Raw genomic sequence first — 72,089 nt, 5'->3', positions numbered from 1 at the left:
ACACACACACACACACACACACACACACACACACACACACACACACACACACACACACACACACACACACACACACACACACACACACACACACACACACACACACACACACACACACACACACACACACACACACAGCCAAGCGTGGCGGAGATTATGATGGCAATCTAATTGTATCTCAATCTTTTTCTCAGAAACCCTGGAAGCAGAGGCGGAACGTAAACAGAAGAGAAAATAGAGGGAAAGGACAAAAGAAAAACAATAATAATTGGACATCCATACATGTCTGGCAGCGGTAGAAGTCATGGCATGGAGAATATTGTAGTGTGTGTGTGTGTGTGTGTGTGTGTGTGTGTGTGTGTGTGTGTGTGTGTGTGTGTGTGTGTGTGTGTGTGTGTGTGTGTGTGTGTGTGTGTGTGTGTGTGTGTGTGTGTGTGTGTGTGTGTGCACGTTTGCGTGACAGGTAATTGGAGGGAGATCAAGGTGTGTGTGTGTGTGTGTGTGTGTGTGTGTGTGTGTGTGTCAGACATTGTGTGACGGGGTGTGATGTGTGACAATAAGCTTGAAGCAACCTTCTGAATGAAAACAATATTAAGGAGGGGAGGGTCGACACTGGAGCCTGTGAGAGGATGTTTTCACATCAGGTGTTCTGAGCAATACCCAAGAAAACTAAATTATTCTCCCCCAGATGTTGCACTCTGTCCATTGCTGCTAAAGGGCTTTCTACCCCATACTGTCTTATTTAACCTGTACTATTTTTATCTTCATTTTTTATTATTTTTTATAACCATTATTATTATTATTATCTTGTTTTATCTTGCGGAAAATGCCACGCCAACATTTCACTGCTGGTGTGAGTGGGTGACATATAAACCCTCTTGAATAGCTGGGACCAATTTGATGATAATTAATGATGTCAATTAAGGAAACCTAAAAATGTGACTTATTTCTTAAACAAGTTTACTTCAAATGATTTAGTTTGATTGGGGAAGAAGAAGAAGAAGAAGAAGAAGAAGAAGAAGAAGAAGAAGAAGAAGAAGAAGAAGAAGAAGAAGAAGAAGAAGAAGAAGAAGAAGAAGAAGAAGAAGAAGAAGAAGAAGAAGAAGAAGAAGAAGAAGAAGAAGAAGAAGAAGAAGAATCTCTCTCTCTCCCCCCCCCCCCCCCCCCCCCCCCCACCCACACACACAAAACAAAAGCTTGTATTCACCTGCAGTTCAATTTGTCACCTATTCACATGCAATGGGTTCTGGGATAGAGGTCTGGCTAGAGATTACTCGGAACAAAACAGCTGCTGTTACATTCGATTAATATTCTTGTTCTAAAACAACAGCAGCTGCTGCATGTTTTAAAAGTTTCATGTGTGATTAAGGGACATGGAAGGATCTTTGTACATGCATTTTTTAACTACTTAACCACTTAAATTCCAGCATCGTTATTGTGGGGAAGGCTTTCGCAGGATAATAGCAGATCGACAAGCTCACAACGCGTCGCGCTGCGACGCGTTGTGAGCTTGTCGATCGGCTATTTTCAGCTAAATCTTTCCCCACAATAACAGAAAACAGAAAGTACACTAGTATAGAGCCCTGAGTGACTCCGGTCAACCATATGGGATTTAAGTGGTTATCCCTAGCATCCCAATTGTAGGTATGTCATATAGGCAAACATTTGGCAAGAATAGCAGATCTACAAGCTCATACCGTGAGCTTGTAGATTGGAAGAGTTTTGGTGTAGGGAGCAGAAAATGAGGGTGTGAAATTTGAATTCCGAACTTTTACTTGTAACAGAGTACTTCTACATTGCAGTATTGATACTTTTACTTAAGTTAAACATTTGAGTACTTTTTTTCCACCACTGCTGAGGTATAAACCTGCAAATTAATGGTTCCATGGGATGATGAGATGGCAGACTAAATAGCCCGTGTTCCATCATTTCAGCTTCTCTGATACTAAAACGAGGCTCTCTATGGCCGACCTCCATCAAAATGTTCTGAACCCCATTTTCACAGCGGAGTTTCAGTTGAAGAGATCACTGATTAGAAGTGCAGGGAGCAGGTGGAGGCTGGAGGCACCGAGAGACAGATACAGTATTGTCATTCATCATTGATTAAGCAGGACCAGTTTAGTGGGTTGCCCTTTTGCCATTTGATGGATATCCTCATTAACCCATTTAGACCGGGAACGAATCTGTGTGTCATTTTGAGATTTCTTTTGGCTATTCAAAAATAGCAGATATACAAGCTCATAGCGCGGCACCGAGTGCCGCATTATGAGCTTGTAGATCTGCTATTTTTGAGAAATTGTGAAAATCTGTGAACATTTTTGAATACGTATACTTTTAAAGCGAGCATTTGTAACTCAAATCTTTGCTTCTGGGGGGTCCCTGGAACAACATATTTTGAGATGGGGGTCCGCGGCCAAATACATATCATTTTGGGGGGTCCTTTTTCAAAAAAAGTTTGAAAACCACTGATGTAGCAACATAGGTTTTTTCAAAAAAATGTAGAGATTTAGAAGACATTTGTAGAATCCCCCAGAAGCAAAGATTTGAGTTACAAATGTTCGCTTTTAAAAATATATATATTCAAAGATTTGCACACATTTTCACAATTTTTCAAAAAATAGCCGCGCTATGAGCTTGTAGATCTGCAATTTTTTAATAGCCAAAGAAATCTAAAAATGACACACAGATGCGTTCCCTAGCTGTCTTAAAGGGTTAAAAGCAATCAAAACACTCTCTATTGTGACAAGCAAGACCAAAACAAGACATGCTGGATTTAACCCATCCAATCCGGGAAAGCGTCTGCGTTTTGGATTCGCTTTGGCTATTCAAAAATAGCAGATCTTCAAGCTCATAATTATGAGCTTGTACATCTGCTATTTAAAAAAAACAAACATTTTAACTCAAAACTTCTGGGGGTCCCTGGAACAAAATATTTTGAGATGGGGGGGTCCGCGGACAAATACATATCATTTTGGGGGTCGTTTACATGAAAAAGTTTGAGCACCACAGATATAGCAACACAAGTGTTTCAGAAAACAGTTTTTGTAGACATTTGTAGATGCGTTCCCGAATTGAAAGGGTTAAAAGCAATCAAAACACTCTCTATTGACAACAAGACATGCTGGATTTAAAGTATTCCTTCCCTCCTTCCTTCCTTCCTTCCCTCCTTCCTAGGCTGCAGTGGTCCTGCTTCGATGCCTTCGCTCCTCATGGCTTTGTGTGTAAATGTCCTTGAGTGAGACACTGAAGCCGTAAGTGCTCCCAATGAGTAGGTTGCTGCATGCCTTGCATGGCTGCCTCCACCATGAATGGGTGAGAGGCTGAATGTAACACACATCAGATGAAGGCTCTACAGAAATGCACACCATTTTCCTCCTTTCCTTTTCATTCTTCACATTTGTATTCTTATGTACATATTGCTTGTATACTGTATACTGTGTGATGGCCCTGAGCCTGTTGCCTTGAGCCACGTGTAGCCTACTGTATGCACTATGGGCCTCATTCACCAACCAACAGAGGAAATTTGTTCTTATGACCCACTTACGCAGTTTTCAAGAAGACTTTGGCATACACCAATGTTTACTTACAGTACTTACTTACTTAGGCCTTTAAATTCACTGAGGAACATAGGCCATTGATGAAACTCCTCCATCCCCTTCGGTCTTGTGCCCTCCGCTCCAGTTGTTGCCATGACAGCACTTGCGCCTTCATCTCCTGCTCTGTGGTTCTTCTCCAGGTGGCTCTAGGCCTTCCTCTCTTCCTCTTGCCTTGCGGGTTCCATGTTAGCGCCTATTTTGTAATTGATTTGTGTCTTCACAGTGTGTGACCTATCCAATTCCATTTCCTCCTCCCGATTTGTGTTCCTATTGTGTCCTGTCTAGTGAGGTCCCACAGGCTGGCATTGGAGATGGTGTTGGGCCAGTATATGCCTAGGAGGCGTTGGAGGTAGCGGTTGAGGAATGTCTGTATTTTGTTGAGTATGATGGTTGTTATCTTCCAGGTTTCTGAACTGTAGAGTAGGGTGGATTTGACGTTTGAGTTGAAGATTAGCAGTTTGGTCTTGCGTGAAATGTCTTTTGCTTTCCAGATTTTATTTAATATGTTGAATGTGGTCCTGGCTTTGCCTATTCTAGCACTGATATCCTCATCCGTTCCTCCGTCCACCACGATTATGCTTCCTAAGTATGTAAAACTGGTTACCTCCTCTAGCTGCCTTTTGGTCCATGATTATTGGTTTAGCTGTGATTTATTCTTGGGTAATTACAGAATCTACGCACACTCAAAAGCACCCCACCCCTCATGTTTTATATCCACAACTAACGCTACTCCTGAACATGAAATATGGATTACATTTTGCAAGTGTGCTAATTTCAGCAAATTTACTTTGATGTTTAGTGGTGATATGTTGATTAATGTGAGATAAATAATCCAAATACATTAATTAATTAATTAAATTAACTAATTTGCTATTCACTTCAGAAGTATACCACCACAGAACTATGATTATTTTTAGGTTTGGAGTCTGGTGTTCCACCATGTTTAGACTTTAGTTTAGGCATTCTTGACTTCATTCTCTCACTTCTGTGTGGGATTTCCTGTCATTTCTGAGAGCCATGCAGTCATGCCCATATATGGGGATTGGTGGGGCGGCTCCCTATGGTAATTGGTATGTTAATTAGGATAGGTGGGGTATGATAATTACGATTAACTGGCACATCCCTTCAAGTTATGAGGATTGGGATTCATCATCATAAGAACATATAGTTACAAACAATTCTGCCTTGAAAGAATGTTGCACGAATCTGACTCAACTTCTCTTAGGAATTCACATTACGAATAAAACGTACAAAGTTATTGGTGATGGTGAATGTCTATACTGTGTGTACATTTGTGTGTGTGCTGTGGGTGTGCTTTTTGTGCAGGTCCGTGTATGGGTGGATTTGAGGTGCTGTTGAGTTAATTGGGAGCATCAGAGCAGCAGCGTTCCCAAGCTACTTAACCTCTCTGGTCCACATAATAACACATCTGTGTGTGTGTGTGTGTGTGTGTGTGTGTGTGTGTGTGTGTGTGTGTGTGTGTGTGTGTGTGTGTGTGTGTGTGTGTGTGTGTGTGTGCGCGTGCGTGCGTGCGTGCGTGCGAGCGTGTCCAATCAGCCTTCACCACGTTCACAAAGCTGCTGCTGCCTTCTTTTTCTTTAACATGTCATTATAGGTGAACGTCCAAAATGAAATAATAATGATAATTCTCTGTGGGCACTGAGGAGCTGCCCACACCTTTAAACAGTTGAGCCCTATTTCAGAAAGAGCTAAAATAGCCGTGACGTGATGTGAGCTTGTACAGTAGATGTATTATTATTATTTAAAATCCGAAACTTAGTTGATCAGAGTCCCCCAGCACTCTATAGGCCCTCTCTAGTTTGCACTCTACACTGAATATCTTTGCTGAAAATAGCTGCATTGCGATGCATTGCGGGGCTTGTAGATATAGAAGCCAGAATATGGACACTAGGGCTCAAGTTAATGGCAGGCCCCGGTACTGGGTGGACCTTTGAACAACCTAAACAATGTGACAGGGTATTTTGAGTTTTGTAGAAAAAGTTTTGTCATTAGAGACAATAGGCATTGCCAGCTTAATGGAAGGGCTTTAGGAGCTGCAGCACAGGGCACAACCTTAGGGGGGGCACCAAACGGCGGGGATAAAGTGAAAGAAGACTCAACTATCGCCAAAGAGCGGCAACATTTTGAAATAACGGCTGCTGAATGAGCGCTTTAAAACGCTGGTGAAGCGTCAATTTTCCGCGCTGCCCCCCCCCCCCCCCCCCCCCCTGACAAAACGGTCCAGGGGGGCTCCCAAACGGGTCGTGGCATTGTGCACCACAAAGGGTTAATCCGCCCCTGACAATACAATAGGAGGCAAGAAACTGAACAGCCAAAACTTGAACAGCAAAGACATAAAAAAAACACCTTTTAATTAGTGAGGGGGAAGTTAAGGCTGATAATGTTCACTTATAATCCCATAATCCCTCTGTTCCGAGCTGGACCCCGGGAAAGGCAGTCGGATGATTTGAGTGATTTGAAGCTGGTTCCCAGGTTTAACTCATTGGCCGCCATTATCGCATTAACGCGATCTAATAAATAGCGCGCTTGGCCGCCAGGATCGCGTTAATGCGATCTAACGTCTTTATTGATCTTTATGCTCTGATCACGCTATTCTGTTATGAATCAGGCTAAGTTTCGGGTTCCACTTACTTCAACCACCACTGCATCCGGTTCCATGACTTGGGTTCCGTTTTCGGTTTTACATTTTTCCCCCCAGTCATTTTCGACCATAATAGGGAAACAAACTGTTTTTCACACGCTATGAAAAACGATCGGAGACCTCCCCTCCTATAATCTATGGTCTGGGTGACGAACAGTCATCCCCGTTGTGTATCACAAAGTAATTTTCGCCGATAACAGAATCTGAGACATTTCACTTCCGGTTCATGTGTTTCACTGTGTGAGTGGGTCTGGGAGGGGGCGAGTGTGATCGAGAGGCGATCAAGCTTGGTATGTGCTGCACTCTAGTGGTGGAACGATCAAAACGATTCAAGTGTCAAGATAGACTTTCTATATGTGAATTAAATAACAAAATAACGAAACAAAAAAACACGAAAATCGCTGGCAAGGGCTGCTATGAACGAGGTTTTAACTCTGGCAGTCAATGAGTTAATGAGAGAGATCAGGAAAACGTTTTTCTCAATGTTTGTGAGCGGCAGCTATAGGGGCGGCACAAGGGGTGGCCTGATTCCACTCAAAGCTACGGTCCGTAACTTTCAGGTCCTACCACCTACAGCAGTGTTTCCCAAACGTTTTAGCTCAAGACCTAAAAAGAGAAACTAGACGTTTGCCCGGGACCCAAACTAGTGAAAATAGCAGAAGTTGCTCAGTCAAACTTTTACTTAAGTATTAGAGTAAATGGTTTTAAAAACATACTTAAGTATTCAAAAGTACTTCAAAAGCACAAATTGTAAAGTCATTTGTACAAATGATAAGATTTTCCAGACGCTTTCAGCAAATAATAATAGTGAAAATAGCCAATCTACAAGCTCACAGCGCGTCACTTAAGTGGTTAATTCATAAGGCTACTTTTCCCTTCCTAGAAATGTAGAGAAATATTTATCTTGGAAATGTAGTGGAGTGAAGGTCATAAGTATCCGAAAATACAAATACTCAAGTATAACATACTTTGTTTTCAATTACTATTTTCCGATAGTAATTGAATATATTATACTCAAAACATTTACTTAAGTACAGTACTCAAGTAAATGTACTTTACTGTCCATTGCTGTACACCACTGCCTGGGATTCGAACCGTACAAGTGCTAACATTTTGTTGAGCTAATAATGTAAAGCCCATTTAGGCAGAAGATAAGTGTTTTGAGCTTCATGCACCCTGTTGTCAACCAATTATTCTACCCAGACCACAAGGTCTATAATGTTTCAATAAAAGAGCAGGGGAACCCACCTCCCAACAACTGTAGTTGTGTTAGTTATACAATACAGGTACCAAATAATGTTGTATTCACGTAAAAAAAAAACGTTATTGATTGCAGCTTTAGTGTTGCACTGTGTATTACCCAGAAGGGCTCTGGAGGTTTGAGTAACAGTGATTGTTTAATATGCTTCGGTGAAGTCTGCTGTTCTTAACCCATTTAGACTGGGAGAGAATCTGTGTCATTTCTTTGGGTATTCAAAAATCGCAGATCTACAAGCAAACTATGATCTGTTTTTTTTTTTTTTTTTTAAGATTTGTGCAAATCTTTGCATTTATACATTTTTTTAAAGTGAACATTTTTAACTCAAATCTTTGCTTCCGGGGGGGGGGGTCCCTGGAACAACACATTTTGAGATGGGGTCGGAGGTCAAATACATATCATTGTGGGGGTCCTTGACATGAAAAAGTTTGAGAACCACTGATACATAAGATTAGGATTAGGTTAGGATTTAGAAGATTTTTAGAACCCCCAGATTTGAGTTAATGTTTGCCTTAAAAAATAAATATATATTCAAAGATTTGCACACATTTTCACAATCATTTTTTTTTTTGGATCTACAAGCTCATAGCGCGGCACTCGCCGTGCTATGAGCTTGTATATCTGCAATTTTTTTAATAGCCAAAGAAATCTTAAAATGACACAGATTCTTTCCCGGTCTAAATGGGTTAAAGCATAATGAGCTGGTGCTTGAAGTGTATCGCCAGTGATTTAGGAGTTGGAAAAATAGGTGACAAGTCTCATTTGGAGTTTGCGTGTGATTTGTCCGCTACTTTTTGGCCTTGTTTTCCACAGCTCTGTGTGATTGTCCGTAATTCAGTTTAATAGACACAATATTTATTCCTCGTGTTCAGTGGAATGAAAATGCATTCATTTTACGGATGAATCAAAACAATCATTTTCAATCCATGTAAAGTGCAACTGAGTACCCTGAAAAGCACTCTATGTATACAATGTATTATTATTAACGTAGCAAGCAACTGCATTTACTGCTGTTTGGAAGAGAGTTTTATTAACACTAGGACCAAGGACCCTCATGGTTCCTTGAGTGGCTTCCAAATGGACCCGGAGCCTTTACAGGTCTGTGACTAGCGTACGAATGGAACCAAATGGAAACCGCATACCACTCGTACGCCCAGAGAGTTATGGGGGTCCTCGAAATGAAAAGGTTTCGAGAACCACTGGTGTTAACAACACCATGCCGGCAATGTGTGCTGCGACAGATTCTGAGCAGGCGGCTGGGTGTTCAGGTGGTGAGTTGAAACCACAGGTGTCTGGCCTAGAGCTGCAGTAGCCTATATACCACATGCCTTTCATCACTGAAGGTGTTGTTTCTCCTGGTGTACAGGGGAGTGATGAGAAGGGAAGCAAAGGTCTGCACACTGTAGCTCCATTGAAGTACAGTAGCCTTTACCTTTTGTTGTGGCATCCGATAAAAAAAACAGATTGACGTCTATGGTCTCTGCGTGACCTCGTTTGTTTGCAGTGGTGGAAGAAGTACTCACATGTTTTACGCAAAAGTGTTGATACAGCAATGTAGATATACTTTGTTGCAAGTAGAAGTCCCGTATCCTTCACGAGTAAAAGTACAAAAGTGTCAGCATTGAAATATACTTAAAGGACGAAAAGTAAAAGTCCCATTTCACAAGTTCAAAATGTATTAAAAAATATATTTTGAAAATAGCCGATCTACAAGCTCACAATGCGTTGCATTGCAACGTGTTGTGATTGTAGATCTGCTATTTTCAAATGGACAAAATAGGGCTGAAGTGGTTAGCGTGTTTTTAATAATAAAAATCCAGAAAGTAACTAGTAACTAAAGTTTTCATATAATTGTAGTGGAGTAAAAGTACGATATTGTCCTCTGAGATGTAGTGGGGTAGAAGTAAAAGTACTGAAAATTGTAAATACTTAAGAAAATAAAAAATACCCCCAAATGGTACTTACAGTAAGTACAGTACTTGAGTACATGTACTTAGTTACTTTACACTGCTGTTTGTTTGTTTGTTTGTTTGTTTGTGAATGATGAGAAAGGCTTTTTTTTCTAGATGCCTACAATGCATCATGATGCAACGTGTTGTTTGCTTGTAGATTGGCTATTTTTGAAGAATTTCTAAAGAAAATTCATCATTTTGGGAACATTTGCCTAGAATATTGATGCTACTAATAATGTGGTTAACATAAATTGTAATTCATTTGTTAAATTGTGACAGTTTACAGTCACGCAAATGTGTCCTAATATAAATCTAAATAATCCAAGCATATACTGTATAGCTTGCTGCTTATCAGAAATGGAAATGAAAAAATAAAATGTAGGCTACAGATATTTAAAAGTATTATTTTCGTGAACGTAATTGACGAACAGATGACAGCTTCCGTTTTCGGATTTGGAGGAGGTGTAGTTCCAGACTCTATATCAGTGGTTCTCAACCAGTGGTCCGGGGACCACCAGTGGTCCTTGGGGGGGTTCCAGGTGGTCCCCAGCTAAATGATGGAGAGCTGGTAACCAAATGGACCCTCATAGATCTTTAACTCTTGAGAGCGTAAAATTAAACCAAATGGACCCTTACGGGTCCATTTGGTTTCATTTTACGCTCTCAAGAGTAAAAATATTGTTAAACATCTGCAATACTTGATTAAAGAATGGATTTTGATCAACGTTTGCCTGTTATCTCTCCTATGATACCAACATCAATACAGCATGGAATTGTGGACAAAATCGTATCCAACGATAACAAAATATTCTAAGTCTCGGGTCTGAGAGGCTAAATCTCATCAAACGGTGGTCTGTGACTCAAATGCCGAATAAATAATGGACCTTGATATGAAAAGGGTTGAAAACCACTGCTCTATAGCATTCGTATATTGTGGAATAGTTGTCTGTCTACGCGAGACTATTGTGACTCTAACAGCCCTGGTTATAGGGAGCCTGCCAAAAGTCAAACAGAGTTTCCTGACATGTTGAGCGGAGGGGGATGCACAGGGATGCGTGCAATGGAGCGCACACAGGGGAAAGGAATATTATACACACGCCCTTGTTTACTCATGCACTGAATAAGTCCCTCATCGGGACATTCCTTGTGGTTTTCATGGTTAATTTAGAAATCATGATGCAACATCGAGCAAGCTAACAGCAAATTGCATTTTAACTACCATGTTATACACTACAAAAGCTAATGCGATCAGAAATTCAATTAGCGTCTTCTTCTTCTACCAACAACCCCACACATGTAGTACTAGTCCACACTGGGTGGGTAGGTGGGTGGGTTGGGGTAAAGGGGGGTGCCATGGCCTTGATTGCCTTGTAGGTCACCAGTGTTTTGAGTTTGATTTGGCCTGCAACTGGAAGCCAGTGGAGGGACCACAGGAGTGGGGAGACATGTGAACATTTTAGGAGGCTTAAAGGAGAATTCCGGACCTTTTTCTTACCTTTTATATGATATTATTATATCCTAGGATGAGTGGTACAGTAGAAAAAAATCCTAACTCCATCCCGAGTCCACCACAGCTAACGACCTGAGTGTACGGTCCATGCGCTAGATCGCGCTGTGTGTGAGATCTGACGTTCGTATTGACAGAAACCTCGCCACAGTGTTTTTGTCCCTCCGTAGTGTTTACAAACTGACTTGGATGACGTCACGGGTGAAATCTCGTCTTGCGAGACTTCCGGAGGGGCGCATCCTGATCCAACACAAACACTGTGGAGGGTTTTCTGTCAATATGAACGTCAGATCTAACCAAAAAAGAAAAGAAAAAAAGAACACATGCGCCATGGTATTCTGTATCTTATTAACCACATGAACCCTAGTGTCTCTTTCCTGGGTGTGTCATAATAGCGATGCGACACGTTGTGAGCTTGTATATCTGCTATTTTCAGGCGCTCGGGTGGCACAGTGCCCACCACCACGGAGGTTGTGGGTTCGAATCTACCGTGGTGCAACCGGCTTTGTCGAGCGTCTACACGAACACAATTGGCCCGTGTTCGGGGGAGGGAAGCCGGACGGGGAGGGTGATACTGGTCATTGCACGTAATCCTACGGGCTGGGGCGGCACCTGTCAGCGGGGAGTGTTGGGTCGGGGGAGTAGAGCTCTATGTCCTCCTGGTGGGGGCTCCTCACTGGTAGGTGAGTCAGTAGGATACGACAGCAGTGACAACACAGAAATGTGTGTGGGGAGGAATTAATTGGCATAACGACTAAATTGGGGAGAAAAAGGGGTAAAAAATTATTGTCTACTCTAAATAAAAAATAAAAAAAGATCTGCTATTTTCACTACTTTTGTGGCTCAGGAACATTTAGTTTCTGTCGGGCAGAAACCTTGCATCTCCATATTTCACTTACTTTTTCTTTCTTTTGAAAAATTAATGCCCTAATTCATCATACTAGATTGTCTCACAAAAGTAGTGAAAATAGCTGATATGCAAGCTCACAACACGGCGCGATGCGTTGTGAGCTTGCATATCAGCTATTTTCACTACTTTTTAAATATTTGTCTAATTATAATAAAAAAGGAACCGTTTTGGATGTACAAGGTTTTCTGTCCGACAGGCAACTATTTCCAACATGTATACTGGGCGGAGCAGGGGGTGATTACCAGACGGCCTCCCCTCCCACTCTACCACTCAGCTTCAGCCACCCCCATTTTAGAAGGCAGGTTGTCTGGGCTGCGCCACAGTTTACACTGACAATTAAATCCCTGGAGTCACTGGGGGGGAGGAAAGAAACAGAAAAAAAGACCCAAGAGGGTAAAGTGAATGAGCGGTGCTTTCGCTTAGCTCAGCAACTACCGCTGAGGTGCCCTTGAGCAAAGTACTTAACACTCAACTGCTCCAGTGGAGCTGCTTAGTGGCAAACGGTAGAAGACAATGGTTCTACTCGGGAGATGGTGTCTCACACCATGCAGCAGGCCACCTGGAGCAAACCCCGGTGACAGTTTGTTTAACGTGCTCATTGGTAATTAGAACACATGCTATTCTTTTTGTCCCATCTCCATGCTAGTAGCACCTCAGGGTAAACCTATACCTAAAGAGTTTTAAACTTTTAAGTTAGCTTTCCCTCCACGGTATACTCTAAAACAAATTCCAGACTAATTTATGATTATGTAACTACTTATACCTCTACAAGTGTTGCGTTGTGAGTTTGTGCTATTTTTGTCAAATGTTAATCAATATGGCCACATGTTCATGCATTTTCGCATGTTAACTGCCAGAGTATATACAAAATATACCCCTTCACTGCCAGAGATGTTGGTGTTTTATAACCTTCTCAAGTAGTCACAGAATATTTATCTCCAGTATAATTGATCCCCTGATGGTTGCTAATCACTTAGTGTTTTCAGGTGTGGTTTCACAAAACGAAGTCATCGCAACCTCGTTGACATGTGTTGTTTGATGTTTGAAAATAGCATGTTTCACTTCACAAATTGTGAATTTTATCTCCATTTATTTTTTAACATTGAAGTGAATGGAGCAGCAACTTTTTGGATAGCGTTATCTCCTGGTTCCTTCTAAACGAAAAAAAAGAGAAATCTCGTCAATGGCAGGCTGAGAGTACATTTTTGCCTAATGTCCATCCATCTATGCCTAATAATCGCTTATTATGTCATGTCTAGAATAGGGATGCTATAGGGTTCATGTGGTTCAAATAGTTTGACCTCCAGTATGAGCACAGCTCCTTGGTGCTGGCATAGGATGACTCCACAAAGGAACTTTCTCAAACTTTTTAATTTCAAGGATCCCGTTTGTTATGCTTTAGCCATCAGTTTTATATCCTTTTTTTCAATCATCGGACCAATCTACACTGTGAAATCCTCAGTGTTAATAAGATCTGTAAGGCAGTGGTGGGAAAAGTACTATATATATTTTGTTTTACTTAAGTGAAAGTATCAATACTGCAATATAGAAATACTCTGTTACAAGTAAAAGTCCAAGATAAAAAATGTACTTGAGTGAAAGTACAAAAGTATTGGTATCAAAATGTACTTAAAGTACCAAAAGTATAAAGTACTCATTATGCAGAATGTCCAATTTCAAGTTTTCAACTGTATAAAAATTGTATAACAATTTTGAAAAAAGCAGATCTACATGCTTAAGTTAAGTTTCCAAATAATTGTAGTGGAGTAAAAGCTTAATATTTGCCTCCGAGATGTAGTGGAGTAGAAGTAAAAGTACAGAAATTTGGAAATATTCCAGTAAAGTAAAAATACCTCAAAATTGTACTGTAGTACAGTACTTGAGTAAATGTACTTAGTTACTTTACACCACTGCTGTAAGGGTCCATTTGGACCGCAGGTGGTCCCCAGAATCCTATACGCTGAGAAACAGTGGCCTAGTAGTGGATGTTGTTTGTTAAAATAAGGCTGTTAGTATTCTGACTGACACGCCACTATGTATCACGTCTACGGGATGGGGAATAACAATGATACCACCGAGGAATAGGTGCAACAGTGTTTTATGGACGTGGAAGTTGCACCAGTTACTATTTACAGCTGTTTACAAGAACGATGGGACGAGGCAACGAGGGAGTGGAGACTGGAGTGGTGCCAACTCTGGAACCTATAAGCACAACAAAATGTGATAACCTACCTGACAGCTTAAAGTTTTAAAACTACCTAAATAACTTCTAATAATAGATGAACACGAGGAGGGGGGGGGGGGGGGGAACAAAACAAAAACAAAAACAACTATGGCTGTCTGGCTATTCTCACTAACCTATATTCAAAATTATAAGTGGGTGGACTTACTCCCTACTGGATATCTCTACAATATTCACCTACATGCGTATGAGCACTCAGTAGTCTAATATTAAAATAGAGTACAGAAGTCCTGACGTCACTCATACATCCCCTGGGTCGTGGAAGTAATTTATCTATGCGAGAATAACATTGGGCTTGAGTGGTTTCACACTGGATCCGTTTTCATTGAAAACGTTTCCCAGATCGAATGCTGGCCTGCATTCACATTGGTCATAGATCCTATCGCACCAGAGAACACATGCATATACACCCCCGATCCTACAGGTGGCGGCATGCACATAGTGTTTCCCCTGTGGACACAGACGTCATCAACTATGCGACAATGTTTGTGCTGGTCTCGCACAAATATGCGTTTAAATATGTTGAAAGCAAGGGGGCGGAGTTGCGGCTGGTGAGAGAGTCTGAGCGCACTGAGGGCATTGGGCAATGAGCGCACAGAAGTCAGAAGGCTGTGTTGTTGACGGACAACGGATGCACGCTTATGAGAAACGACATAAATAAAACCTGGTGAAACACTTGTGTGCATTAGCGCAAGATGAGGATACAGGAAACATTCAGTCTAAATGTCCAGTTTGCTAAACCTCCACAACTACTAATACTTTTGTATTTGAAACTTTAAATTTCTCTAAATATTATAAACTTTCACGACAGCTTAAGTACAAAAATATATCATTTATGAAAAGGCAACTATAGTAGCCTATACAGTGAAGTCCGACTGAATGACTGAAACCTTGTATTGTGAATTGTACTTCCATGTACTGTTTCTCATGTCTCATGTCTAAATAAAGTAAATCAATCCAACGTCTTTTCTTTTTTGACTCTCTTGGTGTGGGGATTATCTGGCACATATGTATCTGTTATGAAAGAGAAATTGCATCATGAGTGAAACGGCTATAGTCCTTGGGAAACTATAAACCTACGTAGGCCTACATCTAAATGAGTTACCATATTTACTTACAAATTTCAAATTACAAAGCCTTATAAGCTATATATTTCTGGGATGCATAGTAGCTGAAACTCCACAAGATACCCACAAGATATACTATATGCGCTGCTCGCGCACCTGAAATGCGCGATGGAGACCCGCCAATGTTTCATGACTGATAGACATGAAAGAAGGCCCTTCACAGCTAATAGAGAATTTTAAATGTTAAGAATCGGTTCAGAATTGAATGAGTAAAATTGTTAGAAAGGCTCCCATATAAGTTGATTATTATTTCAATTGTTATGTTCCACCTTAAAGGACGACTTCACCACTTTTCAACCTATCTTCATATAATTGGTCCTCACTAATACTCATGATAAAATGGTAAAAACAAATTCTACTTGGTCTGTGTCTCGTAGGAGGGCTGTGGACAGTCCAGAAACCGTCTACCAGTGACATCATCATTAGGCAGGATTTTTTTTTTTCAACAAGATTTCAAGTTTATTATTTAGATTTTTATTAACGCGAGAACAATGGCTTCTATTATTGCATTGCAACTTTCCAGGAATAGAAAGCCTGCAGTTTCTATTAGCTTGGATTCCTCATCGATGATGTCACTGGTAGACGGTTTCTGAACTGTCCACAGCCCTCCTCTGAGACACAGACCGAGTAGAAGAAAATTGTACCATTTTATCATGAGCATTAGTGAAGACCAATTATATGAAGATAGGTTGAAAAGTGGTGAAGTCGTCCTTTAAGAGTAATATGCACCAGCCCACCTTAAGTGCGCAATGCATTCTGGGGCGTTTTCATTCATTCAGTAGCACCGGCTAGAAGAGCTGTGTTTTTGTTGGCTGTTTTTGTCGAGTTTATATACCGTCACCTATTCCAAATAGCGGGCCACTTCCGTCTAATGGTACGCTTGCTTTCACATTGCAGCGTACCGTACCCGAAAACGCATGATCCGGATCCGAAACTGCCTCCGGAGGTGGTTTCGGGAACGGAACGGTTACCCGTTTCGCGGGTCGATTCGCTACATTCACACTAGCCAAGCGGTCTGGAGTGCGCACCCGGGACCTGAGTGTGAAACGGCTCTCGTCTCAAATAAAAATTTTGGTCCAAAAATAAACAAACTGTCTCTGTGATATTGTCAGGAGGTGGCTCTGTATCATTTATGATAGTCAGTCACTCATATTTGATACAGTCTGTTTCTGGTGAAAATTTTACTAATTTTGCGGAAGTAACATTAGCATTTTCTCACCGTCAGTTGATGCTTCATATCCATAAGAGTCAAACCGCCGGGATCATTTGTTTATTTTTGGAACACAGTTCTTATTTGGCGTGATATTAATCTATGGGAATTCAGAATGGGGGGAAAAAACGTGACCCGGGTAGGATGTGTAAATTACGTTAGACTTCGTGCTCTATAGCCTCCTACTGTATCTCAGCCCATACACATCTAAAACACATAATTAAAAATGACTACAGGAAAATGTATGTTGACAAATGTTATGTTCCTGCCATATGTAATATTTGACATACTGTATCGGCAAAGAGTATTATATACAAAATGTCTTTGGAATACATAAATATTGTACATCTTTAACAGTTGCACAATGCACATAGGAAGTAGATTCTAACTGATTCCCAGTTTATGGCAAGGATGTATAAAAATGTACATAGTTGTAAAACATTACAATAATTTAATAGTTTGACTATTATAACACATTATAAAGAGAGAGTCACTATAAGTTTCAATGGGTATTTATAATCTTTCATAATACATATTCACAATATACCATCTACAATGTCAATATAAAAGTACATATCTTCAAAAAATAAAAATGTTCACTAACAAACATCTCAGGAACCACAATGCCTACGATCTACTTAGTTCCCCATTTAGAAGCAGCTTCTAGTGCTGCTGAACCAGCTCTTTGAGGACTTAAGGTGACATATGAGCCAATAGACTGCAATATAGGTAGACCTTGACATCAAGCTCTGCAATTTGAGAACACTACTTTTTCTCAAATCATATAGTGTTGTTATTCATTGATTGCTGCAAGACCAATTATGTTTTGCTCCACAATAGCCTTTTGAACCAATGGCATTTTCTTTTAGGATGTTTAATAGTGCAATCAACACCTGTGGTGTCTCGCCTCCACTGCTCGCAAAGTGCTTCCAGACATTATGTGGCTTTGAATGGGCCATTTGACCTGCTGTGGTACACGGAAGTGTACAACTTTAGATTTTGTATGATGTATGACAGGTTGATGTATGACCGTAAAGGTTTTTACAGTGTGGCCACCTAGAACTGTGTGTGCGTGGGTGCGTGCGTTCGTGCGTGCATGCGTGCGCGCTTGTGCGCGTGCGTGAGCATGAGAGAGCGAGGGAGATAAAGCTGAAAGACCATGTTGGCTTCAGAGAGAGTCCCGGTAGACTTGGAACAGCTCTAGGGTGAATGAGGAATTCTCAAAAAGCTGTGTGAGTGACGCTTGATGGACATCATATTGGAAGCTGTAAAATGCTCCTCAGGGCTTAATCCAGGAGGAAACCAATGTTGCCCGAGAAGGTAGCCTTTCCATTTAACTTTTTTGAACTTCCCATAGTTCCACACTATTACTGTCACGTTGACGTATATGCCCAGTCAAACACGCAGATTATTCCATCTTGTCAGGTGGAAATGGGCTATTGGCCTATTTGGAGAGTTGCATAATGATCCAAGAAATCCGAGGGACAAATAATGTTGATTGTATGACCTACGGTTCAAGAGTTATAGGCCAAAACTTGAATCGGCCTGTTATAGCGCCACCATGAGGTAAATTTGAAAAATGGATGCTTGCATTTCTTCCTTGGCCTTTGTGGCAATGTGCATGCAAAGTTTCACAACAATCAGATGCTGCGTTCATGATTTGAGAACTTATAGTTCAAAACAGGCCACTGCTGCACACTTCGGAAGCCAATCTTAGCCAATCAGGATGGAATATTAATAATCAGACAGATGCGTCTTGATCACATGACCATAGAGATAATGTGTACCGATTTGCGTGAGGTTTGGACAAACTCTGTAGGAGAAATATCCAAATATGTGTTTGGCAAAAACCTGCCTCCTGGTGGCGCTTTAACAGGCCGATTCTTCCTTGGCCTCCTAACTGTTCACAGACGGACGGACGGACAGACAGACAATATCTCTATTAAATCAGTGAGGAGTTCAGCACAACAATAAAACTGATGGGTCATTCTGTGTGTGTGTGTGTGTGTGTGTGTGTGTGTGTGTGTGTGTGTGTGTGTGTGTGTGTGTGTGTGTGTGTGTGTGTGTGTGTGTGTGTGTGTGTGCACACCGTTTGTCTGTGTGAGAGTGAAAGAAAGGATGAGGAAGACAGAGAGAGTCAGATTGGAGAGGAGGTAGGTTAATTGAAAGTGATGTGAATAATTGAAAAGCCCAAAATTGATTTGTATCATTTATTTATTAGAAATATGGGGTATGGGAATGGGAGAGAATAGTTGGCTGGATTTTGCGCATGGTTATAATATTGCATAGAGTCTAGACCAAAACATTAGTGTACTTTGGAGAATAATAATGTCATGACAAATTGAATTCTGCCGTATGCAACAAATTAAGGTCAACAATGAAATATGACTTTGGGGTACTTCCATCAATGTGTTCTCATGATGAGTAGAGTAGCCAATTATTTACCCCCTTTTTTCTCCAAAATTACTCGTTATGCCAATTAACCCTCCCCACACATTTTTGTGTTGTGCCACTGCTATAGGCTCTGTGCATGACTGTAGTTACATTTTCCAGAGAGTGGCATAAACATTTCCTCCTTTTGTTTGATTGGCTAAGCAGCAGATTTGAACTGGAAATGCATGACACCTTCACGTGTTTCCGGTTCAAATCCGCTGCTGAGCCAATCAAATGAAGCTATGATAAACTGACTCGGAACAGGAAATGCTTATGCAACTTTCTGGAAAATGGATCTACAATCATGCACAGAGCCTATTGTACTCAGTGGGAGGACGTAGTGCCTCCATCATACTCCTCCTGTTCAACATCCCCTAATCTCTCAAGAACAGATTCAGCGCTGCACTTGAATCTGTCGGTAGCCATGTTGACAACCCATGCACATTGGCTACAAGTGGGCGTGCCATCAGATCAGGAAGCAGGCCACGCTTCACCCAATCAAATGTAGTGGGCGGGATTTACATGTGTGCGGCTCGTTCCCCACTGGAAACAAACCGAAACTCATTTAACAATAGCGTCCTCGGAGCCGACAAAACCACGGAAAGTTAGTAACATTTTAACTTGCTCTTTCATCATAGAAACAAATGGGCTTATAACCAAAACGATCCATGTTCTTTCGGAGAAATGGTGTTAGTGTTCCGTGGGGGAAATATTGTTAGTGGGAATTAAAACATAGTCGCACCACCGGAAGTGCAAGGCTGAAGGCAGACCAAAACCCCGGTTTTCCTGAGCATGGGTCCTCCGTACAGCTCCGCCCAGAGTCAAATGAACAAGTGAAAAACAGCAGAGGGCGCTGTTTTTCCTTTTTACTTGACGATGGGTTCCCAGATTGAACATCCCCTGACAGATGCCAGCAGAGCCCATTGGAGTTGCTAGTGCAAAGATTGCCCTCCCTCAAACACAGACAATTGTGCTTGTGGAGACACTGTGGGCAAGCCAAAGTTAAATTAACACTCAGGATTTGTCAGTGCAAGGGTCACAGCCGGCAAGGGTTGCAAGTGATCCTGTATTGTTACATTCACACATTTTATTTTCAAACACATACAGTAACGTTTACTTCTAGCATCCACACTACTCTGCCGTTTGAAAACCTCTGATATTGAGACTTATTTTTTTTGTTTGCATTTCATAAATAAAATACAAAAAAGATGAATAATTTCCATAAATACATTTATGTTGTGAGCTTGTATAGCTCTGCTATTTTCGCTAGGTTGGGTCCCGGACAAACATCAAATGTGTCTTTTTGGTCTTGAGCTAAAAAGTTTGGGAACCACTGCTTTATAGTTTGGAAAACGCCGGAATTGCATTTTAGTCTAGACGTGTGGAAACGGAGACTTTTAAAAAAGATGATTCCTGCAGTTAGTTATTGCTTTTATTGCTTTTTACAAGAAAGTTGTCCTTGACTGCCGACATAAACAAGGCGGTTGCTATGCATCATGTTTTTCTTATTGTGCGGCTCTTGCCTGTCTTCCTTTGATGTTTCTGATACCGATAGAAATCTCACAACAATTTTTATTGACCTGCAGCTTTGATGCTCTTTGAAGATTTAAAACTACAGTGGTTGAAACATTTTATTCCACTCAGGGTGAAGTATAGAAGCTTTTATTGAGGAAGATTGCGGCATGATAATCAACTAGCATTAACTCTTTGACTGCCAGAGTATTTTCATAAAGTACTCCCCCAGTGCCAGCAATTTTCGTGTTTTTTTATTTTTATATTTTGAATTTTTCTCATGAAAATAATTTAAGGACACATAATTTAAAGACCCAGCACAAATCCGCCACTAGAGAGCAGCACATGACAGCTTGATCAGGTCGTTGGGTCTCTCTCACCCTTCTTGATAGATTAGACAGGGAAAAACATGAAAACGGATGTGACGTCGTCCCAGATTGTTTTGATCGGCCAAAATTACGATGTGATACACGACGGCGATGACTGATCGTCACCCAGACCATAGATTATAGAAGAGAACCTGTCCGTTTGTCCGTTATACCGTGTGAAAACCCGTTTATTTACCTATTTTGGACGAAAATGACTGGGGAAAAAAAATCAAAAACCGGAAACGGAATCCAGGTCATGAAACCGGATGCAGATGTCCGTGAAGTAAGTGGAACTCGAGAATAACATTGAATATTAAGCAGCATAGCGCAATCAGAGATTAAACAATGAACGCGCGTCCAGCGCGTCGAACGCGTCGACGGCCAACTGGACAAAGTAGCACTTGACGCGTTATCGCGTCGTCCGCAGTCAAAGAGTTAATATCCTGTATCAGCATAGCCAAGAATGCCTCAGCCTAGAACAGCAGTTCTCAACGTGGGGGTCCAGGGACCACCAGGGGTCAAAATGGAGCCTTACAGGTCTGTAACTCCAAGGGACATATTTTGTGCCCTTGGAGTTACAGACCTGGAGGCGTGGCCAATGCTGTTTGGCTATTGTGAGTGGCCAAACAGCATTGGCCACGCCTCCAAGTCTTAAGTTAAGTCTTAAGACCTGGTACTTAAGACATGCAAAATAGTGCACAAATTAAAGAAAATGGACACTGATGGGTCCATTTGGTTACCTTTGTAGCCTACACTCTTAGAGTTAAATTAACATTGAGGATTTTACAGTGTAGATATGGTTCCCTCTGTCCCAGAGATTAAATAATATTGTAAGAAATGGGGGTCTGTGGCCTAATGCATATCAAACTTGGGGTCCTTGAACTTGAAAGGTTGAGAATAACTGGCCTAGAACATGCCCCATTCATCTCCACTGCCCTGTGTCCTCCAAAGCAGAACATGTCTCTCAAAGCTCATAACCATTTTGCACAGAAGGACATAGGACCTGGTCACTAGATGAGAGATTAGCGACAGCTGTAGGCCAAAAGATGAGAGGCTACAGCAGGGGGTTCAGGGCAGCAATGAGTGCAAAACAGCAGCTCTCTATAGATGAAAGGTTTAGAATAAATAACACTGGAGAAGAAAGGTAAGTCTGCACGCTGTGTCTCAGCTCCCAGTGGAAAACTTTATCACAACAACGTTTCAACCCAAAGGGGTCTTTGTCAGGTAGAATAAATAACATACGGTACATAATTGGCATTTTCAAATTTCGATCACACTACACCTTTTTCCTGACACCAGTAATCAATGAATTTGACGGTCAATAATAGTGTCCACCTCACCCAAGAGCTCACCGTTTTCAGCTCTGCGTGTCGTGCTTCTAAGGTGGACTTTTGCAGGGAGACAATGCTCTATCCACTCCTCCAGTGTTGATTTTGTCTACTAAAACTATGACGAAAAATGTTCGTCGACTACCTTTTTTCACTGACAAAATAAAAACTAAGCTACTATGACTAAAACTAAGACTAAATATACTGATAATTTCGTCAACAAATAAAAACTAGACTAAAATCTGCTATTACGACGGCATCAAGGCACCGCCAAAATAAATTTTAGTCGACTAAATCAACTGTTAATTTAGTCGACTAAAACTAGACAAAAACTAGAACATTTCAGATGACTAAAATATGACTAAAACTAAATGGAATTTTATTCAAAAGACAATGACTAAAACTAAATAAAAATTTGCTGTCAAAATCAACACTGCACTCCTCCATAGCATCAATGGAGAGCAAAGTTCACGTAAAATTGTGTTTAGATTTTGACCCTGCCCTGTGTACCTGAATGCTCATGTGATATGGGTCTTCAGAGATTATTTCTGAAACAGTGCTAAAATGCTTGTGTGGATTGCGTTTGAAATGCTGTTTTAAAATGAAATGTATTACTGTGGACATGGCCTACAAAGAAATCCGCTCCCACACAGGTCGTTTAGTAATTTTATGTTACTGAGTGTACAGCACTTTGGTTCAACACTGTTGTTTTAAATGTGCTCTATAAATAAAGTGGATTGGATTGGGTCCACTCTCTCATGGGTTGCGTCCTCATTTGCGCAACAACAGCTGGATTAGTGTGGAAAATGCTACCATCTCACGTCCCTTCTCCGACTCAACAGAGTGTCGATTGGCAAGCAATTGACCGGCTATAACACAGTAGGTCAGTGGTTCTCAACCTTTTCAGGCCATGACGTCCCTTAATAATCATATTTGAACTGGGGACCCCCCACTCTGACAAGCACAAGAGTTTAGGCATTACATTTTGTTTCACTCAGTTCCCACAGATAAATATTGTGAAAATAGCATATCTACAAACTCACAACGCCTCACTCTTAAAAGTCCTTAAATTGTCACTTCACGGTCATCTGGGGACCCCTCAAAATCATGTGGGGACCCCTATGGGGGTCCAGACCCACAGGTTGAGAGCCACTGCAGTAGGTGACAGCCATTCAAGGGCTCCTGACCCTTTCTATGAGGCCGATCTACAGCCACCATTAGACACACACAGCAAATAGATGACCCCTGCTCTCGGAACACCCACTGTTGTCAGGGAACGATAGGCTTGGTGTGTTTCAATATTCACAAGAGCGGCCTCTCTCATTATGTCTTCTTCTGACACAGACAAGAGAAGACAAGGTTATTTGTCACTCACTCATAAGTACAAGCAGTGAAATGTTGGTGTGGCATGCTCCACAGGCTGTCCTATCAATAACAATTGCAAAATAATAGTAATGATAATAATAATAATGCATGTAATAAAAACAAATATATGTAATAATAATAGTAATAGTAATCATAATAATAATAATAATAATAAGAAGAAGAAGAAGAACTATTTGGCAGCAATGGAGTGTGTGCGGAATATGGGTGGACAATTATTTAGCAGCTGGATACATAGAATGTGCAATAAATGGTATACACATACTAGTGATGAGCGGGCCGACCCGTAACCCGCGGGTCAACCCGCGGCGCGGGTGGTCGAGTCAGGATTTCAGAGGCAACTAGAAAAAGTGCTCCTCGGAGCACAAGTCTCCGCCAGGTCAGGTAGGTTATTAAGGCCTCCTGGTGGCGCTATAATAGGCCAATGTGAAAAGGGTGCCATTTATTCCTAGGCTGTGCACGGCAATCGGACACTGCATTCATGATTTGAGGCATTTTGTTCAAAAAATTTGTTGCTAAATTTGACCTGCTGGTGGCGCTATAACAGGCCAATGTTAAAAGGGTGGCATTTGTTCCTCAACGTAGTGCAAATGTGCATTCAAAGTTTCACCACAATCGGACGCTGCGTTCATGATTTGCGGCATTTTGTTCAAAACGGGCCACTCCTGCAAACATTACATGTCAATGTTAGCCAATCAGGATGGAATATGAAAAATCAAACAGATCCGTCTTGATCACATGACTATAGAGATCATGTGTACCTATTTGCGTGAAATTTGTATCAAATCTGAAGGCTTAATATCAAAAATGTGTTTTACATAAGTCTGCCTCCTGGTGGCGCTATAGAAGGCAAATGTGAAAAATGCAGGGCAACGGTTTTTCCTTTGCCTGTAGAGAGTGTGCATATAAAGTTTTACACTGATCGGTGCAGTTATAGGTAAAAACACGAATCGGCCTGTTACAGCGCCACCATGAGGCTGATTTGAACATTTTCAAATGGCATTTCTTCCTCGGCCTAATGGGAATGTGTGAGCAAAATTTCACGGAAATTGCATGCTGTGTTCATGATTTGAGACATTTTGTTCGAAACGGAGTACTCCTGCAAACTTTGAAAGCCAATTTTTGCCAATCAGGATGTAATATGAAAAATCTGAAATCAGCCGTTTCTTTAAATGACTATAGAGATACTGTGTACCGATTTGGGGGATTTTTGGCCAAAATCTGTAGGAGTACTGTCCAAAAATTTGTTTTGCACAAATCGGCCTCCTGGTGGCGCTATAAAAGGCCCATGTGAAAAATTTGGAGCAGAGGTTCTGCTCTAGCATCCAGAGAGTGTGTGGGCACAGTTTCGCTGCGATCAAGCCAACGGTGCCAGAGATTAGTTGTCCACAAAATGACAGAATGACACACGGACACACGGACACACGGACGGACGGACAGGGGGTAAAACATGCTCTCTCGCCATGCCTTTCGGCCTGGCGGAGACAATTATGCGTGCTGCAGGTGAACAACATGCTTGTCTATTTAGCCCATGACAATGCTGTGCTACTGTAGACATTTAAAGCGACTTTGGGTACTTAAAAGCAGAGCCTTAAAGAGAGTTCTGACACTAGCGTCGACTCCCATTGTAAGAATGGAATGCGGAAGTGCACTGTCTATCTCAATGAGATAGTTCCAATGTTTGGAACTATAGCCCATAGGAGCCCGCTTTGCGGCGAGATCAAAGCGTGTCGTTACTCTCTTTTCTACACTCTGCTTAAAAGGAGCTTACTATGAAACCGTGCTCATGCACAACAGCCTGCAAAAAACACACACACACACACACACACACACACACACACACACACACTGTCAATGTTCTCTCCCCATCACGGTGAAATAACACGGATTACAAGTCCGTAAATACAAAATATTTTCGAGCTGCGTTCGCTTCCAGCGTTCGCGCGTCTTACTTGTATATATATATATTCCCACCGCGGGTCGCGGGGCGGGTTGAGCCATAGATTTATATATGGGTTCGCGAGGCGGGTTAGGTTCCGACCCGCACATCACTAACACATACAGTATACATTAGTGCAATCATTGCAATACTACAATAAGGGCTGTTTACAGATCAAAACTATTTTCTTTATTGCACCACAAAATGCACCTGGGGGTACAAACCCTGTCCACACCAACATCACTTGTTCCATGTCACATGGTTGTGACCTCTGACCTTTTGGACCCAGACCTTAATATTCTCCTCATGGCAGCGTGCCCATGATCCCGTCCTGGTCTCATGAAATTCTGCCCGTCCCTTCTCGAGTTATATTGCCAACAGTCAGACTTTGACCTTGATTGTGACCTTGACCTTTGACCCTTTCAACCCAAATCTGTTCAGACTGAGCGTTCCAACTGATCGCTCCGTCCTCCCATGTTTCATGAGAATCTGCCGATCTGTTCCCAAGTTCTCTAGCTCAGTGGTTCTCAAAGTGGGGTCCGGGGACCCCACACGGTCCTTGAGGGGATTCCAGGGGGTCCCCAGCAGAATTATTGAATATATCTTCACAATCAGTTTAACCACGTTAATCCTATACTACATTGGCGATATGAAAATCAATACACTTCTAAATAGGAAAAGAAAAAGGTACAGCAAAGAGAGAAAGACAGCAGAACTGTATCAAAACAGCTTCCAAATCAGGGCGCCTTTCCAGACATGTCCTTTTCATTTGTCTACAAAACATGAATATGGAAACACAGTAAAGTCGTATATGCTAATGCTCAAAATGTAATATCAGTAATTTTTATGATCGGCCTTAATTGGGCTACGCAGATTGATAGGGGGGTGGAAAATGGGTGTGGATCTCTGTGTTCTCATTATGTTTATGTTATCAAACAACTACTAAATCATAGAAATCTCGCATGAAAATTTGCATGCCCTGGCAACCCAAACCACCCACACACACGCACACGCGCGCACACACACTTTCTTTTACGTCTCCTGACAGTAATAAATTACTTGGGATTATGAGCAATATACCACATGTATAAAAGGATTATGTTTTTTGAATCAATGCTGTGGCTCATTTTTCTCTCATGTGTACTAGGATATGAATATTTTATTCACAGTCATTATTCAGCCGCAAAGATGCTATTCATCACCACTTGTCATCGCTGTTTATTATTCCCAAAATGTCTCCATGGATACCGACACAGCTGTCCCACTTACTAAATATACATGCCAAGGGCACACCTTCCAGAAATTAGATGAATGGCTTGAGAAGGGAGTCTGTATAAAAATCTAATAAACTCCTGTCAAATTAACTTGTCATTTCTTACCCCTTGAAAACCTCCTGATACAAATCACCACAAATCAAGTGGATTTTTTTGTATTAATTCCTCTGTGCGAGTGACTCATTGTGTTGAGCAGTGGTACTCAAACAGGTTCATATCAAGGACCCCCTAAAATGATGTGTTTGGAGGCGGACCCCCATCTGAAAAGTTTTAAAATATTTTAAAATTCCCCTTTTTTCACAATTTTACTACATTTTTCAAAATGTAAAAAAAAAGCAGGTCAAAAGCGTTGCATTGCAATTTGTAAATCGGCTATTTTTCCCAAAGAGACAAAGTACACAATAGGTTTAAAGTGCTTAAACTGTTTCTCATTTTGCTGGGGAATCCCTGGAACCCCCTCAAGGACCCCTGAGAGTCCCCAGACCCCACTTGGGTTGAGTACGAACTCGGACAGAGCCAGATGGCTGTAGGCACAGACCGACCTCATGAAGTTGATTGTTTGATTCCGGCTGATAAATTGTGTCACATAATTCATTCCTTCAGTATTCCCACTCTAATCAAACAAGACTGAGTCAAACCCCCATATGGCAGGACCTTATATGTTCAAAGTATGACATTGTGGGCAATTTGTTAGAGGGATAGTCAGTGGGAGTGTTTATACTATGGATTATGAAATGTTCATCTCCAATTTCCCATAGTGGTCTCAGCAACAAATTGTACTGACGTATCATATATGTTACGCTACAGTATGCTAATAATAAAAAGAGTCACATGATGTTTGATTTGAAAGGTATGTAACTGACTTCCATTTGTTTCTATCTGCGGATGTGTGTTTTTCTATGACTCAGTCTGTGTCGAGTGTTTTTTACAGAGATATTGTTATTCGGGGTGCTTTAGCTGTGCGCTCTCCCTCATGCCTCTCGGCACATGGGCAGCTGTGCTGTATCCTACCCTTTTTAGCTGTTCCAAATAATAAATGGATGGTTTGCTGACTTCTCAGCTTTACTGCTTAACGTTTGATACACTGGAGAAAATAAAGCAATTGCATTCACTCACTGCGCTGCTCAAAGGCTTCCAGCGTTACCAGCAACTTTTGAGGTGAAATGTTTTCTTACTTAAGTTACCAAATGCATGGATCAATCAAATGAGCCAATGTCAACATGGCAAGTTTGATGACATACAATTTAAGCCTAGCTCATGCTTCTTGTGGTGTCGTTTCAAAGTTATTGCAGTCAGAGTGGCTCAAAGAACAGCGTTTGCCCCGCCCCTGATCACCATAGCGATCTTCTGCTTTTGTTCAGTTTTGGTAGGCAGCCAATCATGGCAATGCAGTCTTTACGCCCCGCCACGTAGTTTCAACATCCCGGAGGTGCTAGTACGTGCTCAGACACTCGGTAGAACCTTTGTGCAGTGTGGCACAAGGCAGTAATATCGTGTCATATTGCTGCAACCATGTACCACACACAGTCTGTGTCTCACGGGCTCCGGTGTGAATACACCGCCTGCACCGTCTACAGTTACACCACTGGGTCTACATGAATTTCTACCTAATTCTGCAAACTAAAACATATTCTATTATCTCACCGCTTTCCTCAAAAGTGGTGGAGCATCGTTAAAGGGATATTTCACTTGCAAACATGTTTGGGGTGATTTTAGCGTCTACTTGGGCTTTTTTAAATGTTTTTTAAAGTGTTTAAGTTGCTTGATTGGGTATTTAGATATTTGATATTATTTTTTTAACAGACATGCCCCCTTCCTATACAAACCAATTGCTTTTTTCATAAATTTGCTACATTTTTGGGGGAAATAAAAATGAATTATAATGAAAAAAATAAAAAATGAAAAAAGTAATTGAAAAAACACGGTCTCCTCAGGCATTAGAAGGCCAATATCAGTCACCAGAATCAAGGATGGGTGTTTTCAATGAATCTAACATGGTTAAAATTGAGTTTGAAGTTACAATGGGTTTGTATAGGAAGGGGCGTGTCTGTTCAAATCAATATCGAAATACTCAGAATCAAGCAACTTAAAAGCTGTCTGGGGTGCTCACAAAAGCCCAAGTAGACGTTACAATTACCCCAAACATGTTTGAAAGTGAAATATCCATTTAAGGTGACCAAAATGTTATTTTCAAAATCATCATACTTGTGTGTCTGGGCCAGCACTCAGACTTTTGTCAAAAGATAAGGGGAAGACAGGGGAATGAGGTGGTAAATATTGTAGTCGCTGCTGAAAAGTAAATACATTTCTGCCTTTCTGTCACAAGTTGTAATGTCCTTGTATATGACAGACGGAGCGCAATGGGGTAAAATACACTCACATCAAATGTGATAAGCCAGCAGAGTCCATAGATTTACTCCACTCACTACATCCCATAGCCTGGAGCAATGATTGATCTGCAATTGGCTGGTTAGTTGTTTGGCCAACTAAGGATAGAGTACTGGATTCTATCCTGGATAGCCTGGAGGGACCACTCCTCTGGGATTGGCTAGCCCATTGTCAGGCCAACCGGCCTGACCAATGGTCTAACTTCATCAATCAGTCAAGGACATCCGCAGGTCTAAGGTTGTCCTTTCAGGCCCAGCCAAAAACACAAATATGCCTCAAAAGATAACCTTCAAAAGGGATTGTAATTTAACAATGGCTGCTAACACTATACCCCCTATCCCCCTTCCCCAATGTCATAGACCTGCTGACAGACTTAAAGTCTCTCTATGTGACTGGATTCTCCCCATGAAAAACACACGCCCGAGGTCTGCTGCTCAGTGAAACGGACCGAAGGAAACAAGTCAACAAGGAGAAAGGACGCAGGGTGCTAGTGAGCATGGAGGGACGTGGCAACCAGGTGGCAGCTGTCACCCTGAGATGACACGGGACAGGATGTGACAAGATAAGACAAGACAAGGGTTTGTTTTTCACTTTGAGGACAGTGAGTTGTTTCAGCAACCAGTAGCCTACTAGCATACAGCATGCAGCAACAGCAGGAGGAAAGATTTGACAAGATAAGTGCATAAGTCATTACAACAAACAAAACTGAATACCGTATCGTGATTGTATGCCTCTGCCAACCAGTTGCTGTTTACATCCATGTCTGTCCAGACTTGTGCAGTGAATGACTACTTTTAAGGTATTTAAGATTATGTTTTGTGAGGTCACAGTGACCTTGACCTTTGACGCAACCTACTTGACATCAGTTCATCCTTGAGTCCAAGTGATCATTCAGGCATTCCTGAGACATCGCGTTCACAAGGTTTCGACGGATGGATGGACGGACAGACGGGCGGATGGAGGGAGGCCGTCGCCGACAGAGGCATGAAAAAACTTGGAAAGGGAAAAATCTATATAATATTTCAAACTCAAACATGTGCATAGATGTGTGTACAATGTTTGCAACAGACGAAATTGAGAATGTGTAGCCTAAAATGTTGTGAGTGTCTATCTGTGTGTGTCTAATAAATGGTCATGTGCAGGACGATGAATGTGCCGAAAAAATTAAATACAATATCTATATGCATTCATAGTGTACACACTGTACAGATCAACCCATTGTGCAATATTGCTCAGTAGAAATAAATACAGATATGTACATTCTGGCCGGTATACACAGGAAAGCAGGGGCCAGCAGTGTAGGAGAGTTAACACGCATTGGTTATGTGAAAGAGGAGAAGACTGGGGAAAGAAAAGAAAACTAACTTATAAATATTTATATTGCAAATATTACTTTCCCCCTCACAGACCCTTGATAAATGCTTCACATATTGCAGGCCAATACAAAGAATGCCATAGCATCCTTCAGGGATATAGTCCAGTTTTATATTTACCTGATAATATATTAAAGATTTATTCATTTCTTTATTTATTTTTAAATGGGTTTACCAAAATTATGTCTGCAAATGAAAAAAGGGGGAATTGATACTTATGGGCTGGTGTATTTCCTTGGCTGAGGCTGTTGTTCATAACAGCAGAGATGGTTTGCCATTGGGCCTGGCTGAGAGCATGCAGTATCCTAGTTACTTTGTAGCATGTGATTGTTTTTCTTTGTATTCTATTTACGTAGCCATCTACCCTTTAGTTTGTTGTTGAGGATTCACAACATTCACTCAGATCTTGTCTGTGGATAAGAGTGTCTGCTAAATGCCTACATTGTAAATGAAGGGGAGAGAACAGAATTGTGCAATGACTAATTTACAAAGGCGGACATGACTGGGTCACTTATGTTTTCACAGAGCAAATTACATGTAAGGTCAAGGGTGCCTGTTTTCCTCACACCACGTGTCCTTTGTTGTGACACACACACACACACACACACACACACACACACACACACACACACACACACACACACACACACACACACACACACACACACACACACACACACACACACACACACACACACACACACACACACACACACACACACACACACACACACACACACACACACACACACGGTTGCTGACTTGTTGACAAACGAGCCTAGCAGTAAAACTAACACTGGACACTAGGCAGCAATGACATGGAATAATGGAGGATGACCTCCAGACTGTAACCCTAAACCCTCTGCTTGATTACCCTGCTAGAGGTCACACACGCACGCACGCACGCACACACAGATACCACCACACACACACACACACACACACACACACACATTTGTATTACTATACTTGTGAGGACATCAAACTTTTAGGATGGCATCAAAAACACTCGTAGAGCTTGTATAAGCTATTTTCCGGTGCGCCACAGCACTGGCTCTCAACTAAGTAGTATAAAACAGGCAAAACTCCAACCCCAACAGCTAAAATTAACCTCTAAAATGTATTTAATCCGATTCCTAACTCTAACCCCAATCACTTCCAAATTGAAAGCCTAACTGCCCAAATCAATTTTAACTCTATAACAACCATTTCTCTTATGAGGACCAAGAACATTGCCCTGTGGTGACATGTGTGTCCCTCACAAGCACAGTAATACGCACACACACACACAGACAGACAGACAGACAGACAGACAGACAGACAGACAGACAGACAGACAGACAGACACACACACTAACAGACACACACAGAGACACAAACACACACACACACACACACACACATTAAATACTTATCTCCGGGCTCCCTGCGTGGACATTGTGCGGGATAAACCAACACAGCGCATGTTGTTTCCTCACACTATCTTTATAACTGTTAGAACAGATATTTCCACCTCCTTATCTCCACCATACAGTGAGTTCAGCTCAACACAGTACACAATACTAAAACCATTTCTGATTCGCCTGACTGTCGAGGTCGGCCGGGCTCACGCAAGTTGTTCATCTGCCTTAGAGATGGGGGCTAACGCTTATTTTATGCTACGTCGTGCGACCGTGTCGTGCGGCGAAAATAGCCAGTCTACAAGCTCACAATGCGTCGTGGACGCGACGCATTGTGAGCTTGTAGATTGGCTATTTTTTGGCCGACTACGCCGCCGTACGATAAAGTATAAATTGGGCTTAATGGGTATTGTGAGAGGATTCTATAACTGCTGGTCGCCTCCTGTGAATTCCATTGTCTTTTACAGAGCCACACAAAGCTAAACTGATAAAGCTGGGTAATGGACGCGCTAAGTAACAGTTTATGCTGCAAACGCATGGATGTTTTGGTATTATTTTTTATCATTAGAGCTGTCAAAGTTAACACGATAACACGTTTGGCGCAAATTCGTTTCGATGCCACATATTGATGGGATACATTAAAGGACCACTTTGCCCATTTTCAACCTATCTTCATATAACTGGTCCTCAGTAATGATGGCACAATTTCTGTCTGCTCTGTGTCTCAGAGGAGCTAGGGCTGTGGACACAGAAACCTGCCTACCAGTGACATCATCGGTAGGCAGGTTTAGCAATTTCAAACCATATTCCAATCTTTTATTTTATTTTTCTTTGTTGTTAATGCAAGAACAATAGCCTAGATGTCAGCATGCTAACTCTCCAGGAAGAGAAACGCTGTCGTCTCCATTAGCTCGGAGTCCCCAGAGTGAGTAGACGGTAAATGTGCCATCTCATATCAGTGAGGACCAATCAGAGACGTGCAGAGAATGTTTAGAGGGGCAGGGGCTGAAATCTGTAAAATAGCACAGAATTTTGTTTGACATTTCAAACCCGAAAATAGCCGATCTACAAACTCAACCAAGTATAATCAAGCCTCTAGATGCGACGTACGTCATGGATTTATACAAAGAGGGCAATTCTGTCAACATAAAAGTTCTGGGGAGTTTGGAAAAGGACATTTTCTTGAATGCTGCCTTCAGATACGGCATAGGAAGGGGGTACTTTTTACAGACGGAAGTAATACCTTTCAAAAACAAGTTTACACAACACAAACCACAACAAACAGTGTGGGGAAAGAAAAACAAAAACAAAACAGTTTGTACCATAAAGTCCTCAGATGAAACACAAAGTCCTTTGTCCAGTGTTCTAGTTAAAAGCCATTCTATAGAAGTGAGTCTTGAAAGAGTTTTAAAAGTGGCCAGTGAGGTAGCCTGTCTAATTTCCAGAGGAAGATTGTTCCACAAATGCGGATGCCTTACGGCAAATGCTCTGTTTGCCGTAAGGACAGGGGCTCAAGCCCCCTCTGATGTCTATGTGTGCATATGTGCCTGGGACCAATTATATGGAGATAAGGTTGAATATTCTCTAACATGTTAGTATGATGACTGTTTGCCTGACCTGGAGTTTAGGAACCACGTGGCACTAAACGTGGAGGACGAGGCTCTGCTTGAAATGATTCAGATCCTATCCAGCGCCTGCACTGTACAGTACAGCAGTGGTGGAAAAAGTACTCAAATGTTTTAATTAAGTAAAAGTATCAATACTGCTGTGTAGAAGTACTCTGTTACAAGTAAAAGTCTGGAATTCAAAATGTACTTGAGTAAAAATCAAAAGTAATGGTGTCAAAATGTACTTTAAGGACCAAAAGTAAAAGTACAAACATGTTTGAAAATAGCAGATCTACAAGCTCACTTGATCTGAGCTTGTAGATCTGCTATTTTCAAATAGCCTAGGTATAAAATAGGGCTAAAGTGGTTAATGTATGTTTTATAATGTAATAATTTATTTACAAAGTAACTAGTAACTAAAGTTTTCAAATAACTGTTTAGTAAAAGTACAATATTTGCGTCTGAGATGTAGTGGAGTAGAAGTAAAAGTATTGAAAATTGGAAATAATCCAGCAAAGTAAAATTACTTCAAAATTGTACTTAAGTACTGTACTTGATTAAATGTACTTAGTTACTTTCCACCACTGCTGTACAGTACAGTGTACAATATAGTAGCGTTGGAGCTGGGACAGGCTATGACGGCTGTGCTCAGTAGAGACTGTTGGACATCACTCAGCAATGATAGTTACCTCGGGGTGACTAACAGTGGGAACTTTGGTTGGATGCTTTGACTGTTATGAAGACAGAGAAGAGGGCATTTGTTGAAGCGCGTGGGAGTCTTGATCCCACAGAGTAGAAGGGGATGTTTTTGTTATCGTCTCCGCCAGGCCAAAAGGCATGGCGAGAGTATGTTTTACCCCCTGTCCGTCCGTCTGTGTGTCCGTGCGTCTGTGTGTCCGTCCGTCCGTCCGTCCGTCCGTCCGTGTGTCATTCTGTCTGTCTGTGTACAGCTAATCTCCGGCACTGTTGGCGTCACTGTATAGCGCCACCAGGAGGCAGCTTTTTGCAAAACTAATTTTTGACAGTACTCCCACAGATTTTGTCCAAACATCACACAAATCGCTACACAGTATCTCTATAGTCTAATTAAACGAAACGGGTCTTTCAGATTTTTCATATTCCATCCTGATTGGCTAAAGATGGCTTCCAAAGTTTGCAGGAGTGCTCCGTTTTGAACAAAATGCCTCAAATCATGAACACAGCATGCAATTTCCGTGATATTTCGCACGCACATTCCCAGTATGCAGAGGAAGAAATGCCACTGATTTTTTTAATCAGCCTCATGGTGGCGCTATAACAGGCCGATTCGTGTTTTTACCTATAACTGCACCGATCTGTGGAAAACGTTGTATGCGCACTCCCTAGAGGCCAAGGAAAAACCTTTGCCCTGCATTTTTCACATCTGCCTTTTATAGCGCCACCAGGATGTAAAACATAACACAAACATAACACAATTTTTTTATATTACTCCTTCCCATTGTATCCAAATTTCACGCAAACCGGTACACATGATCTCTATAGTCAAGTGATCAAGACGGACTGTTTGATTTTTCATATTCCATCCTGATTGGCTAAGATTCACATCTAAAGTTTGCAGTAGTGGCTTGTTTGAACAAAATGCCGCAAATCATGAACGCAGCGTCCGATTGCGGTCAAACTTTGCACGCACAGTCACACTATGTTGAGGAACAAATGCCACCCTTTTTAACATTGGCCTGTTATAGCGCCACCAGCAGGTCTAATTTTGCAAAACACATTTTTGGAACACAACAGCTTTCAATTCCAGAGCCACAAACCAACAGTCACTGAACATGTTTCACTGCCACACCGGGCCCCAACATGACAGCAACAGAGCTACTGTACATCTTGAACCACATCAGCACATGACACGAACAGCATCAAACACGAACAGCAACAAATACATCATACAACACAAACTGCAGCAGCAGCAGCATCCAGCAAAGGAAAAGGAAAAATTAGGTATGTCACAATTATTACATAATCACCTGATCGCAAATATTTCAGATAATCGCAATACTATTTCGGATAATCGACATAATCATTTCCATGTTGAAAAATGTCGAAATAGCAGACTGCTATTTCCACTATTCATGTTTTTTTTTAACTATAAAGTTATTGAGTTACACAAGTTATTTGTCATATCTGACCCGTGCACCTTTTGTTTACGAAGACAGACACATTTTTAAATAAACACATTTTTATTACTAATGTTACACTGTTCAGTGTACGACGCAATGATTAATTAATTCGACCTAGTTAATCGCAATTATTTGATCGACAATTAATCGTCAAGTAAAATGTCATAATCGTGACAGCCCTAAAGAGGTTCCTACTTTGAGTCGTCTTCATCAGCCGTCTTCAGGGGAAACCCCCGAGAAGGACAAGGTCTTCGGCCGTTCGACCGTGCGGACCAAGTCTTCGGAGGAATCCCCCATGCAGACAAACCCATGGATAGAGAGAGATCTCGTTCTCTAGGGCAGGGCATCCTCGGATGAGCCTTCCAGCGGGCGTCTCCCGTCATCTCAATCCTCCATACATCTGGTTAGCTTCACCAGTACTTTACATCTCCATCCTCCGTACACGTGGTTGGCTTCACCAGTACTTTACATCTCTCTGGTTAGCTTCACCAGTACTTTATTAGAGGTCGATGGTCTGGGAGGGTGTTACACTGTAGGTGAGAACCTCAGTCTTCTGGGCATTTACGTATGTGTGTGGGGGTTTATGGGTGGGATGGGTGGGTGGGTGTGTGTGTGGGGTGTGTTTGTGTGTGTGTTTGTAAAATAAAAAAAAGACTACATTAGAGAGTCATCTAGACCTCCTAGTTGTAGTAGTGAAGCCCAGTTCTTGCTCCCCTCCTCCACTGATGGCCTGTCTTCATAGTCCACGCTTATAATGAAGAGGAGGGGGGAGGGGGGTGTCCCCTGCAACACCTTTGCCAGCCTTGAGTATCTGAAAGAAAGAAAGAAAGAAAGAAAGAAAGAAAGAAAGTAACCGAGAGCCACGTATACTGTATCCTGTCACAACATGCAGCCTAGTATACGTATACTGTATCCTGTCATAACTGCATAACATACACAGCCTAGTATACGTATACTGTATCCTGTCATAACTGCATAACATACACAGCCTAGTATATGTATACTGTATCCTGTCACAACATACAGCCTATATGTATACTGTATCCTGTCACAACATACAGCCTAGTATATGTATACTGTATCCTATCACAACATATACAGCCTAGTATACGTATACTGTATCCTGTCACAACATACAACCTAGTATACGTATACTGTATCCTGTCATAACTGCATAACACACACTATGTATCCTGTATCCTGTCACAGCATACACAGCCTAGTATTCGTATACTGTATCCTGTCACAACATACAGCCTAGTATACGTATACTGTATCCTGTCACAGCATACACAGCCTAGTATACATATACTGTATCCTGTCACAGCATACACAGCCTAGTATACGTAGAGCTTGTAGATCGGCTATTTTCACAATGTTTGCCTTTCTTACGTAATATTTGACCATTTGGCCAATTTAGTATTAAAAGTCATTACATTGTAACTTTAGAAATGTGACAATACCCTGTATACACTTATAGGGCATAGCAGTGGCGGCCATTTTGTGGTGTCACTGATAGAAAACCCATTAATGTTTCCCATGGAGATTTACGAAAATATTTTTTATAAATGATTTTAAGCCTTTAAGACCTGGAACGCATCTGTGTAATTTTTTGACTTGAGCTAAAAAGCATTATTTTACACTTTGGCTATTCAAAAATAGCTGATATACAAGCTTGTAGATCTGCTATTTTTGATTTAAAAAAAAGTTTTTGCAAATCTATGAATATATATATTTTAAGCAAACATTTGTAACTCAAATATTTGCTTCTGGGGGTCCCTGGAACTAAATATTTTGAGATGGGGTTCCGCGCCGTATTATTTTAGGGGTCCTTGACATGAAAGCGTTTCAAAAAACTGTTAGGATTTAAAAGACATTTGTAGAATCCCCAGAAGCAAAGATTTGAGTTAAAATGTTTGCACAAATTTTCAAGATAAAAAAAAAATAGCCCAAAGAAATCTAAAATGACACAGATGCTTCCCCCGTCTAAATGGGTTAAGCCTGATGAATGTGCCCAATGGTGCAAAAAGCACTCAAAAGCTTTACTTGAGTATAAGTACCAATACAGCAATTTTGAAATACTCTATAATAAGTACAAGTCTGGTATTCAAACTTTACTTCAGTAAAAGTACAAAAGTACTGGCATCAAAATATACTTAAAGTACTCATTATGCACAAAGCGTTACGTGTTGTGAGTTTGTAGATTGGCTATTTTCAAATAGCCTAACTATATAGGCTATAGGGCTGAAGTAGTATGTTTTGTAATAATAATCCAAATCTACAAAAAACTAGTAAGTTTTCAAATAATTGTAGTGGAGTAAAATATTTGTCTCTTGGATGGAGTGGAGTAGAAGTAAAAGCATAGAAAATGTAAAATACTGCAGTAAAGTAAAAGCTCCTCAAAATTGTACAGTAGCCTACTTGAGTACATGTACTTAGTTACTTTACACCACTGACTAGGCCTGCATAGCCTGTCTTAGCGGGTGCATTTCTCCTTTCCGACATGTCGCCTTTCCGACGTTGACGAACCCTATACCTAACCCTAACCCTAACCTTAACCGCACGCAGAAGCCACTAGCCATGGGACCCTCAGCACTACACCTGACACAGGAAAACTATCCAGACCTAGCAACATCACAAAGGAAGACCCCATCACCAAAGAAACAGAGGAAGAGAAGGAAGCCCAAAGGAACACAGGAGGACCCAAACCAAATCTCCCCAGCACCAAGCCAAACCACGGAGACACAAACCAACCCAGACACCACACCACAAGAAGCCATCCTGGAGGGATCAGAACCACAACAGGAGGACATCAACGAAACAGACGGGAGAGAAGGTCCCCTGACAAAACCACACAGGCACCCAGGGTCCAAATACAAGAAGAATTGGAGACTTAACCCAGAGAAGAAGATTCTGATTTTCGGTGACTCAAACCTGGCAAGGATCCCACCTTTTGCCAGAAGTGACATCCAGATCGAAAGCTTCCCAGGGATGGACTTCCAATCCTGCGTGGACCTACTGAAAGACCACACCATGGAAAACAATAAGGTAGCACACTGCCTCATTTCAGTAGGTATCAACCACAGACAAAACAGGACATAAAAGGATGCTACAAACCCTTAACTGGGCAACTAAAAAAATTCCTTGTGCCAACATACACATAGCTTTGATTAACTACTCAGACAAACTCAGGGTACCAGAACAGAGGAGACTAGACAACCTAAACAGGTCCATCTCACAGGTAAAACACACCCCCAAATTGGAAGACAGGGATTTCAAAACCGAAGGGGACAAAATACACTGGGTACCAGAAACAGCCAAAGCAATACTAGAGAATTGGATTACTAGTTTAAACTGGAATGCCCTACAAGGCTAATGCAGACGGGGCAAAAATCAAACATAATTAACTTATCACACTATTTCAAACCAGACCAAGCTCAAAGAGACGTTCTGGAGAAAGGATTATCATTTGTTCCCACACTGGACATCTACAAACAACAGACCAAGCGACTGGAAAAAGATGTATCAGATTATCATAGAAGGATAAAGTTAGCCACTCATTTTGGAATGGGACAGAGGGGAGAAATAACACCGTTTCAGACGAGCTCCACCTGGGAACCAACAGACGGCTCCCTCCCAGACAGCCTTAAATTACTACTGAGAGAAGACAGTAAGATATTGAACAGGATCCCAGGACACTTGAAAGAAACAGACAACATGACAACTCCACAGGTAAGGGCACTTAGACAACTAGCAAATAATAAAGACATTATAATCAAACCTGCTGACAAAGGATCCTGCATAGTAATAATGGACCGATACCAATACATTTTTGAAGCAGAGAGACAACTTAGTAATAAAAACCATTACAAAGAATTGAGGGAACCAATCTACAAAAACACAGCAATTGAAGCTAAGAGGATTATAAAACAATTGAAAGAGAAGAAATTAATAAGTAGCAAACAAGAGGCCTACCTCTCGGGTCAGGATACACCGCGACCAAGAGTTTTCTATCTATTGCCAAAAATACATAAAGACCCGGCCACATGGACCGTACCCTTTGAAATCCCACCGGGCCGACCAATAGTTTCTGACTGTGGCAGCGAAACCTATCAGACAGCAGAATTTGTTGAATATTTCCTGAAACCTCTCTCAACCCAGCATCCGAGCTATGTGAAAGACACTTATGACTTTGTTGAAAAAAACAAGAAAATAACAATGCCACAAACGGCCTTGTTATTCTCAATTGATATTGACAGCCTATACACCAACATTGAGACGGATGCAGGGTTGAAGGCAGTGAAAGAAATTTTCAACAAATATCCGGATAGGGGAAGGCCAGATGCTGAATTATTAGAATTGTTAAGCCTTAATCTGACCAAGAACGATTTTGAATTTAACAATAAGTTCTATTTACAAACAAAGGGGACAGCAATGGGAAAACGGTTTGCTCCTTCGTATGCTAATATTTACATGGCAATGTGGGAGGAAACAGCATTAAAAAAATGTATTCTAAAACCAACCCACTATTTTAGATTCCTGGATGATATTTTTGGGATCTGGGAGCACTCCAAGGAGGAATTTGAAGATTTTATTGAAGTTCTAAACACACATCACAGATCCATCACTATAACATTTGTAACAGACACAGACAAAATTGATTTTCTGGATGTAACCATTTTCAAAGGACCACTGTTTAACACCAGTGGAAAATTAGATCTCAAAGTCTACTTTAAGGAAACTGACACCCACGCTCTCTTACATAAAACGTCATTCCACCCACCACACTGTTACACAGGGATTGTTAAATCACAGCTACTACGATTCCACAGAATTTGCACACAAGAACAGGATTTTAAGACAGCCTGCAAGATCTTATTCTGCGCCCTACGAAAAAGAGGGTACACAAGGACCTTCCTACGAAAGGCCCAAGACACCTTTCTGGAAGTAAAGGAAAAATACCAGGGCCCACAGCTGGCTCTGGTAACTACATACTCCTCACAAAGCAAATTAGCTAACACCAGGATAAAAAGGAATTTCCAGAACAGAGGAAACACTCTTTTAAATGGGTGTAAAATCATTTCAGCCTACAGAAAAAATAAGAACCTCAAAGATTATCTAGTCCACAGCACTCTTAAAGGAACGAATGGACCAACTAACAGGAGACCACATTACTTTAAAAGCACCCAAATGGTGACCAACAGACACAACAAAAGGGTGTTTGGCATTAAACAAAAAATACAAGCTAACACTAAAAACTGTATTTACTTAATCACCTGCACCAAATGTAACCTTCAATATGTGGGTGAAACACAAAACACAATCGCCACCAGATTAAACCAGCATAGATATAATATAAATAATGCCAAGAAGACCAATTTAATAATTGTTCAACACTTTATGACACATGGCATAAATTCCCTAAAAGTCTCTGGCCTAGAACATAACCCAAATTGGACACTAGGACAAAGACAATATAACGAAAGACAATGGATAAACAGATTAGGTACAATTTTTCCAGAGGGACTTAATATGACAAACATTAGAAACACACAAACCAACCCTTCTTAATTCAATCAAACAAACTCACAGAAACACAAAGAGACCACCAGGTACTCAGAGAGAACTAAAAGAACAAAGACCCACTCAGAGAAAGGAGGAGTAACACCTGACCTAGATACTAGATTAAGGACAATCACAGAAGCATCAACGACCCTAGGGGAAGACAAGGGGTTTCTTCCTGACCCATAGCTTAAGACCCAAATAGGTGTGAGAGTAGTCAACCCAAATGCCCACTCAACCTTCAAAAGGACTAAGTGGGTTAAAGACACACATAATCAAACAATGGACCTAGGAAGACTTAGATGAACAAATGCAAAATAATAAGGACCTTAAAAATAAATGTCTTAAGGTTCTCATTACTCTAAGCCTAACCCCTGTAGCAGAAATAAAGAATTGTTCTAGTCCCAGGAAAGACGCACTAGGATTGACCAGTAGTCACTGGGAGGTTCAGTTGGGGCAAACGCAGTCCCCACAAACATCATTTACTATTCTGTGCCTATCGGTACATAATTCGGACGGGGCTGAGTAGGCTCAAAGCGAACTTCGCAACGTTCAGCACGGAAACTCGCGCGCCTTAGCGCGCTCGGTGGTGCTTCCCGTGGCTCAAGTTCGCTTGAGACTGCGCCCCTCCATCGCGGTTGGGTCCATAACTACATTTGTATTCTTAAATCTTTTATTGAGTCCTAGTCCTGTAAACATTCTTATAATGAGACTATGGATGATTTTTGGTATGCGGTCCAACTAAGGTGGGACTCAGGATGACTGGACGTACCTGCCATGCACAGTCCCCAGTGAACATTCCTCACAAAGTTCACTGGCAATTTTATTTATAGTTTGTAAACATGCCTAAAAACCTAAACTTTGAAGAAAGGGAAAATGGTTAACCCTAATGGGGAATCCTTTCTTAGGAAAGGCGAAACAGCCAAAAATAACTTAGGGCTAAGATTTAGAATTTAGATTAAAGACTTAGTAAACAGAATGTAAAAGTACAAGGACCTTAAAATTAAAGAGTAACTGGATCCCAAAAAGACTTTCTTTCAAAAACAAGATGGCGAGAGCAAAAATTCCTTGCTCTGCCTTTTTCGGAAAGGATGCCCTTTCTAAAAAAGGCTTAGCACTGAAGTCCAACCCAAACCATTCCCTAACCCTAACCTTAACCGCACGCAGAAGCCACTAGTCGGAGTGGTGAGATGTCGGAATGGAAGGAGCACCCCTGTCTTAGCATCACAATCAAACACAGCTCAACAATACAACATATTCACATCACATCACACATCACATCACATCACATCACATCACATCAATTCACATCACATCACATCACATCACATCACAACAATGCTTCATCCTGACTGGTTGTTGCTTTACCAAGTAAAATAAAAGTGAAATTAAACACAGAAATTCCATCAATTCCTTTAATGCTTAGCAGCTAATTAGCTAAGCTAAGTCACCTGCAGAAACTCACCTCAGTTTGGTCAGATGGAGAAAATGTCTTGTCACAAGCGTGTTTATAGCCGCTTTCACCACTCTGGTAAACACTGACAACTCTACACAACGTTCATGTGGAGTAAAGTTGCATTATGAGTTGTTTATTTTGCTCTTTTACTTCCAAAACATTGCAGAGCCTGTAACAAACTGCGTGTGTGTGTGTGTGTGGGGGGGGGGGGGGGCTGACAATTGGAGGACTTATAAAGCCCGCCCCTCCTTCCCTCCCTGCTTCCTAGGGAGTGTGGAGCAATAACTAACTACCTCCCAGGCCAGGGTTTCTCAAAGTGGGTGCCCCGTGGCCAGTGGTGTGAAGTAACTAAGTACATTTACTCAAGTACTGTACTTAAGTACATTTTTACTCACATTTTTAGTTACTGGTTACTTTGCACTTTTGCAGATACAAATTATTACATTATAAAACATACATTAACCACCTTAGCCCTATTTTATACATCGGCTATTCGAAAATAGCCGATCTACAAGCTCACAACGTGTCGCATCGCAACGCGTTGTGAGCTTGTAGATCGGCTATTTTCAAAAAAATTAGTACTTTTACTTTTGGTACTTTAAGTACCTTTTGATACAAATACTTTTGTACTTTTACTCAAGTACATTTTGAATTCCGGACTTTTACTTGTAACGAAGTACTTCTGCAGTATTGATACTTTTACTAAAAAACATTTGAGTACTTTTTTCACCACGGGCCGTGGCACCCTAGGGTGCCGTGACACAAGTCCAGGGGTGCCACAGCAGGATGCTTTGATAATATTTGGAATTCATCAATATCACTTCAGTTTAACCACCTATACTTAGTAAACCGGACCTCACTACGTTCTTTTTTGATCCACACCAAAAATCTTTGCCATAAATTACAGATCTACAAGCTCACAACTTGTCGCCCTTGCGACCTGTTTGTGAGCTTGTAGATCGGCTATGTTTGGCTAATGTCTCCTCCCAGAATAGGGATGCTGGGGTTCAAGTGGTTAAACGAGTATAACGTCAATCTGTCCAAAATCCTAAAGGAAACTGATATTCTCTCAAGTTTTCTCTGTGACACGCTGTATCTTAGGGGGAAAGATTGACATATTTGCGTAGCGTAATTTGACATAAATGTAAGGTGCTATAAAGTAACGATGTTATTCAGGGGTGCTGTGAATGAAAAGGTTATTTACAGGGATGACCTGAGACATATATATATAAAGTGGTTAAAATGATAGTGACACTATATTAACGGTGCATCTGCACTAATTTAGCTGGTGTGATGCAAAGACATATAAAGGTAGACGCCTCCTCCGGCTCTGAAGCGTCTGTATCTCGGGTGCGCTTCCGCTTCCGCAGGGCTAGCGGGAAACTTCCGAGTGCATCACAGAAGGGGGGCGTTCGGTAGGCCAATCAGAGGCAGGTGGGGGGCGGGACAACTAGATTCTGAAAGTCCTGGAAAAGACGGGCTGTGATTCATAGCCGCGGGAAGACCTTTTAGGTTAGGGGTACGGTATGCAAACCTCATGCACGCGCGCGCAGCGCGTGTGCATGAGGTGTGCGAAAAAAAGGCGTGCGGAAAATTTCCGCGGTTCTGGGCGGATTGGGTTCGTTTTTTTTCCCAGTTTTTGGTTCCTTTATTTCGGTTTTAGGGTTAGGATTAGGGTTAGGTTAGAGTAATGTTATTTAATTCATATTTTTGCCTGATTTTACCGATTTATTATCAAAAAATATATATATATTTTTTGATGGGGGGGGGGGGGCGGTAGGGGGTGCGGTACCTGGGGGGAGGGGGGGCGGCCGCACCCCCAGCACCCCTACTTCCCGCGGTACTGCTGTGATTGGCCAGTAGTCAACGCACTGTGATTAGCCAGTAGTAGAGTGGCAGCTTCCCCTGCGGAAGAGCCTTGTATTCCATACAGGTCGCTCCAATGAACTGCAGAGGCCAATGAGGTATCTAGGTATCTATATCTATGGTGTGATGTCCCACTCTAGGCTACAGTGGGTGAGTGTCAGTTGGGTTGCCTAAGGGCCCGTACAGACTGCAGGAGATTGGGTCCGATATTGCTGTCGCCGACATTTTTTGGCGCTCGCCGACAAAACCTCCCGATCTGACGCAGATCGGCCTTTGATCTGCGAGATAATGCTCGCTGTGTGTGAAAGGCACCGCGAGACGATATGGCCGCGATTATCCGCTCAGCGACGGCTTTCCGACCGTTTTCAGATAACTACCATGTTAGATATTCAGCTCTGTCTGGGACAGGACAGCAGACAATATCATACAATATGAACGGGGCTGCGACCACCTTGCGAAGAGATGCACGCTACAGCCAATGAGAGCACATTACAGCCACCGTGGCTAGGGGGGCGTCGCTGGATCTGACCACAACAAACAGTCCCTACCGCAATATTACCGTCCAGTCCTGTATTAAGTTAACATTATAAAACAAAATGAGAGAGTGAGCGAGCCTGGTGGGCTGTTTATTTTAGAGGAATTGTACAGAGAGAGAGAGACAGACAGAGAGTGAGAGCGAGAGCGAGCTCTGTGTGTGTGTGTGTGTGTGTGTGTGTGTGTGTGTGTGTGAGAGTGTGCAGCATGTGCACGTTGTGTCAGAACAGCGTTGCCAGATGTTGCGAGAGAAATAAGCAACCAGGTCTATGAAAACAAGCCCAAGAAAAGGCCACTTGAGCACTTTAAACCTATTTACAAATACATTGGATATTTGAAAATAGCCGATCTACAAGCTCACAACGCGTCGCAGCTATTTTCAAAGAAAAATCTTGAGAAAATTGTGGAATATTTTCCAAATCCACACAAATCTTGTATGGGGGTCTATGATGGCACAACATATTTACAGAAGGGGGGTCTGCGGACAAATACATATTATGTGTTGTTTAAACCACTGGTTTAAACAACATTAGGAAACGAGGCCAAATAAGCAACTATACAAATAAGCCCCAAAAATGCACCCCGCAACAACCAATATTTACAAGCAACTCTACAGAAAAACAAGCCCAAAGTCGCTTATAATAAGCAGACATGGCAACGCTGTCACTGACCGCTTCTGCACTTGACGTGCGAGAGAGAGAGAAAGAGAGAGAGAAAGAGCGAGAGAGGGGGGAGAGGGAGAGAGGCATATCACGGGATACGTCGATTAAAATGAATTGGAATAAACTCAAATGTATGTATTGGGTCTGACTCTGGAGATAGCATCCTAGTGAACTATCCTACAGTGTGTCAGCCCTTGTCGGGGATCAATCCTGTTGTGAAGACCACAACGATATTATGACAGCCGATTTCAAGAAATAAACTCCTGCAGTGTGTAATGCTTAACGATCAGATAACCCCCCGAGCACTTTAAGGTCCTGCAATGTGTACCTGCCTTGCCTAACTCTGCTTATTCCTAGGTGAGCAGGCCTGTAATCAGGCTTGATGGCTCATGGAGGGCACCTGGGCCCGGTGCCTCCAGGGCCTACAAGTTCAGCTCATGTCATTCTCTCTTAAGAGACCTGCCAGCGCTCTTCCCTCAGTGCTCCTCCATGTTATTTTTCTTATAGGCTCGGATTTCCATCCACACACCTGCACTACACCATATTCCACACATCCATAGTATACACATTCATACACCACTGATTTACTAGGCTGCCCTAGCGCGTCTGATATCTGGTCTAGAGGGGCGGGTTCAAAATCTCCGGAGAGAGAATCCGTGGGCTCCCATTGGTTCACCGATCTGTGCGCCCGCCCCTGCCCCGTTCCGTGCCCCTCCTCCTCCCCCAATGTGCAGCATTGAGAGCCCTGACGTCACAACATTTGGAGCGACGCCCACTGCACTCTGGTTGGTTGGGGAAATGAAAGGTTGACTCCCACTTCCTATGCCAGGAACGTCAACACCCTGGTCCAGGCGCTTATTTTTGAGCAAAATGCGAAGGAAAATAAAAGCCTGGAGATCGAGGCTACTGATTTACTGACTCCACACCTCACAGTATCCTTATCTCATCTGTTCAGTTATGCCATCCATTTATATCGTAATTGAATATGTTAGGTTATTTCTTTAATAAACATTTGTTATTAATTTTACACCTGATGCTCCTTCCCTTATTTGTCATGGATTTGAGCCAGCCATGACACTGGGGACACTCTGCCCCCCCTTGATTCGCAATGTATCTGTGCTAGATTACATTATCTGCCATATGTGTTTCTTCAAAACACACTAGGGTCATGTGATCAAGATGTATGAGTCAGAGCCCATTCCAATTGGCTATGACTGGCTTCCAACCCGGCCTGGCGGAGACCTGTGCTCTGAGGAGCACACGTTTCTAGTTTTATTTTTTGTTATTTTGTTTATTTCCCCCATGTGAGGTTGGACACTATGACATTGTGTGATTTGCTTTAGTAGTGTGTGGGGTCATAGTGAATGATCTTTGAGTAATGGAACATTTAGCTGACCAATATGTGTCTTTTGTTGTGATGCATCAAGGTCCATCCTTTTGTGTCAATGCTTAAAACAACTGTCAGATAAAGTTGGACACTACATTGTGTGAGTGTAACTATTAAGTCTGCATGGACATCAAGGCCATGTCAAGTGCTACGTCAAGATTACGGCTGAAAATTGGGCGTGAATCTGCAGTTCTAACTGCAATGGGGAGTTTGTTCCAGAGTTTGGGAGCCAGGAGGGAAAAGAGTCTGTGAAGTGTGGAGCGTTGTCCTGGATGTTTTATTGTACGCACACAACCCCAAAACATTGCCATCACATGCTTCAGACAGACAGACAGACAGACAGACAGACAGACAGACAGACAGACAGACAGACAGACAGACAGACAGACAGACAGACAGACAGACAGACAGGCAGACGGTAGCAAGTAGGCCATGCCTCCTGGCAGAGATTTGCGCTCTACTGAGTGCACCTTTTCTAGTCATATTTCCTGTAATATACCACATGGATGGACAGGATGTTTTTAGCCCTGTTACCTGCAGGGTTCTGAGGATGGCAATTATGGTCCAGCCATCCGTCAAACACTGTGGTCCCAAACAGGAACGCGTGGCTGGAGGTTGAACCCTGGTGACCCCATGGCCTTTCTGTTTTCAAGGCCCCTTGTAGCTTTGTAATGATTTTCACTTTACTTTAAGGCTCTTTTTGTGCTTGCTGTTTACTACTATGTGCTAATATTTTAGTGAATACTGTACATAACCTGCACCCCATTTTTGCCCTATAACCATTTCAAATGTTTTTTTTTTGTATTTTGTCTTTGAAAAGGAGAAGAAGCAATATGGCCTCTGGTCGAGGACAGATGGTTTGACAAACTGTCAAACCACAATTTGAAAACAGGGCACTTTGATAATGAATAAAGAATAAAAGTGTGTTTCTCCCGAGACAAATTGGACATTTTATTCATTTTTGAAATGTATTTTTGCGTCCTTCATTACCAAGAAAAGTGTTAATAATCTGCATCAAATATATTGCCGAGGTAGACATTGCCGCTTACATAGGATGTGAAATGAAGTGACAGCGCATTACGCCTTCTATACAGACCATGTCAAACCTCATTTATATACTCACGTCTCACATACTAAAATGTGGTACAATATGCTTTACATAAAGTGGAAATGCACCGATGAAAAGTGGATAATGTACCTGCACAGAATAAAAGAAAATAGGATGTGCAACTTTCATTAAATACCTCCATTAAACAGATGGATAATTCTCTCTCTCTCTCTCTCTCTCTCTCTCTCTCTCTCTCTCTCTCTCTCTCTCTCTCTCTCTCTCTCTCTCTCTCTCTCTCTCTCTCTCTCATTGTGAACGGAATAAGAAAGAGACTCCTCCTGCGTTTATTGCTGGCTTCCATTAGCGACAATAGACCTTTAAGCAGGTCTTTAAATGCCCTGTTAGGCCGTTCTACAGATGATCACTGTCAGAGAGCTCAGCCAAAACGGGAGGAATCTGCTGATTAGTGCCGGTGATAAACATCACACAGGACGGGGAGGAAGAAAAAAGGAAGATCGGAGCCATTTAAGTAAGAAGAAAATTACATCTATCCGATTCCCAATCATACCTGGAAGTGGATTCCTTGCTCCAGTTAATTACATTTTTCCATTTGAATTTTCGTTTTTTTTTCTTTTCTGGTTTGTTTGAAACCTTGAAGCATCGCTAGCAGTCCCGCACACACACACATGTATGGCTCTCCTCTCTCACCCTATCTCCTCTTCATTACCCTTCTTCTCTCTTCTGCTCTCCCCTTAATCTCCTTTCCACTTCACTTTACTCCATCTGATCTCATGCCTCCACTCGTCTATCTCCTGTCAATTCCCCATCTCTCGTCTCCTCTCCCCTCGTCTCCTCTCCCCTGTGTGTGTGTGTGTGTGTGTGTGTGTGTGTGTGTGTGTGTGTGTGTGTGTGTGTGTGTGTGTGTGTGTGTGTGTGTGTGTGTGTGTGTGTGTGTGTGTGTGTGTGTGTGTGTGTGTCTTTCTGCCCACAATCGGTCCACGACGTGTTACAGAAGCTGCGGCTCTGACAATATTCATCCCGGTCCCACCACTCCACCGTTTGAAGTGGAAATTATTACCCAGCAGAACTATATGACAAAAAAAAAAACCAGCAGAGGAGAGATTGTCTTCCGCTTTCAGAGGAGGGAGAAGAGAGGTATAGACAATGAGTGATCGAGTCAAGTGGATAGAGAGTGAGATATACTACAGTGAGATCAGACGCATCCGTTGGTGTCTGAGTTTGGATGTCAGGAGTGCACTTCAGTGCAGAGCTAAGTGAGGAGGCTTATGGGACAGAGCTTAGCGTACATGCACACGCATGCACGCACGCACGCATACACTGCTTGGTAAGTTGTCCGCTGCATTTATATATAAATGGACTGCTTTTATGGAAGGACCTCCGACCTTCCATTGACTACCGTAATCCACTAACCTTATTCTTAACACTCACGATTACAGGCCTCACACCTTACCTTAATCTGAACTCTGACCTTTAACCACATTGACCTGCTGGCGTCCCTGTTTAGGCCAAACTTCGGCCATCTTTTTTTTTTTTTTTTCCAAATCTGCGGACATACGACAAAGTCGTATGTCCGCAGATTTGGAGGCATCACTTAAATCCTATATCGTCGCTGTCAGGGAGAAACCGCCATTTTCCAACTTTTAATTTTCTTTTTATAAATCAGTGCTATTGAACACCCGTTTTGTCTGTGTGTGGGTTTTACCTCCTGCTTACCTCCTAACTCCATTGGATCCTCAAACTGTCGGACAAACCACGTAACCCCAACATGTGGAGTTAGGTGGTTTGTCCCCCATTGATTAGAATGACGAAGTCAGATGGGAAAAATCTCCACATTAATGGTCCAAAACCTCCTAACTCCACTTGAGCTGTATTTAGGTAAAGTGACGATAATATAAGGACACATTCAAGTATCTGACAATGTATAAAGTCACCATACCAACTTTGATGAGGTAGTAGGCTATAGTATAGTAAGTATAGTGTTGTGTTGTGTAATTTCTTTCCTGAAAAGTTAATATTTTGGACATTTGGGTCTATCCTTGGCCCCATCTTTCTTGTTCCCCTCTACACCAAATCCCCAATCTGCAAGCTCAGAGCTTGTGAGCTTGTAATTCTGCTATTTTTGGCCAAATGTTTGACTATTATGACGTGCCCAGAATAGGGATGGGACCGGCGGTTAAGTGATTAAAACAGCCCCTTGCAGTGAGGAGTCGACTAAACCTCATCTGCTCCTATCAGGACATTCAGCTGGAGCAATGGCCCAAGGCACGAACACACGCACGCGCGTGCACGCATGCACACACTCGTGCACACACTCGCGTACACACTCATTCACTCACACACACACTAACTCAACAAAAAATTGCGTCAGCGGAAAGATTTAATTCCCAGATAATGTCTGTAGTGTGTCATTCAGCCAGTGGTCTACAAACACTGCTAGTCATCTGGCCGGTGGCTGTAATCTGCTGGCCACAGGCAGATTAAACCACGTTACCTTGGTTCCGTTTTGACTCAAAGAGGATTGCTGATCTCTCCTTAAGCCTAATGTTCTCATTTCTCACAGCCATATTTGTAATACAGAAACGGAACAAATTTGTCATTAGGCCTGTGTCATAATGTTATTGTCCCTCATGCTAATGTCGGGATATAAATCCCGCAGTGCTCTATTTTGTCCCCTTTTCTTTTCTTGGTCCATCTCTGTCTCTCGTTCTGTCCTCTCTCTCCGTCTCCCTCTTTATCCAGCTGTCTGGCGTGAGAGCGAGGGGGGATTCCGTGCACTGTTCAACACCTTCTCTGTCTTATGATGCCATTTGTTCGCATTATGACAACATAAGTGCAAAGTGCTTAACGCTAATTGAATAATGTCACGTTGACAGGATTGGTTTGCAGCCAGCCTGGGTTTTCTTTGTCTCTCTCTCCCGCTGACACGCCGTCAGCACATTCATAGACCCAACAACACCACTGTCTGGAAACACACAGTGTCTGGTGACCAGTGGTGTACAGTAACTAAGTACATTTACTCAAGTAATGTACTTAAGTAAAATGTGAAGGTATTTTTTTTGGGCGGTGAAACCGCCCTTATAAGTGAGATTTGGAAAAATGTACAAATATCTTGGGCCGTGAAACCGGCCCTGAAAGTGAGGTTTGGAAATTTGTACAATTATCCTGCGCTGTGATTGGCCAATCACAATCTATTCAGGACTGTGATTGGCCAGTGTCACATGACACATGTGCATAGCCCTATATAAGCAACCATAACTTAAAAAAAAACATAAATTTGTTTTTTTTAAGTTATGGTTTTGTCCATCATAAAGAGTGTTTCAATAAATGTATTTATCTTTTGTACATGATTGATCGACTCCATTCAGTATTGTGATTAGCTAGCAAGACACATGCTGTGATTGGCTAGTGATACATATGACGAAACTAATCTAAAACCACTGTGATGTAACACTAGTATATTACTTAGATACTGTCCATTTCGTGATAACAGTAAAGTAGAAGTCAAAGATCACTATGGCTGAAATGAGAAAAGGGAAAACCGATATTGAGAAGAAAATAGAAAGTCTTCCTAGAAGTGGCTCTTTAAGATCAAAGCATATATCATATATCATTGGTTGACTCCATTCAGTATTGTGGTTAGCTAGGAAGACACCGCCCACTTCACACAGGGTGTGATTTTTTTACTTCACTTGAGTATTTCCAATTTTCAATACTTTTACTTCAAAGCGACGCGTTGTGAGCTTGTAAATCTGCCATTTTCAAAATATTTTTTATACATATTGAACATTTTTATGCCAATACTTTTGTACTTTATATAGAAATATAGAAATACTCTGTTACAAGTAAAAGTTAGAAATTCTAAATGTACTTGAGTAAAAGTACAAAAGTATTGGCATCAAAATGTACTTCAAGTACCAAAAAGTAAAAGTACTCATTAGGCAGAATGTCCTATTTCAAGTTTTCAAATGTATAACAAATATTTTTTAAATAGCAGATCTACAAGCTCACAATCGCCTTAAAAATGTAAATAAAATAAATGAAAAAAGTAATCGAAAAAACACCCCCTCACGCATTAGGAGGGCAGGGTGAGTCACCAGAACCAAGGACGGGTGTTTTTGATTAATCTAACATGGTTAAAATGGAGTTTGAAGTTACAATGGGCTTGTATAGGAAGGGGGCGTGTCTGATAAAATGAATATCAAATATCTAAATAATGAATCAAGCAACTGAAAAACTGTCTGGGGTGCTCACAAAGGCCTGAGTAGATGATAAAATTACCAAACGTTTTTTTGAAAGTGAAATATCCCTTTAAGTAAATGCTTTCCTCCACTGCTTGTACTGAACATTTCTACATTGTAACTACTTTGTTAAGCTTTACTTAAATAAATACAAAAAATCAGTGCTTCTTCCGCCACTGCTGGCGACAGTGACTACAGGGCCCACCTGATAGAAGTAGCCAAGAGAAACAGAAAATAACTGCAAAGACAAAAAAAGGAAGAGGCATATCTTGGCGGGCTTGTTGCACTATTATACTGCAGTAACCATCAGTCTCTTGGCTCAGTGGGTGGCATAAGTGAATCATTACTGTGATGAAAAGTGTGAGAAACCCCAACAACCTGTTATCTATTCTGCTCGTATCCTCAAGACATCAACGCAAATGTTTTTTTGTGCAAGCTATTCAGAACTGTATAATAGCTAATGCTGGGCGGGTACTGCACTCTTACGGAACAATATATAGGCTTTATATATACAATATTAATATATCATATTCATATTTTATATTTCAGATATTTGACCCCAGATAAGCTGTATACTATGGTCCAAGCATACTGTACATGTTGAGCTTTTATAGACAAAAGGGTGCTTTAACTATACCCCATCCATAGCATCTGTAATGACCCGCTAAGTTGTATCTTATCTTATCTATCGTATCTTATCTTATCACTCTCCCTGCAGCAATGTTTGTATGGGTATTTCTGTCTGTCTGTCTGTCTGTCTGTCTGTCTGTCTGTCTGTCTGTCTGTCTGTCTGTCTGTCTGTCTGTGTCTGTCTGTCTGTCTGTCTGTCTGTCTGTCTGTCTGTCTGTCTGTCAACTCAAATAAACCAAAAACAAGGAGGCTGGATTTTCATGAAACTCAGTAGGAATAATATATTATATAATAGGTTGCCTCGAAGAGAAGATTACATTTTGGGTAAAAGAAAGTCAGAGGAGAATGTTATAATCAACGTCAGCGACAACGTTCCTTTGTCAGTCATATCTCAGTACAAACTGGACTCATGCCTAAAACCACACAAGGAAGATGATTTTTTAGAGAAATAGTATTATCTAAATAAACAAAAAAAAAGCAGAGAGATGAATTATTAAAGTGATTATAAAGTGATTCGGTAACAGTAATGATCACAAAAGGATAAGACAAATAAATAAAACCTGCCCACACAAACATCTGCTTCCCATCTTTCCGTTCCTGGGCAGTCAAAGGGCATCAGAGTTCAGCATTCAGCCATGCCAGAAATGCAACAATATGGATCATTTAGTCCTTAATGCAGACTGAGTGGGCCGAGTGGTCTCAATCTGGTTGCAACCAGTCAGGGGTCTATTCCAGAAAACAGGTTAGTGATTTAACACCATGAGTACGTGGAAAAAGTACTCACATTCTTTACTTAAGTAAAAGTATCAATACTGCAATATAGAAATACTCTGTTATGCGTCACATCGGGATGCATTGTGAACTTGTAGATCTGCTATTTTCAAATGGCCGAAATGTATATAGTAGGGCTGAAGTGGTTTAATGTATGTTTTGTGATAATAATCAAATGAGTCAAATAATTGTAGTGGAAAATACTGAAGAAAGTAAAAATACCTCACAATTGTACTCAAGTACAGTACTTGAGTAAATGTACTTAGTTACTTTTTACACCACTGATGAACACATAGGGTCTCTATTCTGGACATGTAATAATAGGTGAACAATTGGCAAAAATAGGGGATCAAAACAGCAGATCTACAAGGTCACAATGAGATGCGGTGTCACACGTTGTGAGCTTGTAGATCGGCTATTTCTAGCAAAGAAATTTAGTAGAGGGAAGTATAGGAGTGTGAAGTTTATAGAGTTTAAGCGGTTAACTCAACCTATTTGGTAGCCCAGGACGTTTTGGACATCCTAGACATAGATGTTCCATTCCAAAAATGTGAATCACAGCAGTTCCATCCGGTTTTATTGTTTTTAAATATGTTTGACTATCCCTGCCTTTTAATCAGGGTCAGGGATGTCCTCGCTCGTTTGGAGTGTGCTTGACGTTCGCTCATCGGCCTTCCTTTCATCCAGCCGAAGGTGTCGCATTACTCCAGTCCTGGCCTCCTTGCTTTGGCTTCCTGTTGCTTTCAGGGTGCGTTTCAAGGTCCTGGTGCTTACATAATAGAGCTGTGCATGGTCAAGCACCAGCAACTGACCTGCTAGAATAACAAGTGCCGAGCAGGACCCTAAGGTCAGCCGACCAGGGTCTGTTAGTCATCCCTCGAACCAACTATATAACCAAGGGCGAGTAGCTCCTAGACTCTGGAATGCACTTCCGCAGGTCCTGAGAGCTGCAGCGTCTGTGGGCATTTTTAAGAACCGCTTGAAAACACTTTTGTTTGGACGGGTATTCGCAGAATTTTTTCTTCTTTGCAATATGTCTGCTGTTTTTGTTCTGAGTTCTATTGTGCAGTTGTGCTGCTGTTATTCTTTTTAATTGCTGTATTTCTATTGTATGTAAAACATTTTGTGAGTTTTCTCTGTGAGAGGTGCTATATAAATAAAATGTTTACTTACTTACAGCAGTTCTGTGTCTGCTACTATGGCAAGCCATGCTCTGAAACTAACCAACCATTGGTTCTCAAAGTGGGGTCCGGGGACCCCTAGGGGTCCTTGGCCGGATACCAGGGGGTCCCCATGCAGCAAAATGAGTTAATAAAGCGTCACAATCATTTTAACCCCTTTATCCATATTTTATACTTTGGCTATTATATTGTAGATCTGCTATTTTTGAAAAATCTTGAAAATGTGTGCAAATCTTTAAATCTCACAAATCTTTGCTTCTGGGGGTCCCTGGCACAATATATTTTCAGCGGCCACATACATACCAATTTGGGGGTCCTTGGCACAGGTTATAGTATAAACCAGGGGTAGGCAACCTTTATTATCAAAAGAGCAATTTTTGGCCCAAAAAAATTATTAATAATCTGTGTGGAGCCGCAAAATATGTTTGCTTATTTGAGCTTTTTCGGGGCTTTCAATATAACTTTTTATTATTGTTTGCCAATTTCTCAAAGCAGATCAAGTATACCAGTAAGCCAGCAGCATTGGTGGAGAAAGCAAACAAATTGTTTATTTTCCTTCAATAATTAGTTTCTTATTTTTATCTGGTTATTATTTATTTACAGAATGTAAGAACTTTTTGCCTACAATAATAAATTATGATTAAAATTTAAAAAACAAAAACAAAAGAAAACTTTAAACTTTATTCCTTTACATACTTCGTTGCCCATGCAACTGGGAGAGGGCCTAAGAGCCACATGCAGCTCTAGAGCAGCACGTTGCCTACCCCTGGTATAAACAAACCTGCTACCAGGCTAGATGCTAACCTGACCTCACAGTGGTATATAAACTAACCTGCTCCCAGACAGGTGAACTTGATGTAAACAAGACCTTAGAGTGGTGTTCAGTAGTTCACTTCAGTGTGAACTTTACTCTGACCATGGTGTGTCCTTGCTTGGAGGATCCAGTGAATATTGAACCCTCAAATAATTTGCCAAGCTTTAAAATGTGAATGGATTAGACATTCTATCCAGCCCCGAGGAGTCTCTTCATGAGCGCTATAATTTTTTCAAAGGCAGTCTATCATTTATCTCAATAACCTTCTAAAGCCACTCTGACACTCTACATTGCACTTAAAGTAGGTTAGAAGAAAATGAACATCAAAATTGCACATCCAGTAATTATATATTTTTTGCAAAATCATTGGAGAGAAACTTAATATCTTAAAAGATGGCAAAACATTTTGCATTGTTATTGCAATAACCACAACTATTTTATTGAGTCTAATGTTTTGGTCCATAAGGACCTCTATCAGAATATGGATTATTTATTGAGAATGAAAAGTTTCATATATTACACTCCTCCCTCACTCAGATGCAGATATTGATTTAATTTGGTTCTCAACAGCAATGCATCATTCATATTTACAAATAAATAATGTATTAACTTATCCTATATTAAAATTGCCTAGAGGGTGGGGGCGGCCAACCGTGCACCATTGATCCATTTCGCACAAAACTAGGCACAAACAGTGTTCATTGATTGATTGATTGATTGGATACTTAATTGTTTTTAATTACAAACTGTATTTTTCAACAGTTTACAAAAAGTACAGATGTACAGTTATACAATAATGCTAAAAAGATAACACAAAAATCCCTGAGGGCTCGTTTCCATTGTGGTCCTGTGGGGTCGAACATGAGAATAGTCACACAAGGGGCCACTTCAGGGGCCCCCCCGTCAGCCAAAGGCACACCGTTGCCCCAATTCTCACCAAACGTGGCATAAACACTGTTCAGGGGTCTGCCATGAAAATAGTCACACTGAAAAACTATATTGCACACCTATGGGGCACCCACCACGGCAGTGTAGAAAAGTGTAGAAAAGTGTACTCCCCAGATCTTCGCCAGGCCTGGTTGCCTACTCAGGGCTGTGTGAGTGGCTGTCAGGACATGAGGAAGCTGCAGGAAAAATAGAGATTGTACAACAGACGGTGAAACTGTTCATGTGTGTGGTGTTTTGTAGATACAAAACACGGGAGCGTACTCAAGTTCCCTCAGCCTTATGTTCCCTCAGCCCTATCTTCCTCTTAACCCTATGTTCCCTCAGCCTTATGTTCCCCCATCCCAAATTAGACTCTATGTTCCCTCAACCCTATATATTCCCTCAGCCCTATGTTCCCTCAGCCAAGAAATAGGCCCCATCCAGACCTTTTTTAAGGCATTTACAGGTAAACATGAAAAAACTGTTTTGATGGTCATCGTGACTCACAGGGCCATTTGTGCTTAATTTGTTGGGGAAAAGCACGCTTCTGCAACAAACAGTGACATTTGTAGCAGCCCTAATGGGTGGAGGTGAAATTGCTTTTGGCCCTGGGTTGTTTAGAGGGCCCTCAATGTGTGATTCAAGTTGGGGCAGCTGTGGGCTGCTGGATTTGTGGATGTTCTTGCTAAACGGGCCCCTCCCGCAAATGGTGGAAGGCAATCGTAACCAATGATATATCATCAAATATTGAGGTCAATAGGAAATCTTTTCACATTAATAAGTGAGCATCAATATTTAGGCAACATTTCACATCTTTGCGAATGTATAAATAATTTCATCTCACTTGGTGACTTCCTTCCAATGCTGCGTCAATGTAATTTGTGAAAATATAGAAATATGTAAATAAGATATCCCAGGTCTCGTTCCTTTGATGCAGCTTTTCTAATGTGGCAGATTTGAGCGTTTGATTGAAGCTGCCTTCGGTTCAGGTTCAGGTTCAGGTTACTTTAATTATACCTCTTGGTGTATTTGACTTGTAGACAAGGGATACATCTTTTCACACATTTTACAAACAACACATACAATAGAAATACATACAAGTGCTCAATTTATCAAATAATAAGAATTTAAAAAGAGATATGAAAAACAACAACACTAAAATAACTAGCCTCTAAAATTGATACAGTAAAATGCAGGGAAACAACAACAACAAACAAACACAGATTGCATCTAGCATCTGTGCAATGGTGCTACATCTTGTTTCTGAGTGATGGCTGCTGGAACAAAGCTATTTTTAATACGGCTTTGTTGTACACCTTGGGACTATAAACCCTCGTCCAGAAGGAAGGAGCTGAAATTCACTGTGCAAAAGGATGGGAGTCGTCATTTAAAATGGAGCTGGTTATCTGCTGTAACTGTCTGGTGTAGAGGGATGGGTTAAGCTGTGATTCAGCCTACTAGACCATCTAACCATTTGAGCCAGAGAGTTTCTGTTCTTTAAAGATAGGTTTCCAAACCATGACAAGATAAAATTGATTCACTAGCAGCATGATAGAATAAGGTCACGTTTTTTTTTTTTCTTTCCCCAAATGTGGAAATAGGCCATGTTTCCTCATACAAAACAAATGCTGCTGCCCCTTTTCGCAGACGGCTTCACAATTTACTTCAAAGTTCAGTTTCGTGTCGATAATAGTCCCAATTATTGACTCTTTATAATTATTGAGCATCACAGTAGGCCTAATTGAATGTACGGGTTTGCATTACTCTGAATGTAGTTTGGCAGTGAGCCATAATGGTCTGGCCTTCACCCGGCGTCAACCATCAACAGGGTTCGATTTGCGGGGGTGGGGGCGTTAGGGGGGGGGGGGGGGGGGGGGGCGGGGCACTGGTACTTTTCATATCCCCCCTCTGGTTATTCATTTTTATGGCTGGTGAGGAGATATGTTTTATCTCTGCTCCTGGTCAGACCGAATTAAATACATGCGTTTTCTTTTAGGAAATGTAGTCTGATATTGTTTTATATTTATAGTTTGATAATATCTCAGTTTTTTTATTTTATTTTTTTTAAATAGTAAAACGTAGCAGATAAGCTCACACAACGTGTCGCATTGGAACGCGGTGTGAGCTTGTAGATTGCCTATTTTAGCAGTTTGTCATACAACCAAATAATCGTCTCTGTCGGATGGAAACCTCATATGTCCAAAACTGGTACTTTTCAGGATACAAATTTAAATGCAGCAAAAATAGCAAAAATATACAAGCTCAAAACGCTGCGTTTTGAGCTTGTAGATCTGCTACTTTTGATGCTTTTGTGTGACGCTGTAGTATGATCAAGTAGGGGGTTAATTTACAAAAAAAAACAAGAGTTAGAATATGGAGATATTCTAACTTAGAATATATTATGGAGTTTCTGCCCGACAGCAACGATATAGAGTAAAAGGCCTATATATATATAAGGCCTCACTATGTAACTTTGTTTTATGAATACAATTACATTTTGTCCAATCTGTATGGTAGAGTATGTTAATACAATATCACTTATACAATAGGGGTGGTTGTATTGTGTCTCCCTGCTCTTCTATTGAGACATTTAGATTTTGTCAAAGGTCTAGACACAGGCTCTGACACAAATTTAGACCTGATGGTCAAGATCCAGTTTATCCCTTGAGCAAGCAGGCAGGCTCTATTAAATCAATGGTAAAAAAAATAAAATAAGTACCAGTGCCCCGCCCCCCCCCCCCCCCCTAAAAAAAATAATAAAAGAGGAAAGTACATCGTGCTACTTTAAGTAGTAACAACTTAAACCCTATATACTTTGTTAACCAGAGACCCCCCAGGCCCCCTCTACATCAGCTCTTCTAACAACTCCAACTTCTTCAACTATTCACTGAAACTAGCCGACGTGCTATAGCTCTGTGGTTGAGAAAATGTCCCCCGCTCTGTTTTCTTTTACAGATCAAGCCTTCCCATCAACATTACTAACCTGTCTTCAAGCAGAGAGTAAAGCAAATAGCTTTCCCTGTGAACGTGTTTTATCCAGATGATCACAGACAGTGACAGGGTTTAAATAGGTCACAGATCAAAAGCTTTCCGACCAGACTGCCCCGCCGACGCATGAATAAATATGCATCTCAGCTCAGAACTGACGTCTACTCACAGAAAATGTATGATTCATATTACACAAATAATCACAAAATAGCACATTTTCAAATGTGCTATGTTTCTCTCTCTCTCTCTCTCTCTCTCTCTCTCTCTCTCTCTCTCTCTCTCTCTCTCTCTCTCTCTCTCTCTCTCATATATATATATATATATATATATATAGTGATTGATTCTTATGCCATAAGTTTTGTTATTTTGTTCTTGTGGATGAAGCAACAACAACAACAACAAATCTATCAGATTGAGTCATCTGTCTGTTGAGACTTATACTGCACTGTACTGTACTGTTCTGCACTGTACTACGCTGTACCTGAAAAAAGCATCTTTGTTATGAATGTGTCATGGCGAGTGTTGGACCTTGAAATCTACTGTAAGTCAGCATGCTCACAAGCACAGTGACAACACGAAGGACAAAGTCCTCTTTTATTCTGTATCATTTGCTGAGGGAGGAAAACATCTGCAGATAGATGCCTGCGTTTGGAGTGACAGTCCTTCACATTGTGCCTGCTCACTAAGTCACGCAAATGTTTTTCATCGTCCTTCATATAGTCAAGTATGAGTTTCATAGTCAGGTATGAATTTCATGGCCAGGTATGAATTTCATAGTCAAGTATCAGTTTCATAGTCAGGTAAGAGTTTCATAGCCGGATATGACATTCATAGCCAGGTATGAGATGTCGATTTGTTACATAATGGTAAGTTATTCATCTTATGACTAAAGACTGTGCCATCTTGTCTGGAGTAAGAAAGCGCTAAGATGGATATTTATTTAAGCCAGATTGAGCAATGAGCATATTTTCACTAGGCAGGGAGGATACAGTACCGAAGCGTCCATATTCTGGGCATGTCATTGTAAGCGAACATTCGGCGAAAATAGGCATACATTAATTAGGCGTTTTTTTTCCTATTTCGGGAGTCCCTATTTCGTTCAGCTATTTCTCCTATTTGTTGAAAGGAAACTAAATAATTCTGGGTATACAAATATCAATAATTAGAGAAAGAGATCGTGTCAATGTCACCTTCTCTTCAGCAGGTTAAAGTTTTCCTCAATGGTGAATCAAATTGTTTCTAATTGCTTACTGAGTATTTCATACTCGGAGCGGGTGGATAATATGGGTTGTTGGTATGTGGTCCTTGAGAGTCTCATATTATGTAGACACCAACCTGGCATGCCCATTACATCAACATGATTAATTAAAGTACATTTCCACATTCCCAGAATTTGTCCTCTGCATCTAATCCATCCTAACTATTAGGAGCAGTTGGCAGCTACTGAACAGCGACAGGGGAGCAGTCAGGGTGGTTTAGTGTATTGCTCAAGGACACTTTGACACAACGCTGGGTGGCGCTGGGATCGAACAAGGAACCTTCCGATTCCCAGGAGACGGCTCTACTTCCTGAGCCACTGCCGTCGTCCACGCCGCTGACGATCACTTTTTTTTGTGCCATAAACACAGAAAACAAGGGCAATACAGTAACCAAAAAGGGTTAAAACTGCAGCCTCTACATCCTTGTTTCTGATCACAGTTTGTATGCAAAAACTAAAGGCAAAAACTAAAAGTTGCATACAATGATGCTTTACGGTTGCTGGTGAGGGTACCAAGATGGCACAGCGCCAGCCAGCTGTTTGTTAACTTGGGAGAACCTACCTGTCAAGACCTTTTACGAAAAGTAAAAGAGTTGGAAGAGTCTGACAATCATGTTATTATGATTCTAATCAACGCTGTGAAGAGTTCTACTCGGTTCTCTTCCATGATTTGGAGACATTGGCGCAACAGCCTCTACAGACTGTGAGCATATTATGTGTGGCTAGCTGTAGTTGGACTGATTTTATATTATTCATGTGTTTTTTTAGTATTTATTGTTGCTGTATTTTGTCATTTGGTATGTGATATGGACCTTGAGTCTGAAATAAAGATTGAATTGAATTATTCACAGGTTGTACCCCAGTGCCATCATGGGGTAATATTGCTAAACAAATGTGGTGGCATTTCAGACTCGTGGCATTTGAGAGGCACACTGCTCATTGTTATGGTTTGTAATGGAACATCAGCCTGCGATGGTTTCTGGTAACTACACCCTAACCTTAACCAATAACCACTGACAACTTGCAAGAACTGCTACTAAAACTACAGCTACAAAACTGTAAGTGGAAGTGCAGGTATATTTTGCGGACCTGTTTGCCTGTACTTTTCCAGGGCATGAAAACTGTATTGTGATAAAAAAAAGACAGCTTCAGAGAGAAGTACATATACAACGGAAGTACCACGCTATAGACTCTTTTGTATGAAGTTTTCTCCTCATGAGATGAGAAAAGGCGGGGAGCGAGGATACTTTCACCATGGTGTCCCTATTCTGGGTATCATAGCTGAATATTTTCAAAAAATAGCTCACAATGTGATGCATTGTGAGCTTGTAGATCGCCTTGTTGTCACACAAGTACGACAATGTTAATTAGTCATCCACAAAAAAACTACAACAAAAAAAACATACCCAACCTTGACCAAATGATTGAAGCAGGAAATTCTTATATAACAAGCTGACACATGTGTAGTTTAAATTGTGCTATCACTTTCCTAGGTGATATAAAACAAAGTTTAGCCTTTCACAGGATATCAAAGAATACACGTTGTGCTGGATCATGGAGGTGCTGATCCCTTAGGGAGCCTTATACATCAGCACCAATTAGGAGGAAGAACAGAGGAACGTAGGAGGAGGGAAAGAGAAGAGAGCGGAAGAGAAAAGAGCTCAAAGTTGACGTTTTATGAGACAGCGGGAGAGGAGAGGACTGGAACAGATGAGACGACTGTGAGTGGGAGAAACTGAACAACATTAAAGAATGAACATGCGTATACACTGAAATAAACATATACAGAATAAACATGTATGCACTGAAATACCAAACATATAAAGAATAAACGGTAAGACTTTATGGTCGGCTCTATAATGTGTTTTGAACCACACAATGCATGTATAATGTATTACAATGCATCATAATCTATTATAATGCACTTATAATGCTTCACAACACTGATGTATACAATTATGCATGACAACTCATAACAGACACTTTATAACTAGTTAAGTTAAAGGAGAGATCCGGCCATTTTAAGTATTATCTTTGATGTGTCGCTAATCACTCACCAACATTGAAAGGGACGTTGAGTTATTCCAGAGAGTCCCCTGTCGTCCAGTCTGGCAGAACCTGGCGTCTGTGAGAGAAACAAGCAACCAGCGTCATCTCGGTCTGCACGAACGGTAGCTCGTGCGCGACATTCAGCACATGTTTGAGGAGTATCATGAGACTCCACGATGAGTGGTAGTAGAAAGAAAAAAAAGTTTTCATCGGTTATAATAGACGATTTTCACTCTTACACACGGCTCCCATTATGCCAACGGAGGGGGTCGCCAGACTGGACGACAGGGGACTCTCTGGAATAACTCAACGTCCCTTTCAATGTTGGTGAGTGATTAGCGACACATCAAAGATAACACTTAAAATGACCGGATCTCTCCTTTAAGGTAGTTACAATGTGCTGTTTCACTGAGCTTATAATGCATTATGACCAGCACTTATAATACGTTATAAACCTTGTTATAAGTTGTCATACATGATTATAAACATTTATAACTAAGTTATAATGCCTTACAAGTGCATTATAATACATTATAGACCCAACCTTTAAGTAAAGTGTAACTGAATATACACTGAAATAAACATGTAAAAAAATAGGCACTGAAACAACAAACATAATAAGAATTAACATGCATGCACACATACAGTAGAATAAACACCCGGCTACACCAAGGACGCTCCTCAACATCCACATCTGTTCCCCTTGTTTACAACCCTCATGTCTCCCCTCGTGTCCTCAGTTCCTCTCCCCAGTCCCCTTCCTCTCTGAGCATCCTGCCAATGTCGCTGTGTGTGTGCGCGTGCGCGTGTGCGTGTGTGTGTGTGTGTGTGTGTGTGTGTGTGTGTGTGTGTGTGCGCGATGTGTCTCCGTGCTTCAAGATGCAATGAGATCACATCACAATGGAAACACTCCATTTACAACAACAAATGTTTGGAAGAGAGTTATAGGGGTGGGGGGTGCATCCATCAATATAGAGAGGTTTGTTTGTCTGAATATCACAGGAATATGAATGAACAAAAAGCATCACGGAGAGAGACACTCGAGATTGTTCCTGCTACTGACAGCGTCTAATGTTGAAAGACACACAATTGCCGACGATGTGGTCCAAGAGTGACTGCAGGGATAAATGAGGAACTGCATGTGATTAGTTGAAAACAGTGTCTGTATTGTGTATCCATGGGTGGTTTAAAGCAAAATAAAATCCCATGACTGAAACATTTTGTTAGGCCACGTCCCAATCTGTGATTTGTGAAACTGAGTGTTTCCTAAACGATAAGCACAATAATTATGATATTTTGTTCATATTTTTTGAATATTCCTGCTGAAGAAATCGCAGATTGAGGCTTTATGAAATATCAGAGACCATTTCGAAGATGCTTCTGAACATAACATTTTATATTTAGTTAAGACCAGTGGTTTTCAACCTTTTTCATGCCAAGGACCCCTAAATTGATATACATTTGGCCGCAGACCCCCATCGGCAAATGCTGTATATTTATTTTATGAGGTTGTGTATCTGCTATTTTTTGAATAGCCAAAGCTAAGTGGTTCAAATGATTTTGACGCTATGTTAACACATTTTGCTGGTATGTACCCCCTGGTACCCCCTCAAGGACCACTGGTGGTCCCTGGACTGCTGGTTGAGAACCACTGGTTTAGACCAATTCAAGCACTCTCTAATCTAACCTATTGCTAGTTTGAACACTTCAATCACTCTGTCATCTTAAAATAATTATTAACCGAGGAATAGCCGATCTACAAGCTCACAACGCGTCTGCAACGCGTTGTGATCTTGTAGATAGGCTATTTTCTGTGCACATCATGATTCCATTGAAGACTTCTGTGGAATCCAAATGACTCAAATCAGTCGTGGTGACTGAGAACTTTAATCCAGGTGTCTATATGTGTAATTCAGCTGACATTTCACATGCACCTGTTTCTATAACGCAGCGATTCCCAGCCTGTGGGCTGGGGCCCACTAGTGGCCCATGAGGATATTGCTAGTGGGCACCCAAATAATTGCTAAAACGATAAGATTTTATGGATCATATAACATTAATAGGTTATAAACTTTTATTTCAATACACATGCTCTGAAAAAAAATGCACGTCAAGTGCAAGTGGGCGCCTGATCCAGAAAAGGTTGGGAACCCCTGCTATAATGTATTCCTTTTTCAAAAACAAGGGTGACCTAGAGTTGTGCATAGTTGAGCCACAAAATGCCAAATATTGACATCAGCGCACACAGCTGCCTCACTGAATGTCATCTAGGAAACATAATAGGCCTACAGGGAGGTGGAATGGATTGAGACAAGCTTTCAAATACAATCAGCTGAAACCGTCTACACTGAATATTTCACAAGTCATGTAGAGAAACAGGTTTTCACACGTACAAGCAATACGATGCTCAATGTGACCTTGAAGCAGCAACACAGATTCAGAATATTCAGAAATACCAGTACTACCATGCGCCTAAATGTCAGAACAGAGATCAATGTTTAAATATGAAATGAATTAATACATATAAAGTCAGGCTATTTCTTCTTGTCCTCCATTGTTACGGTCTAATCCGTGAATTCGATCCATTTTAATTATATTAAGGGCTTATATCGCAGCTAGAGTATTAGATTCCTGTCCCGTTGATTAGTGTTCTGGCATTTTCCAGTACAGTATAAGTTAGTGTCTGTAATGTCATAGGTTTGACTGCTTTGAACCCTTGAAAGGCATGACCAGTTCTCACGGGGGGATTCAGTGAGACATGGATAGGAGAGACACTGAGAGAAACGGGAACGCAGCAGATCGATACACCCGTGGAGTCAGGGGCGGATTAACCCTTTGTGGTGCCCGGTGCGATGACCGATTTTGGTGGTCCCCCACCCCACCCCCATGCGGGTGCGGAAAATAGTAGCTTCACGGACACGTTTCACCCTTTTGGTGCTCTTTCAGCAGCCATTGCTTCAAAATGTGGGCGCTTGTGGCAATAGTTCTTTCACTTTTGCCCCACCGTTTGGTGCCCCCCCCCCCCTACCCCCCCAAGGCTGGTGCACCTAAAGCCCTTGCATTAAGCCCCCACTGCGTGGAGTGTGGCCTGTTCATGAGCAAGTGGATTCTGGTACAGACAATGGAATGACCCTTTGATTACCCATACTGTTGGTTTAGTTCGGTTTAGTCTATGTCACATCATGCACGCTCAAACGTGGCACAAACAAAGACCGGAGCTGTCCGAGTCAAGGAGAGGACGTCAACTGACAACCGAACGAACGTCGTGCCAGCATAACACTGAGAGAGAGAGACAAGCGAAGCCATGAGAAGCTGCAGGTGCTTAGGATAGTTTAAATCTGTGTTTGGAAATGGCAAGCCAACGAACGCATTAAATGCGTTCGTTGGCTTGCCATTTCCAAACACAAATGCTGTGTACAAACGGATCATAGCATGAGATGATGTGAATTTAGTTTATAACACAAATACATTGACACCTCAATCCATGTAGCCCTAGACATGAAAACAACTACATGATAGTACTAGAGCTGGGTTATGGATTGACATGTAACTGGAAGAAAACACCGGAATCCAGCCTATACACCTCCCTTCATCTCCTCCCCTCAGAGAGGTATCTCATGTCAGCCTGTCAGTCAGTGTCTATGTATTTCCCCCTCCCCCCTCCCCCCATTCTGACCCCTTTTTCTGTCTCTCTCTCCTCCATCCTTCACTATCACGTTCTTGATGGGGGGGTCTTCAACGTCTTTCACTGGACTCAACAAAGGAGGACAGAACAATACAAGACAAATACACAATAGCATAAACTTCAATGCACAATGGACCCCCATGAGCCCAAGTCTCAATGTCCCCCGCCCACAGAACCTTCATCCTCGAGCTCCAGACTCCAAGGCTACCCACACCTCCACCCTAGTGCAACAATTATTCAAACAAAAGTATAGATCTTATTAAAGTAAATGAACATAGCAGATCTACAAGCTCACAACACATCACGTTGTAGCGTGTTGTGAACTTGTAGATCGGGTATTTTCATATTTTTTTGTGTGACACCGTTGAACAACAAAGTATAAAATAGGGTTTAAGTGGATAATCAGAATAATCGAGTGAATCGATTATACAAAAATCATAATATGTTTGTGTAGATTTGTTAACGTATATTACAAAAAAATATGAACCCATAAACCTTGCTTCTCAATTATTTGATCAATCGATCAAATACACCCCATACTTACCCCTTCATCCCCTCATCACCTCATCCCGTCTTCCCCTAATCCTTTCATCCCTTCATCCCTTCATCCCCTCATGCATCTACCTCCTCATCCCCTCTCTCCCCATCCCTTCATCCCCTCATACATCATCCACATGATGTCTCCCCTTGTGTCCTCAATTCCTCTCCCTCTTTCACTCCGTGATGTGCTTCTCTGAGCCTCCTGCAATGCTATTATACAGTACCATTGTGTGTGTGTGTGTGTGTGTGTGTGTGTGTGTGTGTGTGTGTGTGTGTGTGTGTGTGTGTGTGTGTGTGTGTGTGTGTGTGTGTGTGTGTGTGTGTGTGTGTGTGTGTGCGTGCATGCACGTGCGTGCATCTGTCTGCACCTGTGTGTGCGTGCGTGCATGTGTGTGTGTGATCTGTCTCCATGCTACAAGATGCAAGGAGATCAGATCATAATGGAAACTTTCCATTTATTACGATAAATGTTCTGAAGAGAGTTGCAGGGGTGGCGGTGCATCCATCAAAATGGAAGTTCTGTTTGTCTGAGTGTCACAGGAATATGAATGCACTAAAAACCATCACAGGGAGATACACGAGATTGTTGCTGCTATACTGACAGCGTCTAACGTTGAGAGACCTCAATCACCAAATGCATTTCAACATCATTAAATCATTGCGGAAGATGTGATCGGAGATTGATTGGATAAATGAAGAGCTCAGTTGAAAACAGCGTCTAAATCTAATCCAAATGCCAAACATTGACTCCAATGTACGTGATTGTCTTATGACACCTTGGAAAATGAATGCAGGGAAGTGAAATGGCTGGAGACAAGCTGTCAATCAGTCAAATACGTCTATGATGAGTAGACAAGCTTTAAATCAGTCAAATCCTGTCAAATGATGAATAGATCAGAAGTCTGGTTTGACGGAATCAGAATCAGGCTATATATACATATACAAGAAATCCTTAACCCATTACGATCGGGAACACATCTGTGTCATTTTTAGATTTCCTTGGCTATTCAAAAATAGCAGATATACAAGCTCATAGCGTGGCACCGAGTGCCGCGCTATGATCTTGTAGATCTGCATTTTTTCCAAAATCTTGATTTTTTTTTCAAATCTTTGAAAATGTTTAACTCCAATCTTTGCTTCTGGGGGTCCCTGGAACAAAATATTTTCCAAATGCCCAAATTTTCCACGAATAAAAAGAAATAACAGATCTACAAGCTCCACGCTATGAGCTTGTATATCTGCTATTTTTTAATAGCCAAAGAAATCCTAAAATGACACAGATGCGTTCCCGGTCTTAATGGGTTAATATGCATAGTAAACAGTACAAACAAACAGCAAGCAACAAAACAAGTTAAACAAATATTCAGAGTATTCAAATGCCAGCAGTCAATCATTTCCCCCGTTAAAAGTCTGAACTGAAATTGACATTTCAATATGAAAATTAATTCATAAATGTCAAGTGAGGTTATTTCCTCTTGTCCTCCATTAATGGAGTTGGAACAATGCATGTTCAAGGGGGAATTCCACCGCAGATAGCATGTCATGCTCGATAGTAACAACTCCTCCCTTATCTCCTCCCCTCAGTGTGAGGTGTATCTCTACGCTGTCATGTATGCCCGTCTGTGTGCTCTGTATCTCACACGCCCCAACCACCTCCTTCTCTCCCTTTTCCCCGTGTCTCTCTCCTCTGTCATTTACTGACAGGTTAACGATGTGAGGTCTTCAGCGTCCTCCATTTTCCACGCAACAAACGGACCCTCGAGCCAAGTCTCAGGGTCTCATATTCTTCTCCCCTGGAACCTTTATCCCATAGGCCAAGGGTTCTCAGCCTTTTCAGGCCGCGACCCCCCAAAATAATCACATTTGAACTGGGGACCCCCCACCCTGACAAGCACTTGGAATTGTAGGATTTTACATTTAGTTTGACTCGGTTCCTAGGGGTGTGCCGATACACTAATTTCACCAAACGATACGATACGATATTTGGCTCACAACTTCGATACGATTTCGATACGATACGATACGCACTTTTTTATTATGAAAAATATATGGGGGAGAAAAAAAGCAAATGCAAACAAATAATTCTGTTTTTGCATTATTCAGACATGCGATATATACGATATATCGGCACACCCCTAGGTTCCACAGATAAACATTGCGACAATAGTCGATCTACAAGCTCACAGCGCGTCGCGTCCTGAGCTTGTAGATCGACTATTTTCACAATGTTTTCCTCTTTCTTACGTAATATTTGCCAACTTTGCGAATTTGAAATTAAAATGTTTTTAAAAGTCATTAAATTGTCACTTTAGAAATGTGCAGATACCCTGTGTATACACTTACTGCATGTTAGTTTGTTTACTGTTGAGTAATAAAATAAATGTTGCACATTAAGCTAACCATCTGGGGACCCCCCAAAATAATTTGGGGACCCCCCCCCCCCCCGGGTCCCGACCCCCAGTTTGGGAACCCTTGCAATAGTACTCCATACATATGCCTCCCTTCATCCTTGCTTACTTATTAAACAAACACAGTTAAAAGGATTATAGTTTTAAAACTAAAAGCATAACATTTCTTCTTTGGCACCGTGAAAAAGAGACAAGTCAAGCAAAGGTGTGAAGGAAGTGAAGTTTTACAATGGAGATTTGGGGATACTTGTTTTAACTATGTCTACAAGTGTAGTCGTGCTTTGGATATCTAGCGCGTGACGGCGTATTGAAAGTAGACAAATGATGGATGGGAGACATATTGCTCCACCACATGCAATGAGTTCTGGCTAGAGATAACTCAGGACAATACATCTTTTGTTAAATGTGATTAATATTCTTGTTCCAGAGCATTAGGGAGAGCAGCTGTTCGTGTTTTAAAGTGTCAGGTTGTTTAAGGAACAAGTCAGAGCTCAAAATGTGCAGTATCATGTTTAATAATGTTAAAGAAAGACGTTTCAAATTAAATGTTGGTGAAGCAAATCCACCATATTTCATTTGTTGGATATACAGTAGTATGTGTGAAAGTATTAGTCCAAATTGTTGCATGTACCGTATGCAGCATGTCAACATGAGGTTGAGTTTAAATCAATGGTTGTAAGAAAGGTTATAACAAAAATAAATAAATAAATAGTATAATATAATACAGCTGTTCTCAACCTTTTCTGGATCAGGCAGGGCCCACTTGACAATCTTGTTTGCGGCCCACCCATGTGACCACTTAACACGGCAGCCTTTCCCATGCATTTTCAGAGCATGCTTATTTGAATGATCAATCAATCCATTATGTTGTGGTTTGGATCAGTGGAATGAGCGTAGTATTACTTTAAGTTCCTTTTTATTGGTGTCACAATTTTTTCAAGGTTTTAAAGAAGACTTACTTTTTTTTTGTTTACTTTATTAACATTTTAATTTGTTTATATTAATGGTATATTATCATTTAGTTCTTATTGTTTTGCCAATTATTTGGGGGGGGGGGGGGGGGGGCACTTACAATCTCCTCACGGCCCATAATATAATACAATACAATACAATACAATACAATACAATACAATATAATATCATGTGCAAGTGGGTACCTCACCTGCTGGGAGATAGACAAGCTCAGAAAAATGCAGGTTGACACGATAAGATGGACTGGGTTACACCTCACCAGTTCACCAGTAGTCCACAGTGCGTACAGTACAGTACAGTACGATTTCTAAGCTGTATGGTCCAATGTGGTACTGGAGCTCCACGGGGACAGTCCTGTCTCCTTTCTATGTTCACCCTCTGCACCTCACACTTCTGCGACAACTCGGAAGAAGTAGGCCTAGTGACATGTTTTACTTAAGTAAAAGTATCAATACCACAATGCAGAAACACTCGGTTACAAGTAAAAGTCCGGTTTTCACAATTTACTTGAGTAAAAGTACAAAAGTATTGGCATCAAAATGTACTTAACGCACCAAAGAATTATACTCATTATGCAGAAGTTCTCACAAGTTCAATATGTATACAAAATATTTTGAAAATAGCCAAAGTACAGTATTATACAGGGATGTAGTTAATGTACGTTTTGTAATAATATTCAAGATCTTAACTAGTAACTAATGTTTTCAAATAATCGTAGTGGAGTAAAAGTACAATATTTGCCTCTGAGATGGAGTAGAAGTAAAAGTATTGAAAATGTTAAACACTCAAGTAAAAAAAAAAAAAAAGACCTAAACAAATTACTTAAGTAGCTACAGTACTTGAGTAAATGCACTCAGTTACTTTACACCACTGCTCGGGTGCCTGTCACCTCGAGAAGCTTCTCTGACAGCTGCAGCTCTATCGTGGGGGGTCACACTGACAAGCAGGAACGAGACGGAGCAGAACTCATGTCTGGTGGAGAGATGTGTGTGTGTTGGAGCATGAGAACCACCTGCAGCTGTATGTCAGCAACATCAGCAACATCACAGAGAGTGATGTGTGCAAAATTGACAAGCCAGTCAGAAAAGCACGCTCTGTGATGGGGAATCGGGCTGGACCCCCTGGATACCATGGTGAAGAGAGGAAATTTGGGCCAAATTCTCCACCCATTCCCTTGCATGGGGTACTTTTTCCCCGGCAGTGGAGCTCCTTTTGGAAAACAATTCATCTCGATGAGTCTCAGGCAAGTGTTTGATTCTGGCTTCTATCCGTCACTATGAATAGTGTCGATTGTTCTTTTTCAATTAAACAAAAGTTACACATTTTGTCCTTTTTTTTTTTCTGCCGACAGAAATGTTGAAAACTCTTCAGATAAATGATGTCAAACAAGTCGGAGATTGCTGAAAACAAACAACGGAAATCCAGGCAGAATACTGTGTGGGTAGGGTCTCGCATTCAGAACTC

Source organism: Gymnoscopelus braueri (genome assembly GCF_963280865.1).
Source record: "Gymnoscopelus braueri genome assembly, chromosome: 1".
Lineage (NCBI taxonomy): Eukaryota > Metazoa > Chordata > Actinopteri > Myctophiformes > Myctophidae > Gymnoscopelus > Gymnoscopelus braueri.
Note: the sequence above shows the minus strand (reverse complement) of the source record.